Source organism: Amphibalanus amphitrite, unplaced genomic scaffold, assembly GCF_019059575.1.
Source record: "Amphibalanus amphitrite isolate SeventyFive unplaced genomic scaffold, NRLGWU_Aamphi_draft 000837F_arrow, whole genome shotgun sequence".
Taxonomy (NCBI): Eukaryota; Metazoa; Arthropoda; class Thecostraca; order Balanomorpha; family Balanidae; genus Amphibalanus; species Amphibalanus amphitrite.
In genome coordinates, this window is record NW_024882331.1 from 53,657 (window position 1) to 125,163 (window position 71,507).

Consider the following 71,507-nt stretch of genomic DNA (forward strand, 5'->3'; position numbering starts at 1 on the left):
ACTACCTGGAGGGAGGTACCTCCCGCTCCGATAGCATTGCGCGCGCTCGGGCTGAGCCGGATTGCTCTGAGTGCTGGGTTCCCCTCATAAAATCCTCTTCGCATCATGGTGAAGTCGGCACCAGTGTCCACCAGCGCCCATGTCGGAGCGCCGTGAATGACGACCCGAACGGCCGACGCCGTGAGTGGGGACGCTTTCGAGAGGACTGGGACCTGTCCCACGGCTCCAGTCCGGTTCAGTTTTCCTGATGCGCACCGGCGCCCCGCCGGGGATCAGCAGCTCTTGTCTCGGAGTGGCCTCCGCCAGTGCTGCCACCCTGGAAGTATTGGCACCCCGCCATCCAGTGGCCCTGCTGCCCGCAACATAAGCAGAGCGGCAGCGCGCGCCCATCCCTTGTCGACGGCAATGAAATGGGGCAGTGTCGCTTGAGGTGACCCAATTCTCCACAGCCGAAGCATCTGACGCTAGGTGAACCACGGCTACGCTCGGGGCAGTCTCGCTGAAAATGACCCGGCTGCTCGCAGCGGTAGCACCGGGGAAGTCGGCGAGACTTACTCGCATCAGTTGTCGTCTTCGGCGCCATTGTGATGGCCGATATCGACTCGTGTAGCCCGCGAATATGATCTTCGATGGCTGTGAGCCGGTTGTTGTCCGTCACAGTCTTTTCTGCTTGACCCGCGGTTGCTTCACCCCCGACCGGGCGGACCGCCCCGATGACGTCGATCTCATGATTTCGCACTGCCTTGATCGTCTTCCTCGTCTCCTCAAATTCTTTACTAACGCGTACCGCGTCAGTCAGTGTGGATACGTTTTGGCTGATTAACCTCTCTTGCAATTGCGTGTCACGGAGGCCACAGATGAATCGGCCGCACTGGAATCCCTCCATACCACTGTGTTCGCTGGGCAGAGCCGGCTGGGCTAGCCCACTCAGCTCTCTGATCCTGGCTGAGAAGTCTTCAACAGACTCCGAAGGTGACTGGCAAACTCGGTTGAGTTCGGCATGAGCCTGCAACGTGCTTATTTGCCGACCGAACCGACTTTTCAGTGCTTCAACCACCCTGCCGTAGTCCTTCCGTGACTCTTCGGTGAGTGACGCGAATGTATCCAGTGCGACTCCGTCCAAAAGACCCACCATAGCCGCCAGCCGGTCCCCGGCTTTCATGCTCGCCGTCTGAGCTTCGAATCGGCGGAACCATTTCTGCCACACTTCCCCCGACTCTCCACTAAATTTCGAGGCTCTTGAAAGGAAAATGGTAGATAAATCCATAGTTTGTTATACTGAACTCTACTCGAGAGAACCTCTCACCACCCAAAGTCTCTACTCACCGGCTCCGTCCACCTTTTCCACCGTGAGCTTGCGTAGGCCGTCACAGAACTCTCACAGTAATCTTCTTTCTTAAAAACTCATATGCAGCCCATTTACGTTATTGGTCCTACCGACCGCGCCAAAATATGTTAGGGCCAAGTAAAGCTGCATATACCACGACACGGTGTATTGTGCTTCCAGCGACCGAAGACCAAGCACGGACACGGCGACCCGCCGACTGACCCAGTCCGGTCACGGTCGCGTCCTTATATAATCACGGCACAGAGCGCATGCGCGGTGACCGCGCGGCGGTCAGGCGGCTCGCCGGCCGACCGGCCGAGCCGCCGGCCCGGCCCGCGCCTCGGCCCCGCACGACCGGTCCGCGGTCACAATATCCCAACATAAAGTTGCCCCCCTTTACGTTTTGTGAAATATCTCCGAAACCTGATGAGCTACGAACGTGAAACTTGGCATAGCTTCAAATGAATACCTAGGCAATGTTTGAGGAAAGTTTGGTGGTTGTAGCACCTAAGATGACGTCACAGTGACGTCATAAAGTTTTGTCGTTTTCCGATATGGACCGTTTCTGATGACGCTGAGCATGAAACTCGACTGTAAATGAACTAGACAGCACCTGCTGTCATCCTAAAACATCTTACTACACTTCCATCTAGTTTCTGACCAATAATCGGCCCTTTATATTCGGTCCCATATATGTGATGTATCGTAAGGAATTTGAGAGTCGCAAATCTATAATTTCACCAATGACGTAACTGTGACGTCATTTCAAATGGGGTCGACACCAAATTTGGACACAACCTCGGCTAGGTATTCAGGAAGATGTGTGCAAAGTTTCGCTTCTCTATCTCTTCGCGTTGCGACGATATCGTCGCAGAAGTAAAGGGGGGGCAACTTTATGCCCCCCCCCCCAGCGGCCGGCGGGTGGCGCGGAGGCCCAGCGGCCGCCGGGTTAAGTCTGCTATGCATTCAGGATGGGAGAAGATTTGATTTTTTCTCTGTTTCTTTTTTCATATTGATTCACCAGAGCTGGCCAATGGCCATACCTATGGATAAGAAGGTCAAACTTTGTCATCTAATCAGAATCATTTGAAAATATTCACTTACATTTCGACGTCGGCGTGGCTCTGAGCGCCCCCATAGCCTCCGGCAGCGGCCAGGGTCACACACACCGCAAGGACGATAAACTGAAAACATTTACTGGGAGTTAGCACGCCATTGAAGCATTGAAATATAACACAGTGTCCGTCAAATGAAATAAACTGTAGCTTCGCAAATTTTCCCGTATTTCTTAGGTATCTTGTAATTGTATCGTGAACTGCGGTTGCAGATAGTACCTACCTCGTTAAGACATGCCACTGTTGCATTGCCTTACCTTGAACATGTTTGTTCGGCTGGTGGGTGATGTCTGTGTCTCCCCTGGCCACCAGCTGGTTTTTATATACAGCTGGTGACCCCCACCTCCTCGGGGGGGGGGGGGCGGGTCAGGTCGTGACCTCCCCGTCACCGGGAGATATTGGCTCAACACGTGTGTCGTGATTTGAACGGAAAACCCCTAAGTGTACTGACACGGTCCACCAATAATGACAAAGCGAACCGTGAGGGGTTGTTTATTAATGTACTCACCTACATAGATCAAGGTAAATAATAGCCGCTTTCACGACGGGTTATTAGGTGAATGCGCCAACCTGGACCAAATATGCACTAAGTCTCTTTTACAACAAATATCTTCATATTATGAATGTTTTTTTAATGGAATATAATGTCTGGTAATTTAAAAAAAAAATCAGGCATATACGCGACTGTGAAACCCAATCTGACAACTATGCTGATGAAATTGATAAAAAAGAAACACGATGAACTTAACTTGACCAAATCAGCACCAACTCTGCACGAAATGTGAACCATGTGCCAGATAGCCGTCGTGAAAAGGAGTAGCGACTAATATTCCAGTTTCTAACGAATTTTTTAGGTGACATAAAAGTTGTAAAACTTCAACCCTCACCGACCTACGGGGTGCGGTCATTTCCAAATCTTACCAGATTTTTTTTTCGCCAGCCCATTGCTCGGAACGTGCTGTTTATAAAACTGAATATCAGCCCACTTATCTTTATTCAGGCTAAATACTGTGTCCCCAACTGGACTTTTAGGTCATATCGGGCTACAGGCCTAAAACGTTATAATAGAACCTCTGCACGGTCTTGAAAGTGTCGCTATTTTGTAACTCAGATCTTAACTGAGGTCAGGTTGGTTACGTGACCTCACTAATCACCATTATAAGTCCAGGGGAAATATGGGAACTACTATTTGCCGCCGAAATTCATCGAAGACTACCTCCATAACATGGTATAGTTATTTCATACACTCCTTGCAAGGTCCGAATCTGAACTTTTCCATTGTAACGCCACTTAGGTCGCCTGAGGTTTTCGTTTAGCTTTCGATCAAATCGAGATATCGAGTCGTAAAAGGCACCATTGAACTCATGAAGAGTTGCTAAGTGAAATGATATGACCTCACATGACCTCGTTCGATCGTCTTTGTGCCCTGAGAGGCCGTAGTCTGACAATGATATACCAAATATATATGATGTATGTAAATCAAACTCTTTAAGTTGACCTGGCCCTAACAAAAGCATATCATTCGCGCTGGACCATGTCAAGCAAATTGTGTCAAAATCGGCGTTCCGCCATGCACTTTTTTATCGAAGCAATTCACCGAACACCGAAGCAACCCCATGGGACACTTGACATGACCTCAGTGGTCCCTGGTTGACCTCGAGTACCAGTCACTGCATCTCGCAAAGGTGCATGCCTTCCTTTTTTCCTGTGAAGTTCTAGCTCAATTACGGGCAAAATGGCCAGATGGATTTTATCTCCCCCCGTCGGCCTTGAAGGCAAACTGATATTTGGATCGGCCAACACCGGCGAAGGCTGAAATCAGTGTTCGCCACGGGCCGCAAAATCCTAGTCCAGCCCAGCACAGGCCGATGGGTTCACAGCCCGGCCCAGCCTGAACCTATTCATGGCAATAGCGTCAAAGCCCAGCCCGGCCCAGCCCATCAAAAACGAATGGATTAACCCTCGCCCGCTCATGCCATTTTCCCATCCTAGAACGCGCATGGGTGGGGGGGGGGTGGTTGCCACACCCCCCCCCCCGCGCCATTTCGTTCCTGCTGGAAATAGAGCTTCGCGGTAAAGACCAAAAAGATTCTTTGGGAAGAGACGAATCCAATGATTTCCAGTTTTACCTTCTCAGGTCAGTCATTGATCTTCCAGGTCAGGTCAAACTAAAAAATGTTGCTGTTTTGGGTCACCGTTGGGCGTTGGATATCAAGTGCGCTGCTTATCATATACCGATGACGATGCCGTTTTCTAGTGCCAAGCCAGCTAGAACCTCTTTGTCACACTACCCGACCAGGTTTTTGCTGCTGAGGTCATTTCAGGTCAAGCTAGGTCAAGGTCAATGATATGTGTTTGTATGTCTGTGTGTGTCTGTGTGTATACTGATGTGTGCACCGATTGTTTATTTGTCCATATTACATGAAATCATGATCTGAGAAGCTTTTACCAAAAATGTAGTCAAAAAACTTCACGAAAAGTAAATTCGGCTTGCCTAAAACGCAATTATTTTAGATGACCTAGGTTGACCTTGACCCTGACCTTGACATCTGTAAATCGTCGAACAACATGTTCCATAATAGGTGAAAAGCAAGACTGGCAAAAAAGGCCGAAATCAAGGTGTCGAAAGCTCACAAGGCTCATAGCCAACGCAAGATGTTGAGAATTGGTCATTTGGGTCATGACACGACCTGAAAAACGAGGTCATATCTCCGAAACCAAAAACCACACAAACTTGAAATTTTCAGTGAACGTCAAAAAAGGATAGAGGAGCAGCTATACGAAAAATCAGCATTCTAGCTCTAAAAATGTAGAGTGCAGAGCAGAAAGACTACCTAGGGGGTGGCAACCACCCCCCCCCCCCCCCATGTGCGGGCGAGGGTTAACCCGCGCCCTGATGGGGTCTGCTGAGCAACGCGGTCTGATGGGGGGGCCATTTTGCCCCCCCCCCCCTAAGATCTCGAGAACCACGCAACATAGCGACAAGCGGTAAACGGCGCTGGATAGCCCCAACAGGGAACTACCTTGTGACCCAATTTCATTGACCTCGGTCAAACCGATGACGTCACAGTAGGTCAAAGGTCGAATTTTCACCGTTTACAGGCATTTCAAGAAATGCGTTGTAAAATCGAGTAAAATGCATTTCATTGAAAATCATCGATGGGGAAATGTTCTTCAAACACATATTTCGCTATTTGAGGTCACTGATACCAGGTCAGGTCACAGAGGTCAGGTCACTGGGGGGTCACAATATGAAAGTGTCGTGTGATACATGTTTCATGGTCCATTTTACATGACAAATGCGATTATGTGGGTCAGGCAGACATTTGGGCCAGCTTAGGTCACGTTTTGGTCAAGGTCAGGTCAAGGTCAGGTCAAGGTCAGGTCAAATTAGGTCAAATTTCAAAGTTGATATTTTTGCATAAAATGGGTATCGATTCGATGCAGCTTGTCGCGGGGAGTTCAATGGAGGTCTCCGTTTTGCGCTACGAGGTCTAGAATTACTAAAAAATTGGGTTCAAAAATTTGACGTCATCAATTTTTAACAGTTTTTTTTTCGCTATAACTTGGCCAAAAAAAGAGGTATCGATCTAAAATTTGGTATGTATACCGAAGAGCGCAGGGACTATCACATATATTCCGGTTTTTTCGAAATTCGAAAAGTTTTTGGAAATATTTTAACCCACGCACCGACGGGGGTCTGCGCCAACTTCGCACCGACGGGGGGGGGGGTGGCCTGAGATCTCGAGAACGAAGCAAGATAGCGACAAGCGGTAAACGGCATCGGATACGCACGGCCAAGATCTACAATTTTTACAAAGGACATTTTCAGGTCAGGTCAAAGATGACGTCACAGGGGTCGAAAAAGTCAAAATGGCGGCGCTAGATATGGAGAGTTTTTCTCGAATAACTTTCGAATAAGTCAAGATAGGAACAAACTAAGGGCATCATCGTGATCCTCTCGTCAATCCGCATCGAATGATATATATGTTGACCTCGAAAGGTCAAGGTCAAAGGTTGACCTCAGGTCACGTGACCTCGAGGTCATCATGTATATCATTCGATGCGTCTTGACGAGCTGAACACAATGAGACCATCCACGCGTCGGTATCTTGTTCCTGTACGGAGTTATTGGCCAAAAACCTTTGGTGACCTTTGATGACGTCACATGACCTCACAGCTGCCCAACAGCAAAACAGACCTCAAGGTAGTGAAGGTTGATCGTATATGAAGTCATGTATGGTATATGGGGCCATTCCGACCCGTTTTAGTGGTAAAAACAGGGAGTTGATTTTTCCCCCATTGACTTATAATGGGGAGGTCGCGAAATTGACCTGACCTTAGGTCAACGATATCAAAATTCCGAGATATACAAATTGTAGTTACTAATGACCTAATAATATCCTGCGACTTGCAAAGGCCTCCGACATCTACTGTAGCTCTGGCACGGTGACAAAGTTGCAAAAAAGTGACAACCCTATTCCTGGCGGGCTCCGCCGGGACAAGAAACTGGCGGGGGGGCCGATTCGCCCCCCCCCCCTGAGATCTCGAGAACGAAGCAAGATAGCGACAAGCGGTAAACGGCATCGGATACGCATGGACAAGGTCTACAATTTTTACTAAGGTCATTTTCAGGTCAGGTCAAAGATGACGTCACAGGGGTCGAAAAAGTCAAAATGGCGGCGCTAGATATGGAGAGAGTTTTTCTCGAATAACTTTCGAATTAGTCAAGATAGGAACAAACTAAGGGCATCATCGTGATCCTCTCGTCAATCCGCATCGAATGATATATATGTTGACCTCGAAAGGTCAAGGTCAAAGGTTGACCTCAGGTCACGTGACCTCGAGGTCATCATGTATATCATTCGATGCGTCTTGACGAGCTGAACACAATGAGATCATCTACGCGTCTGTATCTTGTTCCTGTACGGAGTTATTGGCCAAAAACCTTTGGTGACCTTTGATGACGTCACATGACCTCACAGCTGCCCAACAGCAAAACAGACCTCAAGGTAGTGAAGGTTGATCGTATATGAAGTCATGTATGGTATATGGGGCCATTCCGACCCGTTTTAGTGGTAAAAACAGGGAGTTGATTTTTCCCCCATTGACTTATAATGGGGAGGTCGCGAAACTGACCTGACCTTAGGTCACCAATATCAAAATTCCGAGATATACAAATTGCACATACAGGTACCCTAACTAAAGCCTGAAGAGAAGAAATTGATCGGTCAAAAACTCTAGCTCTGGCGTGATTGCAAACTTTTCTGAGGTAGGGTCACCAAACCGCCTCTGGTGACCTGACCTGAGGTCAGATCAACTCAAAATTTTCAGCCATGTTGCGTAGAAGCCTTTTAGGAAAAGTCAGAAAATTTGAGCTTCCTAGCTCAACGCGTTTGGGAGAAATAACCAAAAAACCTCAGGGGGGCTCCTGAGGCCCCCCCCCCCGCCAGGAATAGGGTTAAGGTTGGGTCATTCGAAGTGACCTGGTGACCTGACCTTAACACGCGCAGTGGAAGGGGGGGCGGATTTCGCCCACCCCTCCTGTTTTTCGCCAATAACTCGCGCCGCAAACATGATATTAATGTGAAATTTTGGCTACCTGTCCAGAATTGAACTGCGGATCTTCTAGTGCAAGAAATAAAAAAAAAATCGGGTCACAACTTTTCTAGTAATAGCGGTGTAAAGTCGAACATCCTGCCGCCGCGGCGGCGCGGCGGCGCGGCGGCCGGCGCTAGCCGTTACGCGCCGCCTGAATTGTAGACTGTGCCGGGGCGGGACGGTTCCGTCTTTACATCGCGCTCCTTACCGCTGATTATATTCGATTCGCGTCAAATTTTGTGAGAAGACTAAGAAATGTACAGGCAATCTTATGGTCAAAGAATTTTGAAAATCGGCCGGTAACAACTTGAGTTATGAGTGTGTAAACACAAAATTGTGATTGCCGCGTTTCCCGCGTCCGCCGATCCCGCTTCAGCCGGCGACATCTTACGCTTAGCAGGCTTCTAACTGCCATATTTATTGTTGGATTAACAAGAAATTCACCATACATACTCACAAATGTATGTTCTTTCGTGTAGTGAAAGAAAAAAGAAAATCGGCCGGTAACTTTTTGAGTTATCGGCGTGTAAACGCAAAAAAGTCGCTAATATGGCAGATTTGACCACTTTTGACCTCATTTGACCTTGAAGATATTGACCTAGGGTCATGAAATTCACACACAACAGAGTTCCCCTGGGCCCTCACCTACCATCCAAATTTCGTCTTTCTAGCTCCAGTGGGAGCTGAGATCTTAGGGGGGGCGACATCCGCCCCCCCTTCCACTGGGCGTAGTACTCGCAACCCTTCCACTGCGCGTGTTAAAAGGTAGGAGGTTCAAACTTGCACACCATGTGTAAAATTGATAAGGTTATAGTCATACCAAATTTCGCGGCGCTACGCGCCGCGGTTTTCCCGCTATTCGCGAAAAACCTCAGGGGGGGCGGATATCCGCCCCCCCCGTCGGTGCGCGGGTTAAGTTTTTCTTTAAAAAAAAAATCTTTTTTTTATTTTTAGGGGTCAAAATTCCAGAATTTCGAAAATCTAAGATAGCAGTTTTGTAGCGCCGTGTTTTCTCTATACAACCACATAAAGAACTTTAAAATTGCTTGTTAACTGTAGAACTGGTGAGCGTTTCAAGATGTCATGTTTTTTGCTCATTTTTACTCGAACATGACCTCAGTTTGACCTCAATAACTCCTGACCTGAGGTGACCTGTGACTTGAAATTTTGTGTGAAGGTGTCAAATTGATGCCCGGTAAGGTACTCATAATTTGGCGGCGCTGCGCGCCGCCGTTTTTCGCTATTAAAGAAAAACCACAGGGGGGCCAAAATGGCCGCCCCCCATCAGGGCGCCGGTTAACCCGCGCCCTGCTGGGGGGGGGGGGGTGTTTGAACACCCCCCCCCCCTTGTGGTTTTTCGCGAATATCTCAAAAAACGGCGGCGCTCCGCGCCGCCGTTTTTGGTACACCTTATCACACATCAATTCTACACATGTTGTGAAAATTTCAGACCAAGGTCATTCAAGGTCAGGTCACCAGGTCACTTGAAGTGACCTCACCTCATAAAATGTTTCAATGTCTGTCATAGCTACACCGAGTGACCGATCGCTTTGAAACTTTCAGTGATTGCTAAGAGCAATAGCATGTACAAAATGTATATCTCCGAATTTTGATATCGATGACCTAAGGTCAGGTCAATTTTGCGACCTCCCCATTATAAGTCAATGGGAGAAAATTGAAATGCGCCTCTTTTGGACGAAAGACATTATAAACACTCCCAAACACTGAATTACAAGTGGTTTAGACACACTGAGCATGAAAATGGTGTCCGTGACCCCTGTTTATGCCCTGAGGTCATCTTAGGTCACGAATGGTATCTAACAGTTTTTCGCAAATAACTTTTGATAGAGGCATGCTAGAGCGATGAAAACGCCTTAGATGTGTTCAGCTCGACGATACGGATCGACTGATATGCAACATGACCCTTTCCGGTCAGGTCATGACCTTGACCTGAGGTCAAATTTTTAAGTTGACCTTTCAAGGTCAAGTTATAGTTCATTCGATGCGTCTTGACGAGAGGAACACGATGCCGGTAAAAGTAAGCTCGTACAATGCTTGGGTCAAAAGTTATTGCAGAAAAACTGTTTCCGAAAAAATCGGCTATTTTTGCAGTTTTTGCCCCTGCAGGTAAAACCGTTGACGTTAGGTCAAATCTGAGAAAATTACTCAGAAAAGGCGTTAATAGGGCTATCGAATGTGCTTTTCCGCGGCGCTGTAGTTCTATTGGTTCCCGAGTTATGAGTTGGCTTCTTGGAAATTTTCGACATTCGACCTGGAAATCGGCGAAATTTTGCCTTCAATGACCTCTGGTGACCTGACCTTTGACCTGACCAAAAAATTGACCGAAGTGATTTCCTCATTATTTTTGACGCTCTTTCGAACGCCGCCTTCCGCGTATCGCTACGTGGCCCAGGAGCCGAGTTAGAAGGGGGGGGGTGTTCAAACACCCCCCCCCCCCCAGCAGGGCGTGGAAATCCAGGACCCCCAGCAGGGCGCGGGTTAATACAAACAGAACAGTGATAATTCTTGTGATATTTTTGGGTCCGTTTGGCCAGACCGGAACGGTGATCTCAATCTAGTGTCGTCCCGGCCCCGGGGAGAGTTAGGGATACCTCCCCGACCCAGGGGAGAGTTGGGGATACCTCCCCGGCCGGGGAGAGCTGTGGGATACCTCCCTGGCGCTCGCCGCTCCCGACGGTCATCCTGCCCCTGCCCGCGCTGCCCTTCTTCATATAAATTATGAAAACAAGAACATGCTCGCACACTCACGTAGGGGCAGCGTGCATGACCAGAACTCAGACCACCAGCACGACGCTGGATAATGGGTATGAGAAAAAATAGAATAGTTATATGACCCGTGATGACCTTAATTGAAAATCAATTCCATTTTGGAGCAATTTGAATACTTCTAAAGTCAGGTTGTGGCGCCATGGCTTAGTTGGTTAAAGCGCCTGTCAAGTAAACAGGAGATCCCGAGTTCGAATCTCGGTGGTGCCTTTTATACTGCTCTGGTTAGTGGTTGGTTCAGTCTATCGTTTACAAAACTTCCTCAGTTGATAGACCTGTCTGGAAAATGCTCAAATTATTCCAAAGTTGGTTGTTAGTGGTGGCATTATATTTAGGCTTTTCTCACGTCGCTGTTTCTTTTATATGTATATGCCTTCCCAACTCTTAAACCATTTCCAAGCTCTATAAATATAGACCGCTTTCGATGTATTTTATTCATCTTCGTTTGACGCATCAAAAAATCGTTATATCGCCGATCCCGGGGAAGGCAGCCAAATTTCGGCGTTCCACTCGTAGTGTATTATCAATTATGTCCTACAAACATTATAGACGCCCAGCTCAAACCTCGACAGCACAACGGACAACCACTACCGCATCATGCAAACACGAGCTCATATAGCGACGGGAAACACCTTAGTAGTTAGTGGCCGTATCCGGATCCGTGACCGGATCCACCGTGTCCGCCTCCATAGCCGGATCCGCCGTGTCCACCCCCAAAGCCGGATCCGCCGGATCCACCGTGTCCGACATCGGCGCTGTACTTGTAGGAATATCCACCGCCGGATCCGCCGTGTCCACCGCCGTATCCACCGTTTCCACCGCCGTATCCACCGTGTCCACCGCCGTATCCGCCGTGTCCACCGCCGTATCCGGATCCACCAGAGCCGTGTCCGGATCCACCAGAGCCGTGTCCTTCGGCGTAGATCTGTGCGTTTCCGCCGGCAAATTTGCTGTATCCTCCGCCGTAACCCTTTCCACCGCCGTGCCCGCCTCTGGAGAAAAAGATTAACATTTGTGTAGCGCTAATGCTATACAATCAAACCATATAGCCCGGGCATACAGTCAAACTATATTTTTATGATTCTGACCCTGACTCTTATCTACTATACGTCTTTTGTGCATATGAATCATCATTTTCCCCGCTTTTTTGTAATTTGCTTGCTTTATGACAACACCACTAGCAACATTTTTATACTCTACCAGCAAAGTCATAGATACATAACCCAAAATCATAACGACCAATACGAAGAGAAAATATAGGATTAATGGTAACCAGCTATGTGGTACATGTGTGTGTCATTTTTGAACTACTCGTTACTTACACGTTTACAGCGTGTTGGTTTTTCACACCGTATTTAGCACCTCCCCAGGCGTTGTAGCTGAAAATAAGATCAAAGAAACATGCTATTCGTACGCCATGGATAATTTGCATTTACGAGTAAAGCTACCAACGCGGTGACGAAAAGTTAGCAAGACTACATTTTGAAAGCAACATGCAAAGGAGCATTTTAATTACAAACAACACAAAATTAAGTCTGCTATACATTCACGACGGGAGTACCTAGATTTGATTTTTTCTGTGTTTTTTTTTTTTACATTGATTCACCAGAGCTGGCCAATGACCATACCTAAGGAGAAGAAGGTCAAACTTTGTCATCTAATCAGAATCATTTGAAAATATTCACTTACATTTCGACGTCGGCGTGGCTCTGAGCGCCCCCATAGCCTCCGGCAGCGGCCAGGGTCACACATACCGCAAGGACGACAAACTGAAAACAATGACAAGGTAAGATAGGTCACTGAAGAATTATCAAATAGTGCAGTGTGTCCCTCCGACATGAGCCTTATGTTGGTAAGCTTTCTGTGTTTCTTCAGTGGCACGATGCACACTGCAGCGAATCTCTTCCACTTTGTAAAGCCAGTGTTATGGTGTCTTACCTTGAACATGTTTGCTCGGCTGGTGGGTGAAGTCTGTGTCTCCCCTGGCCACCAGCTGGTTTTATACACCGCTGGGGAACCCCACCTCCTCGATGGGGGTGGGGGCCGCTCAGGTCGTGACCTCCCCGTCACCGGGAGGTATTGGTTCAACACGTGTGTCGTGATTTGAACGGAAAATCCCGAGGGTCCTGACACGGTCCACCAATAATGACAAAGCGAACCGTGAGGGGTTGTTTATTAATGTGCTCACCTACATAGATAAAGGTAAAAAATAGCCGCTTTCACGACGAGTTATCAGGCGCATGCGTCAACCTGGACCAAATATGCACTAAGTCTCTTTTACAACAAATATCTTCATATCACGAATGGTTTTTTAATGGAAAATAATGTCTGGTAATTAAAAAAAAAAAAAATCAGGCAAATAGGCGACTGTGGAACCCAATCTGACAACTATGCTGATCAAATTTATAAAAAAAAGAAACGCGATGAACTTAACTTGACCAAATCAGCACCAACTCCGCACGAAACGTGAACCATGTGCCAGATAGCCGTCGTGAAAAGGAGTAACGACTAATATTCCAGTTTCTAACGAATTTTTTAGGTGACATAAAAGTTGTAAAACTTCATCCCTCGCCGACCTACGGGGTGCGGTCATTTCCAAATCTTACCAGACGTTTTTTTCGCCAGCCCATTATTGCTCGGAACGTGCTGTTTATAAAAAGCTGAATATCAGCCTACTTATCTTTATTCAGGCTAAATACTGTGTCCCCAACTGCACTTTTAGGTCATATCGGGCTGCAGGCCTAAAACGTTATAATAGAACCTCTGCACGGTCTTGAAAGTGTCGCTATTTTGTAACTCAGATCTTAACTGAGGTCAGGTTGGTTACGTGACCTCACTAATCACCATTAGGTATAAGTCCAGGGGAAATATGGGAACTACTATTTGCCGCCGAAATTCATCGAAGACTACCTCCATAACATGGAATAGTTATTTCATACACTCCTTGCAAGGTCCGAATCTGAGCTTTTCCATTGTAACGCCACTTAGGTCACCTGAGGTTTTCGTTTAGCTTTCGATCAAATCGAGATATCGAGTCGTAAAAGGCACCATTGAACTCATGAAGAGTTGCTAAGTGAAATGCTATGACCTCACATGACCTCGTTCGATCGTCTTCGTGCCCTGAGAGGCTGTAGTCTGACAATGATATACCAAATATATATGATGTATGTAAATCAAACTTTTTAAGTTGACCTGGCCCTAACAAAAGTATATCATTCGCGCCGGATCATGTCAGGCAAATTGTGTCAAAATCGCCGCTCCGCCTTGCACTTTTTTATAGAAGCAGTTCACCCAACACCGAAGCAGCCCCATGGGACTTCAGAGGTCTCCGGTTGACCTCGAGTACCAGTCACTGCATCTCGCAAAGTATTTCCTTTTTCCTGTGAAGGTCTAGCTCAATTACGGGCAAAATGGCCAGTGGGAATTTATCTCCCCCGTCGGCCTTGAGGGCAAACCGATATTTGGATCGGCCAACACCGCGGCGAAGGCTGAAATCGAGTTTTGTTTCCAATCGCTGCAATGGTTTTCATTTTTTGACAAATGAAGCTTACTGCCATCAATGTTTCTTTCAGTTTGTGGATATGACCAAGCTAATGTTAAACAGATTGTAGAGACATTCCAAAGCCGTTTCATCCCAATTGAAATCTGAGCTTCACGGGAAAATATCTAGCATGCAGCGCTTTTGCTAAACTGAATCAATATAACGCCTTTTGGGGCGACTAACGGAGCGAGCGAGAGGGTGGGCCTTGCACGTGCAAAATTTCGAGGGGGTACCCCCAACTGACTTGTGCACGGCACCTTGCTAACCGGTCTCTAGCGATGTGCCAAATTTGAGCACAATCGGCCTAGCCGTTCTTGAGATCTGGAAGGGGCACCCTGCACGTGCGCACGTGCAAAATTGGTCCCAAGTGACTTGTGCACGGCACCCTACTAACCGGTCCCTAACTGTGTACCAAATTTGAGCGCCATCGGTCGAGCCGTTCTCGAGATCTGGAAACGACCCCTGCACGTGCGCACGTGCAGCAGCACCCCAACTCTGGCATATGGAGATGCAGTGCCTAGTGGGTGCCTACCTACATGCCAACTTTCAGCGCAATCGGCCAAGTAGTTACCGAGATATTGCAACAATTACAAAACTGACACCTCTTCGTTTTGCACGTGGCACGTGCATAAGGGGCCACCCACATGCATCGGGAATGGTCCAATACTTGGTAGAAGGAATGAAGCAACCCTAAAAAAATTACCGCGTGTAAATCGGTCAAGTGGTTGCTGAGATATAAGCCTCGCAAAAGCGTCCGCACGGCCGGCCGGCCGCTCATACTCAGAAATTTCCGTTAGGCCGCGTTCCCACTACGACCGTTCAACATCGTAAATTGCAAGAACGGGAGCAAACGGACGAGATCGTTGATCTAGAGACTTTTCTAAAAAAGTTGAACACTTCCCTAGATCTGGTATACGGGGCAAGAATCGTGAGACATTGGCAAACGGCTTGGACAAAGCCAATTGAGAGGAGCGATGATGAAGGAGGGATCGGCACCATAAGCTATTGTAAAAAAAGTTCAGAATACCTATAGGTACTTGACGTGGTAAAAGATCCCATGCAACTGAATGAATGATAAAATTAGAAAACCTTTTAAATTTATTAGCGTGTTAAAAGCAAGCGAGCATAAGAAAATATATCAACAATGCCAGCGAAAAGCATTCACAGCTGTGATAACGACAATCTACTGACTTTTGAAGAGAAAATGTGTGCAGTTGATATAACTCATTGTGGTGTTGCTGTGAATACCTTCGGGAAGCTATAACCGATAAACTGCAAGTTCCGATGATTTCTTAACCCTCGCACGACCAGGTCATTTCTCATAACACGAACGACCAGGGGGGGGGGGGGGTTGTTACGACCCCCCCTGACGTTTCGAAACGGAAGGTCGTAGAGCTTAGCGGAAAAAACCAACGGATTGCTCTCAACGAGATCTCGCGATTGGTGGTATATTTTTTGGTCCTAGGTCAACATTTGACCTACTTTTGACCGGTCAAAGGTCAAATTTTCGGAAAAATATACTTTTTTCAACTTTCGGCGGCGATTGCGGCAAAACGGTGGGAGATATCGACTTGAAACCTTCACTATCGTGTTCCTTGATCAATTCTCTATCGTTTGGTATGTATTTCGTTTCCCTAGCTCTAAAAATGGCGCGTTGGGAGCGCCGGAAGTCGGCAAGGTCACAGTCGGCGGCAGAAATTCGAAAAATCAAAATTTAAATTTTTGAAATCTGATGGTATTTTTGGATTTGGGAGGTCCATTTGCTCCCTATAGAAGCTAATATTGCTGCATATTCCCATTGAGGTGACAAGAATTAGCAAAATAGTGGTTCGGGCGCTTTTCAAAAATAGTACCGGACGCTGTTCCTCTTGTGACGTCATAGCTCCGTGACCTGACCTGACCCGGTCAAATTTCTTATACCATATGATAGCCAATACTTGCCCCAACATGCATGGGAAGTTTCATCACGATCCATCAACCGATGTCCGTACCACCGGCAGGAAACCTCGGGCGTTGGCACTCAGTTTGTGAAAATCCGGCCGGAGGCTGTACCTCTTATGACGTCATAACTCCGTGACCTGACATGACCCGATCAATTTTTTTTCGGCAAAAGATGCGCAAAGGTTGCCCCAGAGTTTCAATTTTCAAATTTTCAAAGATTTTCAAAAATTTCAAAGAGTTTCAAATTTTCAATACCCTCTGGGGCAACCTTTGCGCATCTTTTGCCGAAAAAAAAATGATCGGGTCATGTCAGGTCACGGAGTTATGACGTCATAAGAGGTACAGCCTCCGGCCGACAGTTACCAAACGTGTGCGCCGAATCCCTAGGTTTTCTGCCGGTGATACCCACATTGTTTGATGGATCATGATGAAACTTCCCATGCATGTTGGGGCAAGCATTGGCTATCGTGTGGTGCAAGAAAATTGACCGGGTCAGGTCAGGTCACGGAGCTATGACGTCACAAGAGGAACAGCGTCCGGTACTATTTTTGAAAAGCGCCCGAACCACTATTTTGCTAATTCTTGTCACCTCAGTGGGAATATGCAGCAATATTAGCTTCTCTAGGGAGCAAATGGACCTCCCAAATCCAAAAATACAATCAGATTTCAAAAATTTAAATTTTGATTTTACGAGTTTCTGCCGCCGACTTTGACCTTGCCGACTTCCGGCGCTCCCAACGCGCCATTTTTAGAGCTAGGGAAACGAAATACATACCAAACGATAGAGAATTGATCAAGGAACACGATAGTGAAGGTTTCAAGTCGATATCTCCCACCGTTTTGCCGCAATCGCCGCGGAAAGTTGAAAAAGTTTGATTTTTTCGGAAAATTTGACCTTTGACCGGTCATAAGTAGGTCAAATGTTGACCTAGGACCAAAAAATATACCACCAATCGCGAGATCTCGTTGAGAGCAATCCGTTGGTTTTTTCCGCTAAGCTCTACGACCTTCCGTTTCGAAACGCCAGGGGGGGTCGTAACAACCCCCCCCCCCTGGTCGTTCATGTTATGAGAAATGGCCTGGTCGTGCGAGGGTTAACAGTTTATTATTGCAATCCTCGATAAAACATTTAGCAAATTGAAGCAGGCTGCAATGCAACTGAATTTGCCGACACAGGTTCAGCGATTTAGGTAAACGAGTATAAGTATACGGAGCCGGCATTCAGCTTACAGCAGTGTCACAGCTCATGTCACCATCGTCATGTGACCACGCCATCTCGTCAGGCGATGCTGGAATTGTATGAAGGCAATTATTGTGGCAATTCATTGTGGACCAAAAACATAAGGTGTGGGTCCTGCAAACGGATTTACGAGGCACCATTTGGTCCACCTGAGGACATATCCTCAACCGAACAGACGAAAAACACTAATGAGTTCAGCAAGGAAACTGACACCGTGTGCTCAATGAAGATAAGCGAGTGCATTCGAGAACAACGGTTCACAGCAGATGGTGGCAACTGTCGACGTTTGTCTGACAGCTCTGCAGTGTGGCGTGGCATCACAATGCAGCGGTCTTCCAGAGGAGAGCTTGGTCTAACGTTTGAGATCCCAGGCCTGTCTACCTGAATCTACGATGCAACTCTTGGTAGCTGGCGCGCAATCGGATGGCTACTTTGTTTATCTCCGAGATTCTGAGCAGGGTTACCAACGGGAATTTTTCTAAATCCCAAGATCGCCGCGCGAATTTCCCAAAATCGAGCTCCATATCCCAAGGTCGACAGGATCAAAGCCCAATGTGCATCCCAAGGTCTATAGAAACCAAATATAGAGCAAACAAAGTGTATTTGACGTATTTTCAAATCTTTGGTTGACTAAATAAATCAATATCGTTAACATATCTTGCATTCGGCACAGTTACACACGCAGGCATAGGTACAGAGACACAGCCGCAGTCGCTCCCTTGCACGTTCCCTCACAGACGACACTGAGTTCTGACTTCTGACTTTCTGAGCCTGCACCCTCCACTCTCCAGAAAGACGAGCCGAACTGGAGACGGGTCGAGGTCGTCGCCGCCGCCCGCCGGCCGCAATACGATACGAGTTGAAGCATGATCCGTCGCAGTGGCGGATCCAAGGGGGGGCAAAATGGGCATTTGCCCTTCCCCCCCAAACGGCATAATTTTAACATTACGCCTATGGACGATGCATGGAAAGAATCGATAAATTTTATGGTTTGCCCCCCCAAACTCTGAGCTGGATCCGCCTCCGATCCGTCGGGCGTCGCGCGGCCAGGTCGGGAATCGACGCGGAAGCCACTGGGTATTTCGCTAACAGCCTCACTTGAGAGCTGAGACGGGAGAAACCAAGTGAAGACGCGTCAAATAAGGATAACTTATTCGTGCTTCGTTGGTTGCTTGGTAAGGTACAGTGAAACCAAACGAAAGAACGCTCGGTTGTGTTCGGCCAAAAAGGACGGTTTACAAAAAAAAAAAAAAACAATTAAGTTGTGTTAGATGTGTTCCTGATTCTTTTGTTTGGTCTTTATTCATACTTTTCCTTGTTCCAATGATTTAAAAAATGTGCTAAAATTAGCGGGAGTCGTAAGCTCGGGACAGATCCCAAGGTTTGCTGTTGAATCCCAAGGTCCCAAGGTCGGGTTCAATATCCCAAGATCTTGGGACAAATCCCAAGCTTTGGTATCCCTGATTCTGAGTTCCGGAGCGGTGCTACGAAAAGAGGGAGATGAAGTGCAAGTCGCTCCTGTTCTGACATAGCGAGGATCATTCACTCAAGAGTCGCATGCGATGTGCATAACAAGGACAGCCCAATGACAATCGCATGCTTCGCATGTGGTCGTCCCAATCACATGGCGCGGTCCAGATGGCCTTGATCCAGAAGACACTGTGATTGTTCGAGCCTCGAATGAGGCCCTCAGTGACGATCCGACGGCGGAAGCTGCGTGTGTTGAACGAGGAGTGGCCGGCCGCTTGAGGTCATAAGTGAGCGACGACGCCGGTGGCCACGATTGTCGGAAACTCTGCCTTTAGTTTCACAAGAGCAAGTGCTGCTACGGCTATGTATCACTGTCAGATGATGTAAATAAACGTTTGTTATTTGCGCTGCATTTGCAGTGGCATGACATTACTTGTAGGATTCATATTTCCAGGCGCTGATGGTAGGTAAATGAATAAATTGCACTAGACCTACGGTAAACCTGCCGAAAAGTTAAGTTATTCATCGCCACTTAGCGCTCGCCTACATCTAGGTATGTATATAATTAGAGTTATGTAGCTTTTATCCGCAAAAATGCACCACCTTTCATGTCTTGCTGCTTGTCCTCTCACTTTGAATATCAAGAAACTTCCCAAAAAGGGCTTCCTGCTCTATGCACTGCCTAAAAATGCTTATTAGTGTTAGTAAAATGCTTATACCCGGTTCCCACCACCACCGGCAGAGATCGTAAAAATGCATGCTGTGATTTTGCCGATCTTGTCGATTTTCTCCCGTTATTTTACTTTACGATGTTGAACGGTCGTAGTGGGAACGCGGCTTTAATCTAAGGAAAGACTACGCTCGCTTCGCTCGCTCCGTAATCAAATACCCTTCCTTCCGGCAAGGGTAAATGGTTCGTTAAAGTTTGTGTTCTTGTTTAGCCCACGTTGTGCGGGGTGTTTTTACCTCCTCCCTACCCTTCGTTTTTTTTTTACCAAAAACTTATAAACTTTCATAAACAGACAGCTGAAATTTTCAGACTGTGTTGAAGCATCATTTCCTCAGTTTGTACTAAGAGTTCAAGCTCAGTTCATGTCAGGTCAGGTCACTAGGTCACCTGGAGTCACCCAGACCCACAAAAAGTTGCCAGTCTCAACTGCAGCCAGGGTTACTATATACCTACCATCAAATGAAGTTGAAACTTTTAGGATTTCATTCTGTTTTTATTTTCATATCTGTATTTCTTTCCGAGTTACATGCATAATTGCACCAATTTGTTGAAAATTGTCAAAAATAGAAAATTTGGCATTCGATGACGTGTGGTAGCGTGACCTTTATCCTGACCCGTGATGACCTTAATTCAAAATCAATTCCATTTTGAAACAATTTGAATGCTACCAACAACAGAATGTGGCGCCATGGCTTAGTTGGTTAAAGCGCCTGTCTAGTAAACAGGAGATCCCGAGTTCGAATCTCGGTGGTGCCTTTTATACTGCTCTGGTTGGTTCAGTCTATCGTTTACAAAACTTCCTCAGTTGATAGGTGTCTGGAAAATGCTCAAATTATTCCAAAGTTGGTTGTTAGTGGTTGCATTATAACTATTTAGGCTTTTCTCTCGTCGCTGTTTCTTTTATATGTATATGCCTTCCCAACTCTTAAACCATTTCCAAGCTCTATAAACATACACCGCTTTCGATGTATTTTATTCATCTTCGTTTGACGCATCAAAAAATCGTTACATCGCCAACATCCCGGGGAGGGCAGCCAAAGGTCGGCGTGGCGTTCCACTCGTAGTGTATTATGTCCTACAAACATTTATAGACGCCCAGCTCAAACCACGACAGCACAACGGACAACCATTACCGCATCATGCAAACACGAGCTCATATAGCGACGGGAAACACCTTAGTACCCGTATCCGGATCCGTGACCGGATCCACCGTGTCCGCCTCCATAGCCGGATCCACCGTGTCCACCCCCATGGCCGGATCCGCCGGATCCACCGTGTCCGACATCGGCGCTGTACTTGTAGGAATATCCACCACCGTTTCCACCGCCGTATCCACCATGTCCACCACCGTATCCGCCGTATCCACCGTGTCCACCGCCGTATCCGGATCCACCAGAGCCGTGTCCTTCGGCGTAGATCTGTGCGTTTCCGCCGGCAAATTTGCTGTATCCCCCGCCGTAACCCTTTCCACCGCCGTGCCCGCCCCTAAAGAGAAAAGAATTGGCATTGATGTCAATGTGTCACCTTCAAAATATACTTTCTTATGTCTGCTAGTCGTGATTAGTCTTGATAAGCCTAATTGTCTTGTATTTATGCACACATACAACAAACATGAGTTTTCCAACTGAAGCTTTTGAAGACAGTGGCAATGGACAATAAAAGCACTTAGGTACTAAGAATGATTACAAACCGCCTAAGAAAAATGCAAGAAAATTGACAACGATCTATGCCGTACATTTTTTATGATTTAATTGAAATTTTGGGGCTGCTTGTTACTTACACCTTCACTGCGTGCTGATTTTTCACACCGTATTTAGCACCTCCCCACGCGTTGTAGCTGAAAAAAAATAATAAAAAAAAACATTATTTCGCACGTAATGTATCAGTGCTCAGCGTGCATACGACTTGTGAGGGTACTTACACGCTCACAGATATATGGTTTCCGAAGATTAATTTTTGGCTATATTTATTACAACTACATGTAACAGAGTAACTGAATTTCAAAATTCGATTCGATTTCAAAATGAGAAATTTGAAATGGCTTTTGCAACACATTTAGGCAAAACAAATACAGCTGCTGACGCCGTATTGAAGAATATAAAGCTATCATCTAATCTAGCCAGAATAATTGACAAACTCTCACTTACATTTCGACGTTGGCGTGGCTCTGAGCGCCCCCATAGCCTCCGGCAGCGGCCAGGGTCACACACACCGCAAGGACGACAAACTGAAAACATTTACTGGGAGTTAGCACGCCATTGAAGCATTGAAATATAACACAGTATCCGTCAAATGAAATAAAATGTAGCTTCGCAGATTTTCTCGTACCTATTTCATAGGTATCTTGTAATTGTATCGTGAACTGCGGTTGCAGATAGTACCCACCTCGTCAAGACATGCCACTGTTGCAGTACCTTACCTTGAACATGTTTGTTCGGCTGGTGGGTGAGGTCTGTGTCTCCGCTAGCCATTAGCTAGCGTTATATACAGCATGTGACCCCCCCCCCCTCCCTTCAGGGTCGGTCAGGTCGTGACCTTCCCGTCACCGGGAGATATTGGCTCAACATGTGTGTCGTGATTTGAACGGAAAACCCCCAAGTGTACTGAAGCGGTCAGCCCAAATTGACGCAGTGGATCGTAAAAGCATACCTATCTGTCGTGCATTCAAACTCAATAGTTCATTGGTTTGCCACTGGGGTAGTTTCATAATGCGTCCCACGGGGGGGGGGATGAGGGGCTATTCATAGCCCCCTTCCTCCGAAACTACTTGGCCGATTGTCAAAATTTAAACGGCGTCTGATAGCTCTGGAAAAAAACTGTCGCACGAGACCTAATTTCATTGACCTTGAGGTCACCGATGACGTAACAGGTCAGGTCACCACCCTGCGCGGACGTCATAGGACGTCGCCGAACACCGGGCGCGGCTGGATCGCGTCGCCTCACGTCGGTGGCGACTGACTTCGTGCTCGTGCACGGCGGCATGGGCGTCGAAAGCGGGGGGGGGGAACGGGGAGGCGTCCCGCCCGTCGAGGAATCCGGGGGCATAGGCGCGGGAGCCGGGGGGCAGTGGGGGCAGCTTGCCCCCCCCCCCAACTCTGGGGCCGTGGGGGCGGTGCCCCCACAGCTTTGAGACGGAATACCACACTTTTTTTTGCAAATGTTTTCTTTTTTTGTTGAAAAAGCCGAGGGGTGAAAAATAAGTGGCCTAAAACCGGTGAGAAAACTAGATTTGGGGGTACCCTAGGTTAATCTCTATTATGATGTGCCCCCCCCCCCCCAGTCGGAAAGTAGTTCCCGCGCCCCTGTCCGGGGGGACGTCCTCTCCAAAAAAAATCATCTGCATAACATATTTAAAAAATGACTATTTGCGACGCTCATTCATAATGGAGCCATGTACACAGAAATAAGGCCCTTTAAAAGAATACTGATGCTGGTCAGTTCGACCGTACCTACACAAATATGACCTCAGGTACTTCAGCGGCTCAGGTACGTACAGCCCTCTGCAAACTGCGTGGTTGGTATTCTTTTTTCGACAAAACCGAGAATAACGCGAATACTATGCTATTGGTCGCTCGGAAATCGTAATAGCAAGACGCGCGAGACTCCGCACCTTAGATTGGCATTATCATCGTATTCATTTTCCATCCAGTTTGGCAACAAAACCCAAAAGTTTATATTTGCCCCCAAAACAAACTTGTGCATTTTATTGCCACACAAGGCGTAGGTATACCTACTTTGTTTAGTGATGGACCCAGTCGAAGGAGTGGAGCATGGTGCATCTATTTGCAGTGAGTTTCGACCGACTGATAACATAGCCTTTGAGTTATTATCGGTTTTGTCCAGAAAAGAATACCTACCACACCACGCAGTCTGCTGAGGGCTGTACAGTCTGTCTTAAAAGTACCGCGCAAAGTGACGGTGGATCCATCGAGCCTGACTGAGCAAGGGCCTGCTAAATTTGGGTCACTGAAGCAACTGACATCCTTATCCATTCCCTAGGTCAATTGGTCGGTGACTTTCAAATTAAAACAGGCCCTTTCTCGGTCAGGCTTGATGGATCCACCGCCACTTTGCGCGGTACTTTTAAGACAGACTGTACACCCACCAGGGGCTGAAGTTCGGTCCCAAAGTCTCTGGGTGGGGTTCTAAGCCACACATTTTAGAATATTCACAATACTCAAGCAGACCCCCCACTCTCAAACGGTCATCCTCCCGTGCTAGGCAAAACGACAGCCGAAGGGGTTTACCATGGCCTTTAGAGGACCTGATACTGGTGTGAGAGGAACTCGTCACAGCGTGAGATTTGTTTTATTGGGTTATGGTCTTTTCGGTCTGACGTGACCATTTCAGAGCCGGAAGGATGATATAGGAATTAGGGGGAGACATTGGTCTGGGCGAGCACTCTGGTGAATCGCCGGGGCTGAAACCGTCCAGAGGGCAGGCCGACCAGCCCCCCCCCCCCCCCCCCCCCAAGCACTCACCGCACCCGGTTACGCTACGGGCGTGCTCTTATCGGGCGTTCCCGCATGGGAAAACATTGCCCGTCCAGTCCGGAACAATGGGTTTAGGCGTGGAGGAGAGGGATTTGACTGTCCTAAGGATAGAACTGTGTGGTATGAGAGGGTCCAGGAGGTTTTAAAACTCAGTGTGGGCCTGTACCTATTGGTCTGACCCCTATACAACCACCGTCCACCAGTCACAACGGCCAGCAGAACCTCCAGCTCTTAAGTCTTATCCCACCCGTCCTTGGGAAACTGCTGATTTTTATATCGTCATCCACGAATTCCACGTGTGCCGTATACGACTGGCTAAAACGGCTTCATATACTTCGACTAACCAGTGAAGAGCACGACTTCAAACCAGAGAATGTCGACTCTGACTTCGGAGTCGAAGTACAAGCGACTTCGGTGACTCCAGCTCCTACTCTGGCCAGATCTGTCAAGTCAAGCTGACGAGCTGTCAAGCTCCGGCTCCGACCCCGCAGTCCTCCAGTTGCACTACACAAAATTTCAAACTTCTAGGAAATAAGTTATACGGTTAAAGGGCCACAATTTTTTTTAGGCAGCGCTACTTGACTTGGTGACCAGACCTTACATAGGTGTTCTGGTATCAAACTTGTTACACGGGCTGCAAAATTAACCCGCGCCCGGCTGGGGGTCCTGGATTTCCACGCCCTGCTGGGGGGGGGGGGGTGTTTGAACACCCCCCCTTGTAACTCGGCTCCTGGGCCACGTAGCGATACGCGGAAGGCGGCGTTCGAAAGAGCGTAAAAAATAATGACGAAATCACTTCAGTCAATTTTTTGGTCAGGTCAAAGGTGAGGTCACCAGAGGTCATTGAAGGCAAAATTTCGCCGATTTCCAGGTCGAATGTCGAAAATTTCCAAGAAGCCAACGCATAACTCGGGAACCAATAGAGCTACAGCGCCGCGGAAAGGTGCATTCGATAGCCCTATTAACGCTCTTTCTGAGTAATTCTCTCAGATTTGACCTAACGTCAACGGTTTTGCCTCCAGGGGGCAAAAACTGCAAAAATAGCCGATTTTTTCGGAAACAGTTTTTCTGCAATAACTTTTGACTCAAGCCTTGTACGAGCTTACTTTAACCGGCATCGTGTTCATCTCGTCAAGACGCATCGAATGAACTATAACTTGACCTTGAAAGGTCAACTTGAAAATTTGACCTCAGGTCAAGGTCATGACCTGACCGGAAAGGGTCATGTTGCATATCAGTCGATCCGTATCGTCTAGCTGAACACATATATGGCGTTTTCATCGCTCTAGCATGCCTCTATCAAAAGTTATTTGCGAAAAACTGTTAGATACCATTCGTGACCTAAGATGACCTCAGGGCACAAACAAGGGTCACGGACACCATTTTCATGTTCAGTGTGTCTAAACCACTTGTAATTCGGTGTTTGGGAGTGTTTATAATGTCTTTTGTCCAAAAGAGGCGCATTTCAATTTTCTCCCATTGACTTATAATGGGGAGGTCGCAAAATTGACCTGACCTTAGGTCATCGATATCAAAATTCTGAGATATACATTTTGTACATGCTATTACTCTTAGCAATCGCTGAAAGTTTCAAAGCGATCGGTCACTCGGTGTAGCTATGACAGACATTGAAACTTTTTATGAGGTGAGGTCACTTCAAGTGACCTGGTGACCTGACCTTGAATGACCTTGGTCTGAAATTTTCACAACATGTGTAGAATTGATGTATGATAAGGTGTACCAAAAACGGCGGCGCTCCGCGCCGCCGTTTTTGAGATATTTGCGAAAAACCACAAGGGGGGGTGTTCAAACACCCCCCCAGCAGGGCGCGGGTTAAGGTGTTTTGGAGCTGTTATGCCAATTGGTTTTGATTTTTTGCGGAGCTTCACGCCGCTGATTCATACTCGAGTCAAAAAGAGATTGCGAGTAGTGATTAGTAAAGCAGCCCCCAATGCAGGTATGTATGCATTACCTATCCGACTGGTGTCATACATCAACAATTACCTATACCCTGATAGAATTGACCAGAGGCGTTGCCATTAACAGTGTCAAAATGAATCTGACTTCAGTTCAAACATGTACTGTGTAGGAATTCGGTCTATTGCCATTAGACAGACAATGCATCGGCCTGAAAAAGTACGGTAACAATACCTAAAATTGGGTTTTTAGTCGGCCGATCCGTCCCCCCTGTCGAAAATCCGTGGCGACGCCCCTGCACCGCGATAAACAAGTTCGGTTACTAAAAAAAAGAAAAAAATCAGAAAAGCCTCGAAATGGTTAAAGTTGAGGACAGTTTCAGACTTTTACTCCATCAGGCATCACGTATGTGTGTCAGTGGCGGATCCAGGGGGGGGGGCTGCGGGGGCTGGCAGCCCCCACCCAAGGAAAACTGGCGCCACTGCGCCGAAGGCGCAGTGGCGCCAATTTTCAATTAGCAACTCATCGGAGTGCCGCATACTAGGACTAGGATGCAAAAATCAGTCGAATAACGTCGTTTCAGTACGCTCCGCACCGATATTTCCAATCGTGTGGTGTCACTGTACATACTGATCCTGGGCGCCTCTTGTCAGGGCCACTGGGCGCCAATATTTCAGCGCCAATACGATGCGACTATGGCGCCCATCCGGGGCGTGGCGCCCAATTATGACCTGCAGCCCCTCCCCAGTGAAAATCCTGGATCCGCCACTGATGTGTGTGGGCGAGTGCTGAGTATTTCGCGAGCATAGATAGCAATGGAATAAAGTTTCTAAAGCTTCACCTTCACCTTTTTGTTACTTGTTCGCCATTTCTGTCGACATATGCCTGCTACCATATTCCAAACTCTGGCTGTATCTGTTGCTCTACATACTCTTGATTACGGAGCGAGCGAAGCGAGCGGAGTCTTACGTAGAATAACGGAAATTTCTGAGTATGAGCGGCCGGCCGGCCGTGGTCACGATTCTGCGACGCTTATATCTCAGCAACCACTTGACCGATTTACACGCGGTAATTTTTGTAGGCCGTAGCTTCATTCCTTCTACCAAGTATTGGACTATTCCCGATGCATATGGGTGACCCCTTATGCACGTGCCACGTGCAAAACGAAGAGGTGTCACTTTTGTAATTGTTGCAATATCTCGGTAACTACTGGGCCGATTGCGCTGAAAGTTGGCATGTAGGTAGGCACCCACTAGGCAATGCACATCCATGTGCCACAGTTGGGGTGCTGCTGCACGTGCGCACGTGCAGGGGTCGATTCCAGATCTCGAGAACGGCTGGACCGATTGCGCCCAAATTTGGTACATGGCTAGGGACCGGATAGTAGGGTGCCGTGCACAAGTCAGTTGGGACCCATTTTGCACGTGCGCACGTGCAGGGTGTCGCTTCCAGATCTCGAGAACGGCTGGGCCGATTGTGCTCAAATTTGGCACATCGCTAGAGACCGGTTAGTAGGGTGCCGTGCACAAGTCAGTTGGAGGTACCGCCTCGCAATTTCGCACGTGCAGGGCCCACCCTCTCGCTCGCTCCTTTAGTCGCCCCAAAAGGCGTTATACTGGTCTATGGCATTGAGATCCACAGTGTGTATAAATAAAATATATACAAGCATATCTACAAAATATCTACAGTTCCGTCAATTCCACCTCCAGGATGATCAAATCCTTCTCCTCCACGCCTCAACCCCCTGTTCCGGGCTGGACGGGTAACTTCATCCCCTGCGGGAGTTAGGGGGAAGCTGCACCTAGGGGAAGCTCCCCTAGGTGCAGGCCGAAGTCGGGTGCGGCGACCGTTAGGGGGCTGTCCACTGGATGGGCTCAGCCCCTGACGACTCACCAGGGTGGCCGCCCAGACCAATGTCTCCCCTCTAATTCCTATCGTCCTTCCGGCTGTGCAATGGTCTTATTAGACCGAAACAGCCTAGCCCAACATTACACAATAACATATAAAAACGAAAACCCCAAAACACCTTTGCGAGGGCCATCCCGGTAAGATGCGTATTCAACACATCCGTCCTGTGCCTCGCATACACTACACAGTTTCATAAAGAACCATTACTAAGCCACCAATCCTGTATTTCGATCTCCATCAGCCTTTTTTATTTTTTTCACAGTTTTATTTACATAATACGCATAAAAACACCGGCATGAAACATTGTTGTGGTCACCATCGGCGACCCGCCTGGCCAGGCCGGGACGGTGCCGTCCACGGCCCTGGGGAGAGCTGGGGGATGCTTCCCCAGCCGGGGAGATCTGACTTCATCAGCCCTTGATATCCCATGAACGACACCGAACCGGACATATCTGGTCTAAATCAACCACAGCCGACCGGACCACCGACAGTCCGACACAATGACGGGCGAGGCCCGATATCGCCGGGACCGGCCACCCTCACAGCTAGCTCCGACTCTGGTCTAAACTGAAACTGCACCACAACATAGCGACGTGAGCCAGCGTGACGTCACGACAACACACACGTGACGTCACCACGGCGGTACCGCCGGCACGGCGACAACGGTTTGCCGACGGCTGGACAGTGGCCCGAAGCGTGATCACCCTCGGATACTAAACAGTAAGCATACCCACTGTCAACACACGTAGCAGCCTGTGCTCAAATAAACAAGCCTTCAGGTGGCGACTCAACCCAAACCAGCCTGGCACGGCGGTAAAGTACCCGCGGGCTTGGCCGGATGGGACGGGGCGGATCAAAGTACTTCTAGCCCGCGCCCCGCTGGGGGGGGGGGGGGGGCAGAATCTGCCCCCCTCTCGTTTTTCGCCAATAACTTCTAAACGCGTTACGCCAGCGACGTCAAACTTTCAGTACCTTATCATACATCAATTTGACACGTTCCCTGAAAATTTGAGCGAAATCCGCCGGAATTTTTTTTGAGAAATTGACGTTTTTGTGACGTCATGTTCGCCATTTTCGCCTCAAAAACGGCAAAATTTCAAACGCCGCTAACATCTTCATTTTTAAAGGAATCAAGACGTAACAAAAAAGGCTATACGTGATTCTATTTTGTCTATCAAATAGCTATCTCGGTTTTTTTAAAATATTGGATTTTGGCCCATTTTTTTCAAAAAACTGACTTTTTTTGGGAAAATTATTATAAAATCCAAAATTTTGAGCGTATCGAAAAAACAGGAATATATGTCAGAGAAGTAGTCTATGTGCACCTATATACCAATTTTTAGAAGAATCGGTTCAAAAATGTGGGAGTTATTCAAAATTTTATGACGTCACGACAGACAAAAAAATTGAAAAATGAATTTTTTGGAAGTTCTAGACCTCGTACGGAAACAAAAATAGCACCATTCGAGTCGCCGTGAAAACCTGCATCAGATAGACACCTTTTTAGGCCTTAACAACCAACTTCAAAATTTGACCTCACTTGACCTGACCTTGACCTGACCTCGACCTGAAATTCATGCAGAGGTGGTCCATATCACTTATTGAGTGTGCCTATTGAATTCTATGAGTAAAATGACCCATAAAACATGTGTCGCACATGCCCTTTTCTATGTTTTGTTTTTGGTGACCTGACCTGACCTGATCTGACCTTGACCTTGACCTCTGAATGACATTTTATGCAACGAATATTGTCTTGGTAGTCTAAGAACACGTTTTGGGCAATCAGTCTCAGTCCATTCTCCGGCAACTACGGTGCAAGGCCGATACTGTAGAAACTTACATTTTGTACCCTTGACCTGACCTTGACCTGACCTCTGACCTACTTAAGCAAAAAAATTTGGGCTCTTTAGATCCGCCTTGTTGAGAGCTTTCGATTGCCGTTTTCCCCGTCTTTCTACGACCATCGGTTCGGAAGTTAGACAGGGGGGGGGGGGGCAGAATCTGCCCCCCCCCCCAGCAGGGCGCGTATGGCTGAATAGCCCAGCGGGGCGCGAGCTATAGGTGTGAAGGTCTAGATGCGTATTTTGTTCAGTACAGCGCTGCCGACGGGACACGGTGCTGCCATCTGTTGTCGAGTTCCGACACTGCCGGTGGCACCGGAGCGGACGAGGGAAGATAGTCGTCTAGCTGTTATAGTACTTCAAGTAGATTTTGCTGCCATTTGAAGGCTTAGTAAGCTGGTCGAACACAGACTCTGGAAACAGAGTACGTCAGATTACACACTAATTGCTTGTGATGTCACATGGGGCTGGCAACTCAGACTGATGACTTCATTTAGGTGCAGAATATGCAGAAACAAACACAATGACAATGTGTGTATCACTGACTATTGACGTCATTTATGGCTGATACTGATACTGTGACGTCACTTACAGAAATGATGGTACACTCGGGGGCAGATTGATGTTCCACCACTCCCTACCCATCAGGCTCCCATGGCTCAGCACTGGCTGCTGCCAGTGGCAGCACTGGCACTGGCAGACAGTGCTGAGCAGTGCTGAGGGCAGGCAACACTGGCAGCAGCCACTGCTGAGCCATGGGAGCCCGATGGGTATAAGGGGGAGGTGGAACATCAATCTGCCCCCGAGTGTACCTCTTGACATTAGTAATGGTGACGTCACGTGCGTCAGTGTGTGTGTCCGAGAGGCCGGTGGCGCCGTGTCAGCTGGCGTGGGTGGTCAGAGACGCCGGTACTTACTGGGGACATAGAGATTCATAGTGCGATGCCGATCATGGCCCCATCCCAGGTCTGTCTCGTGCAGGGCAGTCAGGACAGCCTTGCAGTTTTCAGTTGAGGATTTAATGAACAGTGTCCTCAGTTTCCTGCAGGTCACTGCCATCCTGCAACAGATCAGATCAAAACAGGACAGGTCAGTAAACGGGACACAGTCATACAGTGGCACCAGCAGTTGACTTAACACGGAGGACAGTGTAAATTGTCAGTGTCATTCATATTATAAAATGTGCCTGATACTCCCAGTCTGGTGCGGCATCTAGCTATTGATGCTTCACACGATCCTGTGAGTCATATATCCATGATATTGTATTGTACTGTATTGTATTTACATTTAACACGCGCAGTGGAAGGGGGGGGGGGCGGATTTCGCCCACCCCTCCTGTTTTTCGCCAATAACTCGCGCCGCAAACAAAATATTAATGTGAAATTTTGGCTACCTGCCCAGAATTGAATTGCGGATCTGCTCGTGCAAGAAATAAGAAAATCGGTTCACAACTTTTCTAGTAAGAGCGATGTAAAGTCAAACATCCTGCCTCCGCGGCGGCGCGGCGGCGCGGCGGCCGGCGCTAGCCGTTACGCGCCGCCTGAATTGTAGACTGTGCCGGGGCGGGACGGTTCCGTCTTTACATCGCGCTCCTTACCGCTGATTATATTAGATTCGCGTCAAATTTGATGAGAAGACTGAAAAATGTACAGGGAATCATATGGTCAAAGAATTTTGAAAATCGGCCGGTAACAACTTGAGTTATGAGTGTGTAAACACAAAATTGTGATTGCCGCGTTTCCCGCGTCGGCCGATCCCGCTTCAGCCGGCGACATCTTACCCTTTGCAGGCTTCTAACTGCCATATTTATTGTTGGATTAACTAGAAATTCACGTTATATACTCACAAATGTTTGGTCTTTCGTATAGTGAAAGAAAAAAGAAAATCGGCCGGTAACTTTTTGAGTTATCGGCGTGTAAACGCAAAAAAGTCGCTCATATGGCAGATTTGACCACATTTGACCTCATTTGACCTTGAAGAAATTGACCTAGGGTCATGAAATTCACACGCAACAGAGTTCCCCATGGCCCCCACCTACCCTCCAAATTTCGTCTTTCTAGCTCCAGTGGGAGCTGAGATCTTAGGGGGGGGGGGGCGACATCCGCCCCCCCCCTTCCACTGGGCGTAGTACATACTGGCAACCCTTCCACTGCGCGTGTTAAGAGCGATCCACAATCAAAATGCGTGGCGATTACTGCTCAAAATCCGTATCCGCGGGTGCTAATCTATTTTTTTTTAGACAATAATAAAATATATTTTCATAACACAATCATTGCGGTCACGTTACAAACTCACAGTGTCCTCAAGAATGGAGGACGAACTGAACGTTCGCTCGGCTACGGGCGGAAGTGGCAGAGCCTACAGCCGCTGCAGTCGATGGCCGAGTAAAACAGCAAGTATCCGGCCGAGCTTCGCACGCTCCCCCCGCTCAGTTCGTGCACCTGATGGTCGTTGTACTTGTGCCATCTGTCCGTATTGGGTGCGCGGCAGAAGGCTGTGTAAGAAGTGTGTAGTGGCCACTGTCAATGGAACCGAAATGGTTCACCACACCGTACAGGTGAAAGCTGTGGTGCTGTTGGTGCGCATCCTCGGTAGCCAAATGCGGTGACATGTCCAGGTTTTTTAACGGAAAAAGGACGCTGGACTGATTTTTCTTCCACGCGCCGTCGTCGTAGAAGCGCTGTATGTGGACGATCAGTACTGGTGGAAGACGCCAGATGTCAAGCCGCTTGGTGGCCCCGTCGCTGCTTTGACACTCCGGGCAAGTCCAGCCGCTGATTGTGTCGCCCTCCACAAAAAGCTGGATGCACTCGTGGAGCGAGCACTGACTAGTGACTGGCCCTGGCAGGCATCGGCACGGAGAGGTGTGAAAATGCCTCAAACTTCGCCGACTGGTTCCCGCAGCTGACGCAGCGCAGCGTGGACTTGTACTGGCCCCCGAACAGGTTCGAGATCGGAGACTGGTGTTGCGGCTCTGGGAGTCGTCCTGGAGGAGCTTGATGGCACGGGAGTCTGGGACACCGTCATTACCCTGCTCTCTGAGCATTTGTTTTCGGGATGCGTCGGTCAGCTCCTCGTGCAAAGAGTTCAAGAGGCATAGGAGGAACTCGTGTGCGTCCTGCTGCGCCGAGTCGCGGAAACAGGCGTGACGTCGGCCCATGGCGTTTTTGAGGTCGTGCAGCGATTCTGACTTGTGACGTCCACTCCAAAGCGCCTTGACGATGGCGGCCAGCTCCTGTACCGTTTCACCGTGCGTCGGCTCGCCGCTGTAGCTTGTGCAGTCCAGGTGGACAAGGAACTCGCTCAGGCCGGGCGTGCTGTTGACACACTGCACCACGGCGTTCATGTAACAAATATTGCCGAGGTTCTTGAGGCCGGTGAGCGCTGGTGTCGTGGGTCCGATGGAAGGAGCAGAGCGGCCCGAATTCTGAACTTCAGCGCTCTGGTTGCCCGCGCGTGGTTGAGTTTCGCGGCTGAACACGGGCGGCGCAAGTTCGGAGGTCGGGCTGCTCGTTACCCGGTTCCACGATAAGCGGAGGTGAGTGGGAGCGTTCTGGTCTTCTTCCAATGCCGGCACCGTCATCAAGCGGTGGCCCGTGGTGGGACACACCGTGACCCTGCTCGGAGCGCCGTTTTCTCTCGTGAGACTCCTGCTCAGCAGTCCTTTTCCACCTCGCTACCTCCTCCTCTGGTGCCATTTTGCAAAACTCGACGTTTGGGCGGCTGCGCTGGTCCTCCTCCCGGCGCGCCGTCACCTCCAGCTCGGCTGTTCCGTGCACCACCTGGCGCTCTTGAGCGCGCTGGAGGGCCTTTTGACCTGCTTGGGGCTGCACTGTGAAGCCAGACTGTGCGGTCGGGCTCGTTTTGTGTGCCGCCTCCGAACCAGTGTACGGAGCGGTGGCCAAGATGGAGACAGCGTTACCGCGGGCGATGGCTATTGACAGCCGTTGTCTCAGCCACGCCGTCTCTCGCCGGTCGCCAGTCTGCGCGGATATGCGTCGACCCAGGTCTTGGACGAGGGCAGCAGCAGATGGTCCGTACACGCCACTGGTTTCCAGTGCTACTGGCTCGAATATGTAGCGTCGAGCTAGTTCGGAGTAACGCTGCCTTTTGCGCTCTTCAGCCAGACGCGCTGCCGTGCCGGGATTCAGCGCTGACTGCACCAGGACGGTGTCTGCGAAGGTGTCGACACACGTCACGTCCCATGTTAGACACTTTCCATCTCGGAACGGGAAGATTGTCAGACCGTCTGGCCTTTTACCGTCTCCCCGGTCAAGGCCGGCGGGCTCGAGGACGGCCGGGAAGCCGGCACTGGCCAGGCTACGGCGCATGACGTCGTTTAAGTGGCCATGTCGTGGGTGCCGCCCAGCACTCTTCGGGCAAGATAATCCGTGGAGACCGAGCTCACTGACTTGTCGGTGGCATAGGCGGCAGCGATGTGGCTCGCATATCGGGGCGCCGAGCCTCGAGGCGACGGTTACACGGACGGTCTCTTCGTCTAGATGGAGACCGAGAGCGGGCACTGGTATAGCCTGTATCCAGGCGGCCGTGTGGGGCTGACAGGCGGCGAGGAGGCGCGCGCGGTGGACGTGGTTGGCGGAGCGCAACAGCCGGTCCCTTGTGACTGTCGCGGCAAGGGTATCCCAGGCGCGCTGAGACTTGGCCATATCTCCAGTTGGGAGCATGTCTGCTGACGACCCGGCCAATCCGGTTTGCTGCCTAAATGCACAAACTGCTGTCTCCAGGGCAGTAGAGGGCTCTCCGTTGGGCGCGTCTGGGCAGATCAGCTCGATCAGTGGCATGGCTGCGTTTAGGGATGCGATGTAGGCTGGTAGTGCTAGCTCTTTCGCTGCTCGAACGCCGAGTCCTCCGAGTTTGACAGGAAGGGACGCCTGTACCCACGCTTCAGGGCTGATGGCCACGTTCGAGACGGCTTCAAGACAACTCCGAACGACCTCGTCGGTGTCGCGGAGCGTGTGTTCCTCCTTGAAGGTTGGTGCGGAGCGCAGTAGGTATGTCAGTCGCGGAGCGGAAGCGTAGTGAGCGAGGAAGAAAACGGCTGTGTGGCTGTCCAGCTCACGCAACCGGTCGCAGAGCCTCCGTACCAGTGCTGAGGCGGCCTCTCCAGCTGCCGCGATACCACCGTCTGTCAGAGGAGACCCGAGCAGAAAAAGGTTGTCGAGCTGGGTCTCCTTGACGTCCGGCAGAGCGGCTGTGATGGCGCTTATAGCGGGACCACGGAGGTCTGAGTCTGGTGCACCGAGGAAGGCTACTTCGCATTTCGCAGCATTCAGGTTGAGGCCAGCTGCTGACAGGGCTGAGCGAAGGGCTACCAGGTCAGATGCGACTGTGTCGGCGGGGCCGGCGATTGTACCATCATCGAGATACCAAACGTTCAGAGGCGCTGTCACAGCTTTGGCGCAGGGGTCTATGGCTAGAGCGAAGGCGACTGGCCCGAGGGGATCGCCTTGCTGCACGCCACATGCTGAGGTGATTGCCTGGCCATCCATGATGAGAGCGCTTGGTGCGCCGTAGGCCTGATAGGCTAGGTGGTAGGTTTCGGGACAGCACTGCTTGATGCATGCCAATAAGACATCGCGCCGCACCGAGTTGAACGCGTTGGCTACGTCGATCTTGACTATAGTTCGTTTTTCTTAAGTTTGCCCCTCACTGTAAACGTCTTTTTCAACACAGCACGAGAATTGCTAGCTGAATTACTGAGAAAACTGGTTGGCGCACATTGTATTGGATATGTGAGTAATATTTTCAAAATAAGTTTTGAACACCAACGATGTAACGTTAATATTAAACACCGTGCAATTTATTAATTAGTTCAGACATAATTCCTGAGAAGTCGTCTATCACTGTGGAGCTGTAGGTATGGGTAAATACGAGCTATGAGTCTGTGAAATAGTAAACAAATTTGATAAAATTGATCGTCTGTGAAATCTGGTGAAATTAATGTGCGCCAACCAGTTTTCTCAGTAATTCAGCTAGCAATTCTCGTCAGGGGCTCCGCCACAGGGGGGTACGCGGGGGTCCGGACCCCCCAATAATTTACCTGGGGGGTACAGTACCCCCCAATATTCCGGATACCTATAAGCTTGTGTTCGCGTTAAGAATGACTAAATCATTCACAATATGCATTTATAATGTGTTGACAGTCGTATAGCTAAGGAATTTGAGATCTAGAAATGCAGGGAGCCATCATACCTAATGTTGTGACAGACAAAGAACTCAACACTCGCCAACCCATACGGGAGTGTCATATCATTGCTCCATTTTGTTATTACTATGCATGCGTGTTAGTGTAAGATTGCTAAGATTAGCTAGGTATGCTATAATTTGGCTATCATTTCGTGAGGGCGGTCCAGCTTTCAGGACACCTTGACACCTTGACTGCCCTAAAAGAGTTTCAAATCGATCTGAGAATTCCCCTTCCATGTGAGGTCATCCGATAGTGTCGGGGGGGGGGGGGGGTCCAAGCCGGTCTTTCGAGTACTGTTACGGATTCCGTCTTGTCGACTGCTGCGGCTGTGGGCTATCCGCTTGGATGGTGGTGCCTACTGCTGGGCCGATAGTGGTGCCATCTAGGTGCTCTGAGTACCGAGTCCTAGAGTAGATAAAATGTACTACAGTAGAGGATATGGCTGCATTTGGCAACGCTTGCGCCAGTTATTTGTGTCATTGCGCCGTTTATGTCGCTCTTTTTGTTTACATTTCGGTAGATTTTCGTCATTTGTTACTCTTGTCCTGATTGGTTATAATCGGACGCGTAGTAGTTGTTCGCCAATGATTGAAGGGGGCTCAAATGCGATCCTTTTCGCGGGCTTCTGGCCCCCATTCTTCGTTGAAAGGTCATGTCGGGAGATCATTCGTGGATCGCTCGTGAATTTCGTGATTGAATCTGAGGTCAAATAGATTCGAAGGTCAAGAGAGCAGTGTGTTTAAGCCCTGAGCCTGGTCAGTGAATTTTCCGTCCGCAACAGTGGTGCCGAAATCTCGGGACTCAGTCAGTCAGCATGGCTGAGTTAGAAAAACTTCGACGGCGGAAAATAAGTGCTCAGGGCTGGCTCACAAGAACTGTTTCCAAGCTAGAAGGTGTATTGTCTAGCAAGGAGGTGCAGAAGTTGCCTCTGAGTGATTTGCTGTCCGAGTTTAAAAAGCGGCTGGAAGATTTCGACTCGGCTGAGGCCGACTACGAGATGGAGCTGCCCGACACTGACATAGCTGCTGCCATCGAAGCAGCTGGTGAGGTCAGGGACCAGGCCGTGCTCTCCAGGCAGAGAGCGATCAAGCTGCTGGGAGACATGGAGGAGAGTGCCGAGGCTGGATCCAGCTGTTCCTCCTCGGATAAGGTCAGGCTGCCCAAGCTGCAGCTGCCCAAGTTTGCTGGGGATGTGCTGAAGTGGCCCCAGTTCTGGGAGGCGTTCTCAGTGACAGTGGACAAAAGTGACATGCCAGAGGTAACTAAACTTACCTACCTGCGCTCCCTGCTGTCGGGAGAAGCTCAGCGGTGTGTGGAGGGTATGTCTCTCTGCAAGGACAGCTACCAACACACTTGCGAGATCCTCCAGGAGAGGTTCGGTCGGAAGGAGCGAATCATCTTCGGACACATCCAGGCCCTTCTACAAGTAGGGCAGGAGCAGAAGCTGTCGCTGAAGTGTCTGCAAGATGAGCTTCTTGTCCACGTGAGGAGCTTGGAGGCACTGGAGGTGACAGGAGAGAGGTACGGAGTGGTCCTGACACCGCTCTTAGTGTCACGGCTGCCAGAAGAGGTCCGCAAGAACTGGGCAAGAGAAGGAGGAGGCAAGGAAAGTGACCTGGACTTCCTGCTTCAGTTCCTGAAGAAGGAAATCAACAGCCTGGAGAGGTCCCAGGCCTTCAGTGGTCTGGCAGCACCTGCAGCTGAGCAGCTTCCTGGCCTGCGGCAGGAGCGGCGTGCCAGGCGGGAGAGGCCCGCAGCCTCTGCTGCTGCCCTGCAGACGTCAAGTTCAGCTGCAGCCTGTGGATTCTGCAGTGGTGGTCATCAGACGGCTAGCTGCCCAGACCTGCTGAAGCTGGCGGTGGGTGACCGACCTGCCAAGATACAGAAGGCAGGTATGTGTTTTCGTTGTTTGAGGATGGGCCACAAGGGGTATAACTGCAGTGAGAGGTGCAAAAACTGTAATGGTAAGCACCATGCTGTGTCGTGTTTTAAGCAGGGTGATCGTCCATCCCTTGCTGCTGATGGTCCCTCTGTGAAGCCGTCACTGGACACTAACTTGTCATGCTCGTCGCCCTCTCTGAGTGTGGTGTCCCCTACTGCCACAGTGATTGTGAAGGGGAGAAAGGGTACCACCACGGCTACTGTGCTGTTGGACACTGGATCCAACCGGTCATACATTTCGTCTGCCTTGGTGAACAGGTGTGCCCCTGACTGGATCGGTTCACGTGAGATGTCATATGCAGCGTTTGGTGGGGGCGAGAGTGGTTCTAGGCTTAGAAACATCTACTGTGTCAAGATGTCAGGTGCCTGTGTGTCTCAGCCCACAGAGGTGGAGGTAGAGGTCGCTGAAGTTCCAGTGATCTGCGCTCCGCTCGCTCGGCCTTCGGTCCCGTCCAGTGCGCTGGCTGCGTTCAGCAACCTGGAGTTGGCCGATCCTCCACAGGATGGTCGACAGCTTTCTGTGGACATTCTCATCGGACTCGACTATTACTGGCAGGTGATGGGGAACGGTTTCATCAGGGTGGATGGGTCGGGTCCGGTGGCTCAGCAGACCGTGTTCGGCTGGGTGTTGTCTGGGCCCTCTGGTGAGCCTGCGGGTCACCCGACTGTGACTGGGACTCAGTTCCTCGTCATGTCAGATGTGTCTGAGGATAGACTGAGACGGTTCTGGGATCTAGACAGTGTAGGGATCTCAGACTCGCCGTTTGAGGAGGATGTGTCTAAGGACCCAGTCGTGCAGGAGTTTGAGTCGTCTGTGTGCTTCCAAGATGGGAGATATGTAGTTCAGCTTCCGTGGAAGCATGAGAAGCAGCTCTGTCTGGAGGACAACAGGAGAGCTGCTGAGGTTAGACTAGCTAGCCTCGATAGGAAGTTAGATAAGGACCCTCAGTTACATGCAGCCTATGACCGTGCCCTAGAGGAGCTTGAGGCTGAGGGGATCATTACTGAGGTGTCTTGTGATGAGGTGGATGGTCCTGTGTTCTACCTGCCGCACCGACCCGTAGTGCGTGAGTCCAGTGCTACCACTAAGGTTAGGCCTGTCTTTGATGCGTCAGCCAAGGGACCCAATGGCGTGAGTCTCAATGACTGCCTGGAGACCGGTCCGTGCCTACTGCCAGACCTGGTTGAGGTGCTGATGCGGTTTAGGAGATGGAGGTTCGCGGTGTCAGCGGATATCCGCAAGGCGTTCCTCATGATTGGACTCAGGGAGCGTGATCAGCACGTTCATAGGTTCCTGTGGCACAAGGATGATGTCGTGAGGACCATGTCCTTCAACAGGGTAACTTTTGGGGTCAAGAGTAGCCCGTTCCTGCTTGGTGCCACGCTGAGACACCACCTGCTCTCGTGTCCTCCCTCACGTGCGGTCTCGGAACTTGGTCAGAACATGTATGTAGATGACCTCTTATCTGGTGCTGACTCTGAGGATGACGCACTAGCTCTGTACTCTGAGGCGAAGGAGGTCCTGGCTCAGGCTGGGATGGAGTTGACTAAGCTGAGCTCTAACAGCTCTGTCGTGTTGGACAAAGCGGCCGCGCTGTCTAGTTCAGACGATGCCGCCGAGAGTCACCATGTCCTGGGAGTCGAGTGGAAGCCCGGTGATGATGTGTTCTCGTTCAATGGGGTTTGTGTTCCCGAGGAGGTGAGGGTGACTAAAAGAGTGATCTTGTCTTTCATCGCTAGACTGTTCGACCCGCTAGGCTTCCTGTCTCCCTACATCATGACTCTGAAGCAGCTGTTCCAGGAGACTTGGTGTCTGGGTCTCGACTGGGACGAACCTGTGTCTGACGATATCTGTAGCAGGTTCATGACGTGGTTGAACGGTCTGAGACTTGTGAAGGGGATCACTGTGCCACGGAGCTACTGTTGTGAAGGGTGGCGTGATGTCAGTGCTCTGACCGTGCATTCCTTTGGTGATGCTTCAGAGGTGGGCTACGGTGCCGTGGTGTACCTGCAGCTGACGCTGAGTGACGGATCAGTGGTGACGCCTCTGGTGATCGCTCGCGGCCGAGTGGCTCCGCTGAAGAGGGTCAGCCTGCCGCGTCTCGAGCTGCTCGCCAGCCTGATGGCTGCCCGACTGCTCAGGTTTGTGTTCCGCGCGCTCAACTTGCCAGCGGATTCTCCGTACCGGTGCTGGACGGACTCGATGGTGTCGCTCGGATGGATCAAGGGTGATCCGTCCAGGTGGAAGCAGTTTGTTCGCAACAGAGTGACAGAGATCCAGTGTTTGACTGACCCTGCTCAGTGGGTTCACTGTCCTGGATCAGACAACCCGGCTGATCTGATCACGCGAGGTGTCAATGCCAAGGCACTGACGGACTCGTGCTGGTTCACTGGCCCGGACTGGTTGAGAGAGGGTGGTGATGGTGCAGCTGACCTTCCCCTCCCCCCAGGGCCGGACTTGATCGAGTCTGAGCTGTCTGCAGAGGCTACTGGTGCCCCGGCTCCGGTCGCAGCAGCTCAGCTGGCGGCCACTGTTGTCGCTGCCAATTCGTCTTCGGAGCCTGTCTTTGAGGTAGAGCGGTTCTCCTCTCTGACAAAGGCCATTCGTGTCGCCGCTCTGGTGTTGAGGTTCATCAAGAGGTTGAAAGAGCGGCGAGTTTCTGGTAGAAGTCGTGACCTCCCAGCTCTGAGTTTTGTCGAGCTGAGGGAGGCAAAGATGTGTCTCATCAAGTTGACCCAGTTGCAAGCCTATCCTACAGAACTGAATGCTCTGGGACGAGGCAAGCCTCTTAGCGGCGGCTCCCGAGTTGCATCTTTGCGTCCGTTCTTGGACGAGCAGGGGCTGCTGCGAGTGCGCAGTAGACTGGTGAACTCTGACATGACTCTTGGTGACAAGTGTCCCATTCTGATCCCCAAGGGTCATCTCGCTGACCTGATCATCAGTTTTCAGCACGTGCTGTTGAAGCACGCTGGTGTTGACTCGCTCCTGACGACTCTCAGACGCGAGTACTGGATCGTCGGAGCCCGGAGAGCAGCCAAGAGAGTAAAGCGCGCCTGCGTTGCGTGCCAGAGACAGGATGCTGCCGCTCTGAACGCGCCGGTGGCGCCTCTCCCGGCTCTGAGGGCAAGTAAGGCTCCGCCTTTCTCTGTGACAGGCGTGGACTTCTGCGGCCCGCTCTTCTGTCCTTCCCGACAGAAGGTCTACATTTGTTTGTTCACGTGTGGTGTGACCAGAGCGATTCATTTGGAGCTGGTCGATTCTATGTCGCTGTCGGACTTCCTGTTGGCTTTCAGGAGGTTCTGTGCCCGGCGTGGCATGCCGTCATTCATATACTCTGACAACGCCTGTACGTTTAAGAGTGCGGCTGCCAGTCTGCTGTCCGAGTTCGGACCCGCCAGCCCGGAGTGGAAGTTCATAGCCCCCAGAGCCGCTTGGTGGGGAGGCTGGTGGGAACGGCTGGTTCGCACAGTCAAGAGCGCCCTGAAGAAGACGCTCGGCAGGAGCGTACTTTCGAAGGTGGAGCTGGAGACTCTGCTTCTTGAGGTCGAGGCTGCGGTGAATTCTCGTCCTCTGACGTTTGTCAGTGACGATTTTGACGCTGCTCACCCCCTGACTCCGAGTCACTTTTTGTCAGGTGGAGTGACAGGTGCCCGTGTTCCCGTGGTGGATGACTCCGCTGAGGTCACGGCGTCCTCTTTGGCAGAGAGGGAGCTTCAGCGCCAGGATTTACTCTCGAGGTTCTGGGATGTGTGGCAGGCTGACTATCTGAAGAACTTGCCTCACTCTGTGAGGAAGTTCAAGTCTCGAGGTAGGCTCCAGATAGGTTCGGTTGTACTTATCCGAGAGGATAATGTCCCGAGACTGTCCTGGCTGATGGGTGTAGTACAGCGTCTGCATCCTAGCTCTGACGGTGTTGTGCGGTCGGCGGACGTGAGGACAACGAGGGGTGTCCGCACGCGACCGGTGCAAAGGCTGCACGATTTAGAAGTAGCTGAGTAGGTAGGATATGCGGTAGTAGTCACTGATTGGCGTTGTGTGTGGTTTCGACGCGCGCTGTGTTTCCGAGTAGGAAAACTTGTGTGCGATTGCTTTTGTATTGTGTGTGTTGTTTGCATTGCTTGTTTCGGTTAGATCGTAAGCAGGTTAACGCTCTAAGGTGGGGAGTGTTACGGATTCCGTCTTGTCGACTGCTGCGGCTGTGGGCTATCCGCTTGGATGGTGGTGCCCACTGCTGGGCCGATAGTGGTGCCATCTAGGTGCTCTGAGTACCGAGTCCTAGAGTAGATAAAATGTACTACAGTAGAGGATATGGCTGCATTTGGCAACGCTTGCGCCAGTTATTTGTGTCATTGCGCCGTTTATGTCGCTCTTTTTGTTTACATTTCGGTAGATTTTCGTCGTTTGTTACTCTTGTCCTGATTGGTTATAATCGGACGCGTAGTAGTTGTTCGCCAATGATTGAAGGGGGCTCAAATGCGATCCTTTTCGCGGGCTTCTGGCCCCCATTCTTCGTTGAAAGGTCATGCCGGGAGATCATTCGTGGATCGCTCGTGAATTTCGTGATTGAATCTGAGGTCAAATAGATTCGAAGGTCAAGAGAGCAGTGTGTTTAAGCCCTGAGCCTGGTCAGTGAATTTTCCGTCCGCAACAAGTACCATACTAGTCTAAGCAGCCTCACATCGTTCTAAGGTAATCTGCAATAATCTGTAGGGGAGAGTGGGGTAATTTGGCCGGTGGTGTAAATTGGCCGCCCCCACCTGTACGAAAGCTGATAAAAGTGAATGAAATAACTTTAGTCTCTATTCATTTGTCATCGGCAGAACTAACTCGAGAACAAATGTCAAAACTTTCCCCCTCTTAGTTTTATTCAAAATTAATAAAAGGTGAATTACGTTAGAAAATGGTAACTTTTACTTCCGTTTAAAAATTTGTATAACATGTAGTATTTGGGCTGTAAACTAATTAAAACATTATAAAGCTATTTTTGAGGGTGTTTAGCGGTTCCAAGAGCAATTTCATCTAGTTCTGTACAGCCATGACGACTTCATAGACAACTTTTTTCCAGAATAGCAATGTGGGGTTATTTGGCCGGGACTAGCGGGGCAACTTGGCCGGTGCGCTCAGAGTCACTATGCTGGGACGGCCGAGTTGTCATGGTCAATTATACCATAAAGGACATAATTCATGACCAACTTTGACTACCTTGATGCCATATTTCCTATTGGACAGCTGTAAGGGCATGTGACGTCATTAAAGGTTACCTAACGCTTTTTTGCTAATAAATACTTACCGAAAAAAGATACAGCCGCGCAAATTGTCTCATTGTGTTCAGCTCGTCAAGGCGCATCGAATGATATACATGATGACCTTGAACTCACGTAACCTTGAGATCAAGCGACCTGAGGTAACGTGACCTGAAGCCAACCTTGACCTTGACCTTGACCTTGACCTCTCGAGGTCAACACATACATGATTCGATGCGGAATGACGAGAGAATTACGGTGGTGTTTTTAGTTTTGGCCTAACTTAATTACTTCAAAAGGTATTCGTAAAAAACTGTCATCGCATCTAGAGCCGCTAATTTTGACTATTTTCGAACCCTGTGACGGCTGAGTCAACCTCCAAAATGCTTCAAATGCGTCGTAAGACACGCATCATTGCTGAATGTGAAGCTGACTCGCCTATAACAAAAATCATGGCCTCAAACTAACACCGGCCAAATTGTCCCACACCCCCGGCCAAATAACCCTGCTAGTGGGGCAATTTGGCCGCTTTGCAGACCTTTGTAATACGCCACAATTTCAATATAAGTAGTTACTCAATCATTCCAAGTTTACTGTCCAAGAAAGTAAAATGTATGCCACACCTGTCAGCGTTGAGAAAATGCAGAAATGTGTTGTCGATTTTTAGTTACATCGTTTTCTTAAAAAAAAGCGGCCAAATTACCCCACTCTCCCCTACAGGGCTCTGAATGCAGGTTGGTAGAGGTAGGATATCTACAAGAAACAACTCTAATAGGATTCCCATTACATGACCTTTGATTCAAGTGGAGCATTTTGATATCCATATTCAGGTTAAGATAGGTCACACTCAGCACAGAGACTGAACATCAGTCTCTAGGACCCCATACTGCTATATGAGAGCACATCGGCGGCGGAACGGGGAGGGCACCGGGGCACCGTGCCCCCCTTTGATTTGGGCATTTTAACATTAGCCCTATGGGCGCTGCATGGAAAGAATGGGACCAAAAGTCGGCAGTGCCCCTTAATTGAAGGTGTTCCGCCGCTACTGTGAGGGCAGGGCTTTTAAATCCATACAGAAACTAAAGCACTGCGCTTTCCTTTAAGTACGGCCTTGAAGGACCCTAAACTGGCCTTAAAGCATACATAGATATCTGAGGGCCTATGTATGTAGGTCCCTTCCTAAGCCAATGCCAGTCACTAGAGCCCAATGCGTTGTTTGATGGCTAATAGCGCCCTTGGAGCGCGCAACAGCGGCCTCAATCCCTCAAGAACTTTGATTTTAGAGGCCGCCATGTCTGTGCCAATGGGCTCCGCTTCTCGGTTGTCGATTCCTTATGCTATTTCAACCTTGGTTTTGCAGCTTACAGCAAAATTCTTTCAATAAAATTGTTAACTTGTCTTTGTACTGTAGAAAAGCGGCACTTTTTCATCGATTACGGGCGCTGCGGGGGGGGGGGGGTGAATTCGCCCTGGATCCGCCAGTGAGGTTTTGTGTTTTGGGTCGGACCCCCCCAATTCCAAAACCGTGGCGGAGCCCCTGATTCTCGTGCTGTGTTCAAAAAGACGTTTACAGTGAGGGGCAAACTTAAGAAAAACGAACTATGGCACATGTGGAGCGGCTGCCCTCTGGCTCATTTCGATAAAGCGGCGTGTTGCATGAACCGCCGCCTCGCAGCCTGAGGGTGTCCCCACACCGAGCTGGATGGGTCGGAGCTCAGCTCCCAGGCTAGACGCCATGTGCCGGGCGGCCATGCGAGATGACAGGCGCCGGTACACGCTCCCGACCGCTATAGGCCGCAGTCCACTGCCTTTTTTCTTCAGTGCACAAAGCGATGCACTGAAGAGCGCGTCTCTTGCAAAGTCGGGGACCTGGCCGGCGAGAAACAAGTTCACTAGCGCTGTCAAAGAGCGGAGGAGACGGCGTCCACTCTCCGCCGCTTCTCTGGAGATGAGCTGACGCAGGTGTAGAGGTCTCATGCCGTCGAGGCCGGCCGATGACCCGGTGAGCATCGAGTTTATGGCAGCCTCCACCTCCTCTGGTGTCAGCCTCCACCTCCTCTGGCTAGTTCCTCGGGTTCTCGACGCTGTATGGCCTTGTGTGCGATGACAAGCGTTTGGTGATCGGCCATACCGCGCGGGGACAACCAGCCGAGTTTTGTTCGCAGGTCGGAGACATGGTCAAATTTACGTCGGCCGAAAATAACTCGGGCGGCAAAGTTAATAACTTTTTGGAGTCGATCAAAATTTTTTTGGGACCCATTTCCATAAACTGAAAGGCAGTACTGGCTACGTGTTACTACGAGTGCCGTCACGAACATTCTAATGATGCCATCTGGGAGACAGTGGCGCGCGTGTGAGAGACCAATCAACAGACCGGTACACCGGCGGCAGAGTTCGGAGACGTGTTCGCCCAAAACGTGTTCTTAGCTACCAAGACAATATTCGTTGCATACAATATCATGCAAAGGTCAAGGTCAAGGTCAGGTCAGGTCACCAAAAACGAAATATAGAAAAGGGCATGTGCGACACATGTTTTATAGGTCATATTATTCATATAATTCAATAGGCACACTCAATAAGTGATATGGACCACATCTGGATGAATTTCAGGTCAAGGTCAGGTCAAAGTCAGGTCAAGTGAGGTCAAATTTTGAAGTTGGTTGTTAAGGCCTAAAAAGGTGTCATCTGATGCAGTTTTTCACGGCGAATCGAATGGTGCTATTTTTGTTTCCGTACGAGGTTTAGAACTTCCAAAAACTTCATTTTTCAAAAAAAAATTGTGTGTCGTGACGTCATAAAATTTTGAATAACTCCCACATTTTTGAACCGATTCTTCTAAAAATTGGTATGTAGGTGCACATAGACCACTTATCTGACAGATGTTCCGTTTTTTTTCGATACACTCAACATTTTGGATTGTATAATTATTTTCCCAAAAGTCAGTTTTTTGAAGAAAAAAATGGGCCAAACTCCAAAATTTTCGAAAACCGAGATAGCCATTTGATAGACAAAGTAAAATCATGTATAACTTTAAAATGAAGATTTTAGCGGCGTTTGAAATTTTGCCGTTTTTGAGGCGAAAATGGCGAACATGACGCCACTGAAAGGTCATTTTCTCAAAACATTCCGACGGATTTCGCTCAAATTTTCAGGGAACGTGTCAAATTGATGTATGATAAGGTACTGAAAGTTTGACGTCGCTGGCGTAACGCGTTTAGAAGTTATTGGCGAAAAACGGGAGGGGGCAGATTCTGCCCCCCCCCCCCCCCAGCGTGAATGTTCGCCATTCGATTTGGCCAAAATCATCATAAATTTGACATATTTTTGATAGAAAATGGCGTTAGTATTTGACTTTTGCAAGAGCGGCGAAAGACGCATTTGGTAGCACTATTTTTTCCTTCACGAGAAAAAAACTTCATCGAAATTTGCAGGCCTCATCTAAAAGGCCAAATTTATGCTTAGTTCATTCGAATTCGACCAATTGAGGCCCGGTTTTGGATAAACCAAACCTCACTGAGTCAAATGGTATGCTTTAATAATATTTTAGTCCTCAACTTAGGCGTCAGTCCAGCTCACAACTCGGCATCATTTGTATAGATCGTTATGGGGTGAAGGGATTTTTGCCGCCCGCGTGACGTCACGGTAAAGGAATTCTGAGGCTCGTGAACGGGGGCTGATCTAACCCAGTATCAGTGGCGGCGGATTAGATTTTGGCGAGGGGGGGGGGCAAGATCCCAGTCGAGATGATGTCATAGGCGGATCCAGAAAGGCGTTTTCGACGCTGTAGGGGACATACCCCCCCAAAAAAAGTGTCCAAAATCCAAAAACTCCTCGGATTTCGATTCCTCACTTCGATTCCTTTTTTGCATTATACAGGGTGATCGAAAAAGTGTCACCCCTAATTTAAAAGCCATATAACTCGCGATTGGTTGGTCGTACGACTTTGCGCCAGGCAGCATTGGAAAGAGCATACAATTTCCTTTCGAATGGATGTAAATATGCATGGTTTATGCCGCAAACGAAGATGTAGCTATTCAAAAAGTATGTGAAGGACGCAATTTGGCGTGTTCAAAAGTTTGGTTGTGCAAATTTGTACTTTGGACAGAGTTTTTGATCTGACAGCTCACGTGACAGCTCACGTGAGCATTTTTCTTAACTGTTCCATGGTTACCGCTGCATAAAATTGCTAATCTAGACCAGGGTATATTGAGTGAAATCTAGACCACCTGAGAGAGCGGCTGCAGGTGTGTTGGGCTAAGATCTCCCAGCGTCAGGTGATAAAGGCAATCGAGGCCTTCCCAAAACGCCTGGAGGCGTGCATCGCCTGCGGTGGCGGTCGGTTCGAGCACCGACTCGACTTCGAGTGAAGACGAGTCTAAGGTCAGCTGAGAAACAGTCTGCAGTGAACAGTGCAGTGAACATTTAATGCAAAAAAAAAAAAAAATCCTGATAAAAGTGTTATTACGGAGCGAGCGAAGCGAGCGGAGTCTTTCCTTAGATTAACGGAAATTTCTGAGTATGAGCGGCCGGCCGTGCGGACGCTTTTGCGAGGCGTCCGCACTCAGCAACCACTTGACCGATTTACATGCGGTAATTTTTGTAGGGTAGCTTCTTTCCTTCTACCAAGTATTGGACTATTCCCGATGCATGTGGGTGACCCCTTATGCACGTGCCACGTGCAAAACGAAGAGGTGTCAGTTTTGTAATTGTTGCAATATCTCGGTAACTACTTGGCCGATTGCGCTCAAAGTTGGCATGTAGGTAGGCACCCACTAGGCACTGCATATCCATGGGCCAGAGTTGGGGTGCCACTGCACGTGCGCACGTGCAGGGGTCGTTTCCAGATCTCGAGAACGGCTGGACCGATGGCGCTCAAATTTGGTACACGGTGAGGGACCAGTTAGTAGGGTGCCGTGCACAAGTCAGTTGGGACCCATTTTGCATGTGCGCACGTGCAGGATGGCGCTTCCAGATCTCGAGAACGGCTGGGCCGATTTCGCTCAAATTTGGCACATCACTAGAGATCGGTTAGTGGGGTGCCGTGCACAAGTCAGTTGGAGGAACCCCCTCGAAATTTCGCACGTGCAAGGCTCACCCTATCGCTCGCTCCGTTAGTCGCCCCAAAAGGCGTTATACTGGTTATTAGGAAACATAAGGAAGGTACGTTTTGTCTATTTCGGGCGATGCAGGGGCCAGGGGGAGGGGGAGTAAATATTTGTTTTAAATGCCCGCTCCCTGGATCCGCCAGTGGACGATGAAACGCTTTTCTTATTGCTGTATTAGAAAAAAGCTCCAATGGGAAAAATTGTGCCATAACCCGATCGCATATCAGATGTTGAAGAACGGTGCCAACCCTTTTGAAGTAGGCGAGCGCTATTCTTCAATGAGGTAACTCGTTACCATTTCCTCTGTTCATTTTACGTTCGATTTCCGTTTAACCTTCCTTTAAAAAGTATTTGAGTCAGATATCAACTGAAACTAGCTCACAGCGGGAGGAGACCACTCAAACATTCAGAGACAGTCGGTCGCATCTAAACCTATTGGGACAGCGATCCGCCAGAAACCCTCCCCAATGGCAGTAGTTCGCCAACTAAGCTCACCGAGACGGGCTGTCTCGATGGGTTTATACAGGAAGCCTACAGCAAGGCTTAATAAGGCCTAAACGCTCGTCAAGCTGGGAACGGAGGGCTGAGGTGAGGGAGCGCGGCGGCGGGCTGGGGTGAAGGAACGGTGGCCTGGAACGAGAATCCAGAAGCTCTGGGTGGGGCGTTTCTTTCTTAGGGCTTTAGGGTGCGCTGACTGCGGTAAAAGGTTCAACTTATCACACCAAATCTTGCCACGACATCTACCGGTTCAGGCACTCGAGAATCAGCGACCAGTGGTATCTGCAAAGACGAAGCATTTCCAACCCAGCTTCAGCCTGGTGTCAGGGCGCCTCAGGTGGCTTTAATTACAGTTGCACATACCAAACGACCTCAGTGCAGCCAGTCTGTGGCCGAAACCATTCGGAACAGACTTCAACGAAAAGTGAGACAAGGTTAGTGCTATCGTTAAGTGCCATTATAGACTTGGGCCCCGTTGGCTTGACCCACTGGAAGGTGGTTGTTATCGAACGCTGCGGGGCATACTCATTTTTCCAAAATACCTTAGATTTTGCTTTCGTATTCATAGGCGGCGGAACGGGGAGGGCACCGGGGCACCGTGCCCCCTTTGATTTTGGCATTTTAACGTTAGCGATATGGGCGTTGCAAGGAAAGAATGGGACCAAAAGTCGGCAGTGCCCCCCCCCCTTAATTGAAGGTGTTCCGCCGCTAATGTTCGTGTTTGCTGCTCTTTATTCTATAGCCAGCCTTTAGACAGAGGGGGGCCCACTAATGATCAGTGCTCTAACCCTCAAAAGTTTCCAACATTAATATTTACTTTTTTAATAGTGAAATCGAAATAAAGCGGATGCTGAACTGTAAACATCCAGTTTTTACACTGGTCCCACACAAGTCTCCGAATGCCCAAAGCAGATCTCTGATGACTGGCCTTTGGGTGTCATACCATACCGTGCATTGGTCAATGTGGTCAATGTGTACGACCTCGGCGTTTACCATTTTATGCGCTGGAAACTGTTGCGCTCGAAAAAAAATCAGGGGACTGGCTTATTATGAGCGCTCATTAGTCCTAACTACCCGCAAGCGAATGGCTAGCCCTTCCGTCTCCGCTCGCTTGCGATTTGGCATTTATGTAGGTACAAAATACAATAGCGGCAAACGACCACTGAAGGTATGAGTTGCGTCTCTTGCACACTTAAAAATCTCTAAATCGAATCTGAAAAGACAAAAAAAAAATGATATAAAGCGGAAATGTTTAGCATTTACACATATTCAAAAGGCACCGTTGGACAAACTGTAGGAGTGCATAGCTGCAATATCAGGTTATGGAAATTTTCCTCATGTTTAGGGCACAAATTATGGAGGGGCAAGAATATGCGTTTGCCCCTCCTCCAAAAGTTTCTTAGGGGACGATGCCTCCTCTGCCACCCCGTATCCGTCGCCCCTGTAAGCGGTCACTGAAGGCCTGGGTTGCTGCTGCGTCACGCTGACGCTTATAATGCCTCCAAAACTATAGGTTGAAGAGAGGAAAACTTCAATTGAACGCGAACGCTTGCCATTTAAGAAAGGCAACGTATGATAAAGTATATGGGCATCTGGTTACATCTTCAGATGATCGAACAGCATAATCACTAATCAGGTATATGGTTTCTTGTCTAGGCTTTGTCACAAATTATGGGGGGGGGGGCAAAAAGATACTTTTGCCCCCCACGAATTTGCCAGGGGGCAGCTGCCCTTTCCTGCCCCACCCCCGAATCCGCCGCCCCTGCCCAGTGTGGATGTAAAAATAGGCAAATACGAGCTACAAGTCTGGGAAATAGGAGCCAGGTACAAATAATTTTGATGAAATTTATCGTGTATGTGAAATCAATGTGTGCCAGCCAGTTTTCTCAGCAATTCAGCCAGCAATTCTCGTGCTGTGTTCAAAGAGACGTTTACAGTGAGGGTCGAACTTTGAAAAAAAAACGAACTATAGTTGGCTCTCGGGAACCAGTCGGCCGATCATGTTCATGCTAATTCATGTTATTCTTCATCTTCATCTTCATCTTCGTGTGATCGGGTCAAGAGGCACGATGTCCTGTAGGGCCCGTTCTCGCCGATTTCCATAACTCCACTTAGTTCTCAGTCTGTTACAGGAGTGGAGTACCAGATCGATTCCCAGTGCGCATCCAGCCTGTTCTTAAAGACGTTGACTGAGGGCGAATGTACAATTTCTGCTGGAATTCCGTTCCAATCGTTAATACACCGTACAGAAAATTAATTCAGTCTGGCACGGCAGGTTGCACGAGGCTTCCGTAGTTTAAGTGTGTGACCCCTAGTTCGCCTTTCAGGATTCGTTGCCAGAAGCTCTGAAGGATCAGTATCAACGTGGCCGTGCAGCATCTTGTATGCGTGAATCATATCCATGCGTCTACGCCGATAGTACGGTGACGGGAGCTTCAGTCTCTTCAGCCTTTCAGGATATGGAAGGTGGCGGATGCTCACCACTAACCGGGTGGCTCTTCTTTGAACCCTTTCGACTGCCTTCTGATCAGCTCTATTGAACGGACCCCAAACAAGACTGCTGAACTCCAGGTGAGGCCGCACGAGAGATTTGAACGGAAGAGGCAGGGTAAACTCATCTAAAAAGGCGAAGGACCGGCGGATGACCGCAAGAACTTGAGACGCTTTGAAGACCGCCGTAGACGCTTGCTGTCGAAACTTCAAGATTGAGTCGACCTGCATACCCAGGTCTCTCTCGACTGACGTGTTTGTCAGTCTGTCCGACCCCATTTGAAATGAGTGGTGGTCCTTGGCTGCACCAACATGAAGCACTTTGCACTTATTCTCGTTAAATGGCAGCTGCCAGGTTCTAGAATCTAGACCATTCCACGAGGGCGTTCAGGTCTGCCTGCAATGTCCGCACATCATGTTCAGAAGAGATGCCTGAGAGCAGCTTTGTGTCATCCGCGAACATTCGCACATTTGAAGTGACAGCATCTGGCAAGTCATTGACATAAAGCAAGAAGAGCAATGGGCCCAACACTGAGCCTTGGGGCACACCACTGCGCACAGGGACCAAGTCTGACATGTTTCCATATAGGGACACTTGCTGCATTCTGTCTTCCAGGAATGATTCAATCCAAGACAACACTCGGTCACCAATACCATAACAGCGCAGCTTGCCTATCAGTCTCTTGTGTGGGACGGAGTCGAACGCCTTTCGGAAGTCAAGGTAAATCACTTCGACCTCCGTCTTGTCCTCCAACAGGCGGCTCCATGAGTCTATAGAGTCAAGCAGTTGCGTGTCACAAGATCGCTTCGGGCGGAAGCCATGCTGGTCCTTGGACAGCAGGTCATTTGACAGCAAATGGTCCATTAAACAATCACGGATGAGCGACTCAAGAATCTTACAGGGAACAGATGTGAGGCTGACAGGTCTTTAGTTTCTTGGGTCTTCCTTTTCACCTTTCTTAAAGATGGGTATGACTTTACCGTGCTTCCAGTCTGCAGGAATAGACCCAGTTTCAAGCGATTTTCGGAACAGTAAGGTCAAGGGAAGGGAGAGAGGACCACTCAATTCCCTTATGCGGGGGTGAATGTCATCAGCTCCTGGGGCACTATTGGGGTTCAGTGCTTTAAGCTTTTCCTTCACTGTGAAAAGGTTGACTGGTATATCGATCAGCGGCGGCCCTGTGTAACGGTTTGCTAGTTGTGGCACGACATCCGTTTTTTCAATAGTGAATGCGCCTCAGAAGACATCATTCAGGAGCGAGGCCTTCTCTTTTTCCTCGCTAACAAGCTGGCCCTGGTCGTTTCTTAGATCACCAATACTTGCTTTAACTTTACGGCGGCTGTTCACATGTTTCCAAAAAGCCTTCGGGTTTACTTTCATGTTTGCTGATATCTTAGCTTCAAAATCTTTCCTTAACCCGCGCCCCGTAGGGGGGGGCCGAAACGGCCCCCCCCCTGTCCTTTTCGGTCGATATCTCCTAAACGGCTGGAGATATCGCCACCAAACTTTCAGGATCCCTCCGGGCATCAATTTTACACATTGTGACCAAAAAATTTTCCAGAGGCTATGATAGGTTGGCCACAAATGACGTCAGAGTGACGTCATGTTCTGTCATTTTCGACCGAAAAAAGACCTTCGCGAGAAGACCTGTCAGGACTACAGCTTTGAAGATACAGAAAAATGATCAAGACATAAAAGGTGTAGAATTGACAGGGCTACAAAACTGCTATCTCGAATTTTTGAAATTTTTGAGTTTTGACCCCCAAAAATCAAAAAAGCATTTTTTTGGATATATTCGCCAAAAAATCCAAGAAGTTTTTTGAGTTTCGAAAAAACCGGAATATATGTGATAGTGCCTACCGTCTTCTATCTACATACCAAATTTCAGATCGATATCTCGTTTTTTGGCCAAGTTATAGCGAAAAAACTGTTCAAAAATGATGACGTCAAATTTTCAAACTCAATTTTTGGCAATTCTAGAACTCGTAGAGCAAAACGAAGACCACCATTAGACTCCCCGTGACGAGCTGCATCGAATCGATACCCATTTTATGCAAAAATATCAACTTTGAAATTTGACCTAATTTGACCTGACCTTGACCTGACCTTCACAAAAACGTGACCTAGGCTGGCCCCAAAGGCTGCCTAACCCACATAATCGCATTTGTCATGTAAAATGGACCATAAAACATGTATCACACGACACATTCATATTGTGACCCCCGGTGACCTGACCTCGCTGTGACCTGACCTGGTATCAGTGACCTCAGATAGCAAAGTATGTGTTTGACGAACAATGTGCCATCGATGGTTTTCAATAAATTACCAATTTACTCGCTTTCACAGCACATTTCTTGAATTGCCTGTGAACGGTGAAAATCTGACCTTTGACCTGACCTGTGACGTCATCGGTTTGACCTAGGTCAATGAAATTTGGTCACAAGGTAGTTCCCGGGTGGGGCTATCGAACGCCGTTTGAATTTTGAAAATCGGCCGGTAACTTTCCGAGATCTTAGGGGGGCCGAAACGGCCCCCCCCCCCTACGGGTGGTAGGGTCCGCCGGTAGCCCTACGGGGCGCGGGTTAACTGGCGAGTCAATGTCCTAAGCTTATTTCTGCAAATCTTGTATCTGCTATAGTCGATCGGGTCTTGCGTTCTCATGTACACTGACCGCAGTGCCTTCTTCTTCTTCTTGAGGTTTAGTGAACGGCTATTCACGTAAACGTTCTTTTTAGACTTGACGTTCCTTGCTTTGGGTATGCACTCACTCATCAGCGATTCAAGTTTGCTCCTGAACCACTTGTAACCCGCGTCTACACTCATGGTTGACAAACAGCTCCAGTCAACTGCATGTAGTTTTACACGCAAGGCCGTGAAGTCAGCGCGGTGAAAATTCCATTTCAAGCCGGCAGAAGAACATTTTTTGTTGTAACAGGCAATATCGCATTTCAGTAGCACATGATCACTCCTTCCTAATCCAGGACAATATTCGATCTTTGTTATCATATTCTCATCATTTGTAAACACCAAATCCAGTATACTAGGCCTACAACCCTCTCTAAATCTGGTAGGCTTGGTGACATGCTGGAACAGGAATGCATCCTGAACGGCAGACAAAAACTTGTTGGCAAAATGTGCTTCAGATGCGCTGCAAAAGTTGTTTTCCCAGTCAATCTGAGAAATGTTAAAGTCCCCAACAATGAGCAGGTGAGTGTGCTTGAGAGAAATCGCATTTTTGAAAAAGCAAGACAAGTCATCAACACTTCGATGGGGGGGTCGCCTGAGGGACTGCGATAAATGCATCCGGCAAGTAGCACGTCATTGTTTTCCAAGCACAATTGTACCCAAAGTTGCTCTTTAAATCTTGAATCTGGAAAATGTACGTTGGAAACTTTCAGTCGATGATGAAAGATGCATATGCCTCGAATGCCAAGGTAATTGGTATCATCAAAGTTGGTGTGCACTTCATAACCAGGCACAGAGAACAAGACAAGGGGCACTGACGACATCCGCACCTTTGGTAGCGCTTCAGTGATGAAAATGATATCGGGATCTTCACAAATAGTCCTGCACAAATCATCCCTCTTGTTCAACAATTGGTCCGCATTTGTGTACCAAATACGTAGGCACCGAGTGCCCTCAGATGCATTCTTCACGGGCAGTCACGCTTGCTGAGGTTCTGGAGGACAGCCATCAGACACCGGAACTTCCAAAGATAACACACGGGAGGTATCGTTATGTGCCAATGCATCAGCTGGAACCAAATCATGGGTTGCAGCCGACGACCGGACGACTGGCAAGGTAATAGATCTGGCACTGTTCCTTACACTATCGAAACTCCGACCGGCTTGGGCATGTGAAACTGGCCTGTCATTGGAAATGATCCTCCCGTTGCGGATTACAAGGCTTTGCTCGCCGGCTGCCCTGCGAGAGCGGAGCTCATCTCTCAACTTCCTAGAAGCCTCGCGCTCCACCTTAGTTTGGTGGGGGAGAGGTATATGTTTCCCCATCGCACTGAGTGGCGGAGCTGCGGGGCCATTTTCAGCAGTTCGTGCTTTATGTCCTCGTTCTCCAGCGTTACCACGAGCAGTCTGGGTTTGTCAGGGTTAGCCTTGCCGATCCGAAAGAATCTGGCCACGCTAACTCGTAGTCGAAAGGTTTCCTTGACCATCTCCAAAAATTGGTTTATGTCTTCCTGGGACCTCTGACCCAAAGTTCCAGCCCTCGGCTCCGGGAGGTTGTGCAGGATGATGTTCTTTTTTCGCTCGTCTTTGTCGAAAAAATCGTCAACGACTTTGGCTACACTTGGGACGTCGTTTGGAGGTGTGGCAGAGAGTGGGAAGGCTGACAGCTTAGCGGACACTTCACTAATAACTTCGGAGCACGAACCTCTCACTATTTCGGCATAGGTACTTTCCTGTGACTTTTTCTCGCTTATGCATCCTTCAATCAGCTTCATTCGATCACCTGCGCTTTTTCTTGTTGTTTTAGGATAGCAGTGTTTTCCAGAATAGCCTGATGCATTTCCTTCATCTGGCTCTCTACACTCGAGAATTGCGCATCTATCTTCTTTTCAATTGACACTTTTCCCTGCACAAGATTGCGGAAATCCTGCACGTGATCTTCACATTCCTCGCACAGCCAAAGGAGACCAAATCTAGTGATCGCTTTGTACGCCTCCTCCTCCAGGCCCTGGCAAGCTGGATGGTACCAGGTCATGCATATTTGGCATCTGATTGAACCAAAAACGTCGTTCGAAACCGATTTTCCGCAAGGCTTACCCTCGGAACCATTACAAATATTACATTGCCCGTGACCTTTGGCACGCTTTTACGAGAGGGCAAGGCACCGGCTTTTTTGTCCTTTTTGTTCCTCTCACGCTTGTTCGCTACAACCCACTCCTAAAAGAATAGATCAAAACCTTCAATGAGTGCGGATGTCTCAGAATCTTCGCCAACAGAGTCGTTCATAATTCAGCTAATGGTATCTTGAAAACGAACAACTACTCTATTTAGCTGCACGAGCCTTCCTACAAAAATCAAGGGCACTTTGCCCTACTTTCATTTATAGTTCGTTTTTTTTTCAAAAGGACGCTGGCTCAAAGTATGTTTTTCGAAAAAGCACGCGTTTTAGCGAGCAAAACGAGCAAAAACTGAACCTGAGAAACTAGAACTTCGCCTTATTTTAACATGTGAAGTATTACCGAAAATTTTCATACGTGTGTTTTGGAACCAGACATGAGAACAGCGGTGACGTCATGCTGTCGTACTTGTATTGCAATGTACCGTATAACTATCATGGACGAAACCGCTTACTCGATTATAACCTCGGCAACAGTGAAAAACGAAGTTTCCCCCACATTCGTCGAAACTTTGTCCCATCGTACGGACATTGGGTGCCTGCTGCCACCAGTGACGTCATCATAACATGCTAATTTTTCAAGACACAATTTCCGGGTACTTACCGTGCACAATTTGAAATCGAATATTTTTTCGGTAAGAAATTCTTGGCCAGACGCTGAAGCTGCCAAAACTCACGTGAGAGCTTCAATAAGGAACTTGGAGCCAGCGTCCTTTTGAAAAAAAAACGAACTATAGTTGTTTTTTTTTTTAAACAAAAGACTAGAAAAAATCAAATTTTAGATGTAAGAATAAAGACACATCTTATACTTATATGACACAAAAGTATATTAAATCACAAGTTCACACACCCAAACTAATGCCCCATCAAACGCATCTATCAAAACGCACAGTTATAGCGCAAAACATGCCATCTAGTCTACGTTAAATTAGGAACATGCCAATATATAACACATTAATGAAAACAAGCTATATTCGGCTAAAATCCAAGTTTTCTAGAGCACAGCAAAACACGTCTGTACACTTCAAGAACCCAATCATGACAGCATGACAAGTATCCGCCGGCGTCGTCCGGCCGACTGACCTGCTGACCGCTGCCAGCTCTGACTGGGTCAGGGCAGCGATGTCCGCGACGGGCCGGGAGTCATAGAGCTGCACCGTTTCCAGCTGCGCACAGCCCTGAAGGGCTGCTAGCACAGCACAGGAAATGGCGCTTGCTCCATCAAGAACGACAAACCTCAAGTCGGCGAGGGTAGCCAGGAGGCGTGCCGTCGCTTCCGTTGTCACGGACGGTGACTCTGTAAAACATAAATACAGAGTTATATCATGTTATACCAACTGAAATAGCTCAGATCATTAATATTCATAGCAGAATATAACATGCGAGTTGCTGGGAGGGGGGGGGGGCTAGACACGTCCGCTTTTCGCCTTGCTAGGTATAGCTTAAAAACGGCGCAGCAGGCGCGCCAAATTTTGGGTATCTGTAAGGAATTGATTTACAGGAACCCTCCTACCTTAAAAAAAAGTTAACCCGCGCCCCGCTGGGGGTCCTGGATTTCCACGCTCTGCTGGGGGGGGGGGGGTGTTTGAACACCCTCACCCATCTAACTCGGCCCCTGGGCCACGTAGCGGCACGCGGTAAGCGGTATTTGAAAGAACGTCAAAATTCATGACGAAAATACTTTGGTCATTTTTTAGGTCAGGTCAAAGGTCAGGTAACCAGAGGCCATCAAAGGTCAAATTTTGCTATTTCAATATTTTTTTCGAAACTGCCAACGGACAACTCGGGAACCAATAGAGCTACAGCGCCGCGGAAAAGCGCATTCGATAGCTCTCTTATACCTGGTCTATCCAAATACATTGGCCTGAGGGGTGTGGTAATAGCTGGTGTAAGCAAAGTGACTACGGTCAAAAATGCATTTTCCCATACATGCAACATTGCACGTTAAAATCGACAAAGTCAGGCATTAAAATGGCACTTTTGAAACACACAAGAAGTCAATGCTGATTGGTTTCCGACTTCCGAGACATCACGGACGTATAAATAAACTGGACCCGCAACCACCTCCATTCAGGTGAAGCCGACAAGGCGCCATTTTACGTTGCCAAAAACCCGTGGTCTGAAAGGTCATCGAGCCAATACAATTGGAATTGCGTCTAAACGAATGATCGGATCGAGATGCTGGTGGTACCGTTCGACGGGTAATGCTTTGAGGCAGGTGATGATGCATGTCACAGGTCATTCGGTGTCACGTGGCGCGTGCCACGTGCCGACAAAGTCAGGAAGGGCAAAAACCTTTAAGCGACGCTCCAAATTAAACGGTGGGTGGCACAGGTGCCAAATTCACAGGTCACATGTCCCGGTGTTTCACCATTAACATATAGTATGCTCGGCAGCAGGGAGTGCGGAATGCACGCGCCAGGGGCGAAAAACATGTTTTGAGGAGGCATCCTCCGATTCCGGAAAACCTTGATCTAGGCACACCAAATTTGGCACACTGGCACGACTGGACGAGCGCTTTAAGGCGCTGTGCAAATAGATGTGCTGGGGTACACGGTGCACGTGCTGTGCACGTGCAAACCTTTTGATGTTGCACTCTGTGTCACATATACGGGCAGAGCGGGTAGCGCTAGCAAGCTCAACGTGCCAAATTTACACAGGCCACCCGGAATGCATTCCCGCATAGTTATTGAGCATATCCATCTCCTGGTGGACCCCGAAGGTGCGCTCTGCACGTGCAAAAAATTATCCGCGCCGGGCGGTGGGGATGCTTGGACACCCCATGTAGGTTTATGTAAATATCTCGAAAACGGCGTTGTGGAGCGCCGCCGTTTTTAGCACACCCTTTCATGCATCTTTTTCACACATGCTGCATAACTTTCAGACCCAGGTCACTCAAGGTTAGGTCACCAGGTTGCGTCCAAGTGGCCTCACCTTATAGGAAAAGTTATAATGCTCGTCATAGCTACACAGACTGAACAATCGGTCTAAAACGTTGGCAGCGATTACTAAGAGCACCATATATACGTAGACTACCCCTACCTCGGTAGTTCACTGTCACTGACCTAGGGTTCTGTTGATTTTGCGACCTTTCTATTATACTTTATAGGTATAAGTCAATGGGAGACAGTTGAACTGCGCTTCATTCCTACCAACATAAAAATGAAAAAATGACAAAAAAGATTAATTGTAGGTACCTAGCGCAAAAGGCAAAAGCTCTTGCAGTCTTAACACAAAAAGTACAATTATAAAGCATTATCGGCGCCTGTAGTGATACTGTACCGCAACAACCATTATCTTCATCTTTCACCCATAGATGGCAGTAGCAGAGCGCCTGCACCTATGCTGTGCCGCAGTGCTTTTACAATACGAACTGAGCATTGAGCAAGCGCGGTGTAATAGGTACGATTATGTGGTGGCCTGGACCGGTGACCGCGGCCAAGAAATGGTTCTAACTTGACTGAGTAGCGGTAAATCAGCATCTAATATTAAGTTATTATTACGAGACCGTGCATTTGGCCGGAATCGCGATTCGGCGTACGTCGGCGCGCACTAGCTGCGCGTTTGTTGTCTTTTCGTGGTTTCAACTTAAGCGTTCAAACATGTGATATGAGGCTGGTCACATGCAATATGGTTGGTGTCAGGGTCTCGTGAAAATTAGGTCAAGGTCACTGACCTTTAATGACCTTGGTTCACCTTTTCGAGTTTTACATGTCTCTAGGACAGTTTTTGGAGCTGATTTCGAATTTAGCATTAAGTTTAACATTTAAGAAGTTATAGTTTCATTGCCTTCGTAACATGTTACGACGCCATCAGTGGTGGTTGACACCTACTATGGATAAGTGGCAGGACACCTACTGGTTGACCTGACCTGACCTGACCCGACCTGGCCTAAATGCATGAAAACATCAGCTGTGATCAAAACAAACATGACGTTCCTGATAAATGACCCGTAGAACTCACAACAACCTCAATTTACGAAGTTGAACTAAACATATCAAAAGTGTTTTCAGCGCTCTTGCATGTCTCTACCAAAGGTTATTGTCAAAATGTTTTGGATGGCTGTCATGACCTGAAATAACCCCAGGACATAATTAGAGGTCACAGGTGCAATTTTCCGATTAAATATGTCACGTTTCACTGCTACCCGCGTCCCGTTATTTGAGTGCATTGTTTAGTATGTTAATATGAGTTTCGTGCAACAGAAGCGCAGTTCAATTGTCTCCCATTGACTTACCTATAATAGAAAGGTCGCAAAATCAACTCACTCTGATATCAGAACCCTAGGTCAGTGACAGTGAACTACCGAGGTAGAGGTACTCTACGTATATATGGTGCTCTTAGTAATCGCTGCCAACGTTTTAGACCAATTGTTCAGTCTGTGTAGCTATGACGAGCATTATAACTTTTCCTAAGGTAAGGCCACTTGGACGTAACCTTGGTGACCTAGCCTTGAGTGACCTGGGTCTGAAAGTTATGCAGCATGTGTGAAAAAGATGCATGAAAGGGTGTGCTAAAAACGGCGGCGCTCCACAACGCTGTTTTCGAGATATTTACATAGACCTACATGGGGTGTCCAAGCATCCCCACCACCCGGCGCGGATAATTTTTTGCACGTGCAGAGCGCACCTTCGGGGTCCACCAGGAGATGGATATGCTCAATAACTATGCGGGAATGCATTCCGGGTGGCCTGTGTAAATTTGGTACATTGAGCTTGCTAGCGCTACCCGCTCTGCCCGTATATGTGACACAGAGTGCAACATCAAAAGGTTTGCACGTGCTGTGCACGTGCACCGTGTACCCCAGCACATCTATTTGCACAGCGCCTTAAAGCGCTCGTCCAGTCGTGTCAGTGTGCCAAATTTGGTGTGCCTAGATCAAGGTTTTCCGGAATCGGAGGATGCCTCCTCAAAACATGTTTTTCGCCCCTGGCGCGTGCATCCGCACCCCCTGCTGCCGAGCATACTATATGTTAATGGTCAAACACCGGGACGTGTGACCTGTGAATTTGGCACCTGTGTTGCCCACCGTTTAATTTGGAGCGTCGCTTAAAGGTTTTTGTCCTTCCTGACTTTGTCGGCACGTGGCACGCGCCACGTGGCACCGAATGACCTGTGACATGCATCATCACCTGCCTCAAAGCATTACCCGTCGAACGGTACCACCAGCATCTCGATCCGATCATCCGTTTAGACGCAATTCCAATCGTATTGGCTCGATGACCTTTCAGAGCACGGGTTTTTGGCAACGTAAAATGGCGCCTTGTCGGCTTCACTATGTTCCATAGGAGGTCCATTGGGATCGTCAGTCCAGTTTATTTATACGTCCGTGCGAGACATGCAGGAAAATATGTTTTCCTGCACCTTTCGACGTTTTCCTGCACCCCTCAACGTTTTCCTGCACTTCTCAAATATATGACGTCATCATGAATGACGTCACATCATAAAGTTGAAGAGCATCATTTTGCTCCTTATAACTTCATTTTATCTATCGTCCATCTTATTTGATTGGCTTATGATATGCCTACCTACATTGTGTTTGATGCAAGGATTTTATTATTTGTCATGAATAAAGTGAAGCATCACCATATAAAACTTAAACTTTGACGCTAATTTGCAACAAACCATAGCTAGCCACGAAAGACTCAACAAGGTTGAAATTGGGGCGTTTTGGTTTTCTCCATAACATTTGCAACGCTCCCTATAATGGTACGCATGTATGGGGAAGAGCTTCCTGCCCTGAGCTGGGAAAATGTAATGGTGTCACCTCGTATTTTAATCGAACCTCGGTACTTTCAATTAAAAATCTCGGCGACACCATTAAACTTTCCCAGCCCCGGACAGGAATGTATTATCAAGTCAACATTTTGGGATGGCCTCGTTCAAAAAACGGCTAAGAGCTTCGGTCTAGACAATTACTTTATCGTTGGCATACCGTAAAATACATACCAAACTCGGCCGGTGATAAATTTTCAAGACCTCAGTCCTTACTGAATTTACACCGGCCTCGTTCAGTATCATATATTACTGGCCTTTCTGTAGAGTGCTCTCATATTTGACCTCAGGTCAACGGTTTACACACCAGAGGGCAAAAACTCCAAAAATAGCCGCCTTTTTGGAAAAATGTTTTTCTTCAATAACTTTTGACTCAAGAGAGACACCACATTGCTTTTGCCAGCATCATGTTTCTCTCGTCGAGACGCATCGAATGAACTATAATATGACCTTGAAAGGTCTACTTGAAAATTTGACCTCAAGTCAATGTCATGACCTGACCGGAAAGGGTCATGTTGCATATCAGTTGATCCGTATCGTCGAGCTGAACACATCTTAGGCGTTTTCATCGCTCTAGAATGACTATCAAAAGTTATTCGCGAAAAACTGAGATTCAATTCGTGACCTGAGATGACCTCAGGGGCATAAAGAGAGGTCACAGGTACTAATGTTTTGTTCAGTGTGTCAAACTTACGTGCAATTCAGTGTTTGAGAGTGTTTAGTAGAGTGTATCGATAACCGAAATTTGCAAGGAAACTGGCATATTATTTGGCGCAAGGACGTAAAAATAATATCTGGGCGCAACATTTTCCTCAAAACTCAAAATTGACTGACCCGGAACGGTTTTTGTAAACCCCATTCCAACTGCTGCGGACGTAGGATGAAGCTTTAGTTCTCCCCTTTTGACGCTAGATGGCAGTGATTCCAGACTGTCTGTAGCTTAATTTCAGACATCTGTAAACGTAAAAAAGCCATTCGGATTAAATTATGCACATTTTTTTACATCATTGGTGTTGGTATATTGCTGTTTTTTCCATTGCAAGTGTTTTTCCATTGCAAACGCATAGCTTTCCACACATTATCACACATAACACAATACACATTACCTATGTATTAGCGCCCTGAGCTCCTAAACACGAACAAGTAAATAGTAGATTAGGCAACTATTAGCAACTGAGCTCCTGCCGCATCGTACTTTAAGGACTATGTACATCATATAGCCGGTACAATTGTGTTACCAGCGACCAAATGTCAAAGTGGACACTGGTCAGGTGCTCGGTAACTGGTGACTGGTGAGCCAGTTTGCTTTCTGTCCTATATTACGACTAATTCACCATCATCCTTGCTTGCACTTCTCCGTGTTCCGGATTAACGGTCCGCCTAGCAGACAACCGATGGAAGTCAGCTTCGGAGTGACCATTTCAACAAATGTATGCTCTAGTCTGTCCCGTTGTGACTTGCCGTCAAAACAGTATGTCCCGGCGCTGAAATGCCGTCCCAGCGGTACAGCGGACTAGTCGTCAGTGGTTGATTGAACCGATTGAGCCTTGGTTGATTGAACCTTACATTGCCCTCTCCCTCTCGTGTTTTATCATCCCAGCATTTAGCCTGACTCAGAGCATTGCAGCCATTATGGTGTCTTTTGACTGAGACGCTGCGGCACACAGCCGGTGCCCGATGGTCGACTTTATTCTGATATTGCCCTCTCCCCGCTAATTCATTTATTTATCATACCACGGCCCTAAAATGTTCTCGAATAGACTAACCCATAGGCTCTAACCAAGCATAACGAACAAACCCACTTAGCAGTCTCCGAACGTCTGCTGTTAAAATTAGTAGCCAGTAGGTGAAACCGAAACCGACGAGTGGCCACGTCAAGCGGTCCCTCAGTGCCCCAAAGGTGGTCACTTTCGGGGTAGAACTTGTCACAACTCAGCCTATCCTACCGGACTGCCGTGGGCTCCTCTCTTACCGCGCGGCGAAGACGGTGAATATCGTGCGCTGGTAGTATTACATACAGCTCGCATCCCAAATAAATAGTTACTGCCGGCGAAGGCCCAACCATTCACCGTACTATGGTGCAGGTCCGGTGACTTTCCCGCCGCCCGTGTCACCGCGACCAACGGCGGCGACAGTGCCGTCACCGGTCCCCTCGAGACCCGGCGATACCGTCTGTATTTGTTTGTTTGTTTGTTTTGTTGGGTTAGGCTCTTTCGGTCCGACAAGACCATTTCAGAGCCGGAAGGATGATAGGAATTAGGGGGTGACATTGGTCTGGGCAGGCACCCTAATGGGTCGCCGGGGCTGAGCCCGTCCAGAGGACAGGCCACCCATCCCCAAAGTACTCACTGCACCCGGCTACGGGGTGCGCTCCCTCGGGAGCCGCGGTACCGCTCCAAGGGAGCAGCCCGCATGAGATAAAGTTGCCTGTCCAGCCCGGAGGGGGTTTCGGCGTGGAGGAGAAGGATTTCAGTATCCTGAGGATGGAAGCACGGAACGGGTGCCGTCTGTACCGGAACAGCGCACTATCTGTACCCGAACAGGTGCGTCTATGTAGGTGGAATAGGCATACTACCAAACTGAACTGCCGCATGCGAGAGACGGCTACAGTCAACCAGGACTCGTGAGTCTGCGGTGTTTTAATACAGGATCACATGCAAGAGCCCGGTCACCGGCACAGATTGACTGTCAACCAGTCCGTGATATGACCCCTGCTGTAGCTAGCTCACGTTCGGGCCCTGCTCGGCGCACTTGCCGAGGCCAATGACGAGACCGACTTTTACGTCGGTCCTTCTCCGCCGCGCCAACCGAGTTAATAAAATACCTTTCACCATTGCTTTCATACATAATCCAGAATCCTATTATTTGACTCATGTGCTGTACACACTTTGCCTCTGTTGCCGCTCAGCCGTTTCAAGCGTCACAGGCACTAAATGAAGAGCTCTTTGCTAACTGACGGTGAACTGGGCTGGTGCGCGATAGGCACTGGTGTACGCAATGCACTTTAGTTTTTAGGGTATTTCTATTACTTTGCTCAAAAGCAATGGCCATTTGTGACCCAGACAAACATACAGTGATCATAGAACAGGAGACATGAGAACAGCACGAAAACATAGCGTAGGAGAAAAGTGCATAGATGCGGTTTGATGCTGTTAATGATAATGATACATATATGGGCATTCAAAGTCCATTCAAGCCTTCCAACGCATGTAACGCTCTCCTATACACACCAAGGTATAAGATAGGTTTCGATCTGCCCCAGACAGAACAGGGCCTAGGCCGAGAGCCGAGAGCAAAACTAGGGCAAAATAGGCACATGTGTAGCTAAAACTCCACACTCCCTGTGTGTTTTGTTATTTTATACTATGAAGTATGTCAAAGGAACCTCTGTCATTTGAAGTTGTTAAACTAGACGTCTGAAACAAATTATTATGGGCAATTAAGGAAAACAAACGCTATTGAGTGAGTAAGATCAGCATCAGACACCACAAACTGTGTTAAAACGTCATGCCGACGCTAGCGCCACCTACAATTCTAGATGTCGCTAGTAGGTTATCCCATAGGAGCCCGTGTTACGGCGAGATGGTCTCAAAGAAGTGGGCGCGGACCAGAGAATACTGACCGCAGGACACCGATTTTGTGTTTTTCTTACTTACAAATATATAGCGCCACTTTATCTGACAGTTTCCTCTCAATCTGGAATAAAAACCCTCAAATCGATACACTCTAGTGTTTAGAATGACTTTCTTCCAAAAGAAACGGTTTTGAATTTTCACCCTTTGACTTACAATGGGGAGGTCGGAAAATTGACCTGACCTTAGGTCACCGATATAAAAATTCCGAGATATAAATTTTGTACACACTGTTGCTCTGGTCAATCGCTGAAAGTTTGAAAGCGATAAGCGATCGGTCAATCGGTGTAGCTATGGCATACATTGAAACATTTTATGACTTGCGGTCACTTGAAGTGGCCTGGTGATCTGACCTCGAATGGCCTTGGTCTGAAAGTCTTTACTTGCTTCGCTTTGTTAAAACTTCCATTTCCATGTATGTCAGTAGTTACCCATTTATCCACCAACGGAATTCGCGCACGTCACCTGCAGTCTGCTTAATGTATTTTCCTTTTCAGAAACCGCTAAATACATCGTGGATCAGGGCTGCACAGGCTATAGCATGTCCCTAGATAGCGCGTTTTAACCCAAGGGCTATCGGTGACGACACCCCCCTACCTCCACCCCAGTAGGGCATGGAAATCCAGGACCCCAGCCGGGCGCCCTGGTGGGGGGGGGGCTATTTTTTGCCCCCTCCCCTCCAGACTTTTCGAGTGGGCGTGCAGCAAGACTTAAAGGTATATTGTCAGCTAAAATACAAAATTTGATATTTGGTAGAATCAGCACTCCCCTTTACGAAACTGAAATCAGATTTTCGAAATTCGGTTTGAGTCACGAGTAATTTAATGTTGAAATTGGGATTTCACGTACTTTTTGTACTATTTTTATGTTAAAACCCACCAGATTCCTCAACTATCACTATATTTGAATCGCGTGAAATCGGAGCTTCTCTACGAAACTTCAAATCAAAAGTTAATTTACGATTTTGCCGAATATCAACAAAATAATACATTAGTACCATTCACTCAACGTTGACGCCGGAATTCCCGGCTTTGGACCCGGCGAATCGATACGCCGCAAAAGTAGGTAAACAAAGCCGGGTTGACGAGATTCAACGTTCGGGTATGGTACGAAGGTATTTGGTTGTGTGTTGGCATCATTCTTTTGCCTTTTTCTTTAAATGTGGAACGGGCGTGAGGCTTATATTGAAAAACTAAAGTTGTAGCTTGCCTTCGGAAATTGCGTGATAGGTAGATGTATGAAGTGCGCCATTCAAGGTGACAATTTCGCCGTCGGCCATCATGAAAATAGTGATGAAGGCTTTTCGCACGTACTACATATTTTAGACTCGCAAGCGACTTTGGAGTCATTTATCGAAAGATCGTGTTTGAAGAATCCGGTAAGTCTGAAACCTGCACAGAACGACTTCTAAAATTCGAATTGTGCAATATTATAAAAATGAAAAAGGTGATAGTTTCCCTTTAATTTATTTTTGCACAGTCGCTATGGAGTTTTTGAACATTGTGTATGTACTATGTATGTACGGGTAATATAGCCCGATTCGTAAGTCATCACGCTATACCGGCAATTGTAATTCTGGGAAAGCCGTGGGAGACAATTAGCTCGTGCTGTTGCTGCTCACCCCATAGTGCCAGCCCTGTGACGGTGCGGGTCGCCAGTACAGCCACCTGGTCCAGGAGTGTGTCCGTGCCTTGCTGGATAACAACATCCAGTCCAGACGTCGGCCACTGCGACACCCTTAACGGTCCCCGAGTCTCTCCCGACCCTGTGGAGAAGAACATTATCCCCCATCATCAACACTTTGAAGATGCACATAATATTAATCACATACCAACCGTAACACCGTTGTCACTATGAGGCAATTCATCTTTTTATAAGAAGCCTACATCATTTACGACAGCGAAACTCACAAAACGAAAACTTAAAAGGATTTATGCTGACGCAAAAGCGCAAGTAACTCGCGCGTTCCACGTCCAACACACCAGGACACAGTCCCTCTCACCAGTGACGTCCAGTCTCTTCAGCGACTTAGGCAGCAGCCGCAGCCACTTGCCGGTGCTGTTCACGGGTGGGCTCACATCGAGCTGCTCCAGAGCCTTCAGCGGCTCCAGCAGCGCCTCCAGCTGCCAGTCGCTGACACCGGCCGGCAGCGTCAGCTCACGCAGACTGGAGGCGTTGGCACGCGCCAGCCGCCGCAGGGCGGAGACCCGCAGAGCTGAAGCCGCACAGGTCCGCCTTCTCCAGAGCGTGGCAGGTGGACGCTGGAATACAGAATCGGTCAGTGAAGAAACCGAATGTTGCTGATTATGATGAACGTGCCACATGACTTTCAAACTCCCCGTAGTGATGACATTGTCAGAACGATGTATGACAATTACGGCGGCAAAAAAGCGTACTATGTCGTGTGTACTGTGTAATGCGTTTCACACAGGACTCACCGACCAGTCGGAGGTCGGTGTCTGTCTCTTCAGTCGGCGCCTGCAGTTCAGTCATCTTCGGCTGGTCCTGCACCTTCAATACGAGCTCCAGGCTCGTGGCCGGCGCCGGGACCTTTCCATCGCGGGTTTGCTGATCGGTTAGCTCCCGCCGACAGTCGCTGACGATATCGTCGACTGCGGACCGCCACCGACGGCAGACTGTCGGCACCGACGGAGCAAAATCAAACGGCTGGCATGTCAGCGGTGAGCTTCGGAGTCAAATCGCGTACAGGGAGCGTTTCTAACTCTACCAAGAAGGTGATAATCATCTCAGGGTGGCCGTTCGCGTCTAGAGCAGCCCTTTACCTACGTCTACGTGCAAATTTCCAGCCAGACTTCCTCAGTACTGTCCCTAAAGTTGGAGAGCGCTGGACTCTCGGTAGTGAGAGCTCGGGTAAGAGTCGCTCCGGCACTCGATATTTGAGACTCCTGACGGGGATGGTCTGCGGTTGGTAGGAGCAGCCGCAGCCAGTTGAAGTCAGTTGAGTGAGACAGGCCGTGTCCGGCTTTGAAGGGCACGTTAAACTTTGACATCTAAATTCTCCTGTTACCCGGAATTGCGCAATCGGACGGTAGGCCGTAGGGTCGGGGTCTCATTCATTCGGTCGGGGTCTGTCCATTCAAACATTCGAGTTAAATTTATATAAAAAAGTACTGACCTGTCTCTGTTAGCTAAGGAAAAGCATCACATCGACTGGTGCATAGGTAATAGTGAAGTAGGACCTCGGCAGTCGCCGGGACACTCACCCCGCCTGGCTCGGAACATCTCCCTGCAGTCCATCTTGCTCAGCACCATCTTCAACAGCTCGGTGTCCAGGTGGTAGATGTTAGGCACAGGCGTCTTCAAGCTACCGCCTGCTGGCGGCGCCTCCTCCGCAGATGGGGTTATGACGTCACAGTCGCTGATGACGTCACCCTTGTCACAAGTGTCGTCCTTCAGTGGCGCCAGCTCCTCCTCGCCGTCACTGTGGCGAGATGACGCCAGCGTGACGTGGTGTGACGTAATCAGAGGTCAGTCATTAGGAGGTTAGTTCCAGACGTATTCACTTCCGACACAGCACCGTACCATCGACCGAATTAAGCCCATCCAGTATTCTTTAGCCCCCCCCCCGTGCCATCCCTGCTGCCTCTCGGTCTCACCCCTGTGAGCGGTCGGAGGGCGCCGACCGTCGGCGGACCTCCTGGCGCAACTCCTTCACAGCCACCTGGCGAGCGGTGCGTTCTTCGACCAGCGCCCGTCGCAGGCGCGCCACCTCCAGGTGCAGCTCAGCCTTCTCCTCCCTCACTTTCGCCATATCCTGTTGAAGATCATCCATTTCCCCTTCCAGTCCATTCACTTTTTCACGCAAAGAGTTCATTTCTTTACGCAGGGAATCCATTTCTTCAGGAGCCAGTTCCATCTGAAAGGGGCAAAGGCTGTTGTTATAGTTATCTCAAACGACTTGATAAATGTACCTACTACCTAACTAGCAGACAGATAATTCCAGAATTGATCATTATTATCTTTGTTCTGATAATACCAAGAAGAAAATGTCAGGATTGACAAAACCAATGAAGAACACTAACATGCAATGTCAGATCTAATCATATCCTTCATGTCATGACAAACCAAGTAGGTACACCTTGTTCAATCCGAATCAACATCTGGCCAGTTGGTTTCGGCAGATCTGCATTTGGCAGCCAAAGTGTGCTTTCGACAAACCACGCCCTTACCTCAGCATAGTGAATACCTGTGACTTGGGGCATTGAATATCAACAACGAGCGTAATTTCAACGCTGGTCAGTGAATTCTGACATCAGCAATGGGTCGGTTAGAAGTTGGCGCAGACCCGCGCCGGGCCGGGAGGGGGGGTGTCTGAACCCCCCCTTCTAACTCAGCTCCTGGGCCACGTAGCGACACGCGGTAAGCGGCAATCGAAACAACGCCCAAAATAAGGACGAAAACACTTCGGTCATTTTTTGGATCAGGTCAAAGGTCAGGTCACCAAAGGTAAAATGTTGACTATTTCAACATTTTGGAAACTGCCGACGGCTATCTCGGGAACCGATAGAGCTACAGCGTCGCGGAAAAGCGCATTCGATAGCCCTCTTACAGACCTTTCTGAGTAATGCTCTCAGATTTGTCAACGGTTTAGCCTCCAGAGGGCAAAAAACTCCAAAAACAGCCGTTTTTACGAAAAGCGTTTTTTTTCGGCAATAACTTTTGACTCAAACGAGCCATGACATTACTTTTGCCAGCATCGTGTTCCTCTCGTCGAGACGCGTCGAATGAACTATAATTTGACCTTGAAAGGTCAACTTGAAAATTTGACCTCAGGTCAAGGTCATGACCTGACCGGAAAAGGTCATGTTGCAATCAGTCGATCCACAACGTCGAGCCGAACACATCTAAGGCGTTTTCAGCGCTCTCGCACGCCTCTACCAGAAGTTATTAGCGAAAAACTGTTAGATTCTGTTCGTGACCTGAGATGACCTCGGGGACATAACGAGAGGTCACAATTGCCATTTTCCGGTTCAGTGTGTCAATCTTACCTACATCTCGATGTTTGCGAGTGTCTAGCATAGCGTTCGTGCAAAACAGACGCCTTTCAATTTTCTCCCATTGAGTTATAATGGAGACTGTAGAGGCCGCAAAATTGACCTGACCTTGGGTCACCGATACCAAAATTCCGAGATATACACTTTATAGATAATGTTGCTCTAATCAATCGCTGAAAGTTTCAAGGCAATCGATCAATCGGTGTAGCTATGACGAGCATTCTTATTTTTTCTGAGGTGAGGTCACTTGGCGTGACCTGGTGACCTGACCTAAGGCGACCTGGGTCTGAAATTTTCACAACATGTGCGGAAAAGATGCACCAACAGTGGAGCACCGCCGTTTTTGAGATATCTGCGAAAAACCGCAGGTGTGTGTGTGGGGGGGGGGGGTGTTCAAACACACACACCCCGGCCCGGCGCGGGTTAAGTGGCCAAAATCCGTTGAGTTTAAATTACGTGGTAATGACGACGTAATTTTGGTGGTGCCCTATCTCCAGTTTTTTTTTATTTTTAGTCAGTATCCTACTCAAAACCAAATTTGCAAATTGTAAGCAAGTAGGTAGAGTACCTAGATATGAATAATGTATATACAGGGTTACTTTTACAGGAAAAGTCGAGAGGGGGAATAAAATTCGGGGAGGTCATGACCCCCGTCCCCCGCCGGTTTCTACGCCGACGCCTGTGCCGATATGCCAGTGAGTGCAGTGGCGGATCCAGGGGGGGTCAAATATGGGTCATGACCCCCCCCCCCCTCCGGAGTCCGGGGGCACCAAAGGCCTGCCAGGGGCACCACAGGCTTGTCAGGGGCACCACAGGCCTGTCAGGAG

The 71,507-nt window shown here is 48.8% G+C and overlaps 2 protein-coding genes, 1 long non-coding RNA gene and 2 other non-coding genes across 9 annotated transcripts in view; 3 read left to right on the forward strand and 2 right to left on the reverse strand.

Annotated features, from left to right (window-relative positions):
- Window positions 1-10,966: 10,966 nt before the first annotated feature.
- Window positions 10,967-11,040, forward strand: Trnat-agu. Its single transcript has one exon. It is a non-coding gene; the product is annotated as a tRNA-Thr (tRNA).
- A 633-nt stretch (window positions 11,041-11,673) lies between these two features.
- LOC122366895 lies at window positions 11,674-12,606 on the reverse strand. Its single transcript, XR_006253966.1, has 3 exons — window positions 12,520-12,606; window positions 12,153-12,209; window positions 11,674-11,822 (listed from the first exon to the last, which is right to left on the reverse strand). It is a non-coding gene; the product is annotated as an uncharacterized LOC122366895 (long non-coding RNA).
- Window positions 12,607-20,434: 7,828 nt separating this feature from the next.
- Trnat-agu lies at window positions 20,435-20,508 on the forward strand. The gene has a single exon. It is a non-coding gene; the product is annotated as a tRNA-Thr (tRNA).
- A 16,425-nt stretch (window positions 20,509-36,933) lies between these two features.
- Window positions 36,934-57,451, forward strand: LOC122366890. The gene is made up of 3 exons (XM_043339543.1): window positions 36,934-38,011; window positions 38,447-41,640; window positions 57,374-57,451. Exons 1-3 carry the CDS (start codon window positions 36,934-36,936, stop codon window positions 57,449-57,451), a joined length of 4,350 nt encoding a protein of 1,449 aa, XP_043195478.1.
- Window positions 57,452-67,675: 10,224 nt separating this feature from the next.
- The window catches only part of LOC122366887, a 9,661-nt gene continuing 5,829 nt past the window's right edge, over window positions 67,676-71,507 (reverse strand). For all 5 annotated transcript variants that reach the window (XM_043339537.1, XM_043339540.1, XM_043339538.1 and 2 more), the window contains exons 2-5: window positions 69,283-69,542; window positions 68,890-69,107; window positions 68,104-68,301; window positions 67,676-67,926 (exon numbers count right to left, since the gene is read on the reverse strand). In XM_043339537.1, the coding sequence (XP_043195472.1) occupies window positions 67,823-67,926; window positions 68,104-68,301; window positions 68,890-69,107; window positions 69,283-69,542 (780 nt within the window). In that variant the 3' untranslated portion in view covers window positions 67,676-67,822. The remainder of the gene's footprint in view (window positions 67,927-68,103; window positions 68,302-68,889; window positions 69,108-69,282; window positions 69,543-71,507) is intronic.

What these genes read in the sequence shown, in the direction of transcription:
- LOC122366890 (XM_043339543.1), top strand. Translation starts at nt 36,934, where the DNA reads ATGGCTGAGTTAGAAAAACTTCGACGGCGGAAAATAAGTGCTCAGGGC. An exon ending in TGCCAAGATACAGAAGGCAG is followed by an intron (nt 38,012 to 38,446) that starts GTATGTGTTTTC and finishes CTCAGCCCACAG; the next exon opens with AGGTGGAGGTAGAGGTCGCT. An exon ending in ATTCTCGTCCTCTGACGTTT is followed by an intron (nt 41,641 to 57,373) that starts GTCAGTGACGAT and finishes TGACTGGGTCAG; the next exon opens with GGCAGCGATGTCCGCGACGG.